The sequence below is a fragment of the Vigna radiata genome, unplaced genomic scaffold (genome assembly GCF_000741045.1).
Source record: "Vigna radiata var. radiata cultivar VC1973A unplaced genomic scaffold, Vradiata_ver6 scaffold_417, whole genome shotgun sequence".
Lineage (NCBI taxonomy): Eukaryota > Viridiplantae > Streptophyta > Magnoliopsida > Fabales > Fabaceae > Vigna > Vigna radiata.
The window spans coordinates 30,945-85,698 of record NW_014544159.1 but is presented as its reverse complement, the minus strand read 5'-3'; the positions used below and the strand labels follow the sequence as shown (position 1 = coordinate 85,698).

Below are 54,754 nucleotides of genomic sequence, written 5' to 3'. Positions count from 1 at the left end.
AATGTAACGCCCCGACAACTTACAGGGACTGTTGACTGTCCCCACACATCAACACGAGACTTTCCAGTGTGCTTTGTCCTCACTTGCACACTTTTCGAGAAAACTTCCCAGAAGGTCACCCATCCCAAATTACTCCAGGCTAAGCACGCTTAACCATGGAGTTCTTATGGGTTAGGCTATCGAAAAACAAATGCATTTGTTGATATGAGTAGCCAAATCAATTCCTTTAAGCTATCCTTTAACTCCATAGTCTCATACCTATACAGTCTCTAGATCCTTCTCATTTCGGTGTATGTTCGATTCTTCCATGTGCCCCTTCCACTAGAAGCCTGCCAGGAGCTGCTCCTTGTTTGTGCCTCTTGCACTTCGTGTCTCATGCATCGACGATCACTCCCCGCCCTCGTCAGTGCCCGGGTGTCACAAAAAAGAAGAATAAAACTATCAGGAGAAGAAACCAAGAGAGTGAGGAGTCATTTATGATTAACGAAGAAGTTGGAGAGCATGAGATAAATGAAGATTATAATTCAGATGAGTTGTCTTCAAATGTAGATAATGATGAGGTTGTGAGTGAGAATAAGAGGAAATCTCCAACGTATAGAGCATATGATATGACCAAGAGCTTCAAATTTAAATTGGGGATGAAGTTTAAGTCATTGAAAGATTTTAAAAGTGTGCTACATGAGCATAGTGTTTTAAATGGAAAAGAAGTGAAGTTTGTGAAGAATGTTTTGAAGAGAGTGAGGGCAGTTTGTAAAAAGGGATGCGGTTTTCTAATCATGGCTAGCACAGTAGAAGGTAGCCAAAGTTTTAGAGTGAAAACATCGGTTGGTCGTCCCAAGTGTGGAATAGTTTTTTTATAACAAAATTGCAAGTGTACAATGGATTGCACAAGTATTGGTAGACAAATTTGTAAGTGTGGGAGGCATGGTTGTGAACCAAATCGTAGATGAAATCAAGAAATCATTTAGTATTGGAATAACTCCCTGGAAAGCTATAAGAGCAAAGTAAATTGAATGGATTCTTTAATGGGTAATGGAGAACGACAATATGGTTGCCTTTATGATTATGTGGCTTAATTGTTAAGAGTGAAGGTTCAAACCTTTAAGATTAAAGTCAATCAACCCCAACCCACTTTGCCACCAAGGTTTGGGTCATTTTACATGTGCTTAGAGGGTTGTAAAGAGGGGTTCTTAGGTAGTTGCAGGTCATTCATTTGGGTAGATGGTTGCCATTTGAAGACAACATATGGAGGTAAGTTGTTAGTGGCAGTGGCAAGAAATCGTAATGACCAATATTTCCCACTAGCTTTTGTTGTGGTTGAAAATGAATGCAAAGACACATGGAGGTGGTTTTTGACACTACTACTGGGTGATATTGGGGGCATTGATTGTCAATGTTGGATCTTCATTTCAAATCAGCAAAAGGTAACTTCAAATTAAAGTTGATTTTGTAATTTCATTTGATTATGAACTAAAGGATGTTGTCATTTCTTTGTAGGGATTAATGACCATATTTGTTGTAAGGTCTCTAAATATGTTGCCTTGGCAGCCCCCATCATAAGGTCTTTAATGAGAAGGCCTCCACCAAATTGCTTCTTGTAGTTGTTGTACAAATGCCTTAAACATAGCCTGTTCTCCACCCCATTCAAAATATCATCAAATACTGTCATTAATCCCCACAAAGAAATGACAACATCCTTTAGTATATAATTAAATGAAATTACAAAATCAACTTTAATTTTGAAGTTACCTTTTGTTGATCTAAAATGAAGATCCAGTGTTGACAATGAATGCCCCCAATATCACCTGGTAGCAGTGTCAAAAACCACCTCCATGTGTCTTTGCATTCATTTTCAACCACAGCAAAAGTTAGTGGGAAATATTGGTCATTAGGATCTCTTGCCACTGCCACTAACGACTGACCATGTGTTGTCTTCAAATGGCACCATTTACCCCAATGAATGGCCTGTAACTACCTAAGAATCCCTCTTTACAGCCCTCTAAACATATTTAAAATGACCTAAACCTTTGTGGCAAAGTGGGTTGGGGTTGATTGACTTTAATCTTGAAGGTTTCAGCCTTCACTCTTAACAATTCAGCCACATAATCATAAAGACGACCATATTGTCGTTCTCCATCACTCACTAAAGAATCAATTGCAATTTGCTTTGCTCTTGCAGCTCTCCAAGGAGTTATTCCAACACTAAATGATTTATTGATCTCATCTACGATTTGGTTCACAGTCATGCCTCCCACATTTACATATATGTCTACCAATACTTGTGCAATCCATTGTACACTTGCACTTTTGTTACCAAAAACTCTTCCACACTTGTGACGCCCAACCAGTGTTTTCACTCTAAAAGTTTGGCTACCTCCTACCTTGCTAGCCATGATTAGAAAACCACATCCCTTTTAACAAACTGCCCTCACTCTCTTCAAATCATTCTTCACAAACTTCACTTCTTTTCCATTTAAAACGCTATGATCTTGTAGCGCACTTTTAAAATCTTTCAATGACTTAAATTTCATCCCCAATTTAAATTTGAAGCTCTTGGTCATATCATCTGCTGTATACTTTGGAAACTTCCTCTTATTCTCACTCACAACCTCATTACTATCTACATTTGAAGACAAATCATCTGAATTGTAATCTTCATTTATCTCATGCTCTCAACCTTCTTCGCTAATCATAAATGACCCTTCACTCTCTTGGTTTCTTCTCCTTACAATTTTATTATTCTTCTTCATTCTACTCCACCTATCCAAAACAGGATTAATATTACTTGTCATTCTTTCCTTTTCACTGTCATCCACATTGTCCACCACTTTGGCCTAAAAAACATTGCCCTCTTCCTCTTCCTCATCCTTACCTCTCTCTACATTTTCTCCCCCAACATTCCCCTCTTCTTCTTCGTAATCCATTAGGACGTCTTCTACTTCCACATTCCTATCCACCCCACCAACATAAAAATCTTCTTCATCCATTGCGTCATCTTCTTCACCAACAAAAGCATGTTCTTCATCCAAGTAACCATCTTTTTCATCCACATTATCATGCTCTTCAACAACATAACCATGTTGTTCATCAACAATAACCTCTTCTTCGTCACCCATGTTTACCTCTTCCTCCCTCTCCCCTATCTCTACTTCATGTGCCTCTTCACCAAAAGTAACAAAGTTAACTTCAACTGGCTCACTAGGTTGGAGATGTTGGACCTAGAATTCAACCTCATCGTTATTTTCCTCTGCATAGTTAGCCAACAACATTGCTTCATTGTCATCACTAAGTATTCTCAGGTTTTTCATGACCTTTTGTTTCGACCCCTTCCACCATAGCTTGAACTCTGCATCATACTTGAATGTTCTAACAAATCTCACTGTTTCAAAGTAAGACCACCTGTCGGGATGAATTCCTTTTATAACATGTATTTCTCCTTCAATATATTATACTTCCTTATTCTTCATGAACTTCCCCATGTGATGTAGAGAAACGTCAAAAACCATTGTTAATCCTACATGGTAAAATGAAAAATTTACACACACAATGCACACCAAAAACTGCAGCCATAGTAAGCCGAAAGTAAATAATTACCTTCTTCGAATCATCTTTCTTTGACATTGAATGCATACCAAGCACTGGAACACGAATGCACACCAAACTAAATAACTACCTTCGAATGCACACCTCAACAATTGTAAAAGAAAATTAATGGAACACGAACCCTAATCGCGATTTAGCTTGAAGATAAAAGACAGTTACCAACCCCAGTTTTCATTGGAGTAAAAGAATCCCAATATTTACTAAATATAAGAACCCTAACTAATGTTCTTCATCTGATTTAATCACTGAACACGTGTCATCAAACATATAATCACACGTGGCGAAAGTTAGGAAGGAAAGATGTTATCACACATGGCCAGACGTTAGCCATCTCAACTTCTTTTTAACGTCGTTGGTTTTGAAGGATGAAAAATTAAGCTTTCTTAAAGGAGAATGACCAAAATGTACCTTAATTTGAAAGATTGACTAAAAACAAATTCGCTTGTTTGTTTAGAGACTAAAAACATATTTAACCTTTAAAACCATAGAGTATGTTGATTTTGAAAATAGAATTAGTTGGATAAAAAGATACTAACACTTACAAAGTCAAAAGCCTAACTTAGTAGATATTTAACATAGTTTTAAAACCTCATTTAAGTCCACACTAGCTTTAAACAAATTCAAAATCCAATTAAGGTTTAACTCCACCATGTTTCTGGGTAAATTTTGTATTTACCTTTTGGGATTTTTTTTCTCAACTATCACTGTTGCAAATAAGATTAAAGCTATTTCCTTTATGTACAAGAATAGCACACTTTAATATGTTAGGCAAAAATTAGAAACCTCAATACTGGGTCTGAATGTCAATATCATCATAAACCTAGTTGAATTTCGGTTTTGCAGAAATCAATTTTGGCCTGCTGTTTTGATTTAAGAAAACAGAAAATGAAATTTTTAAATAATTTATGTAATAAATATTGGTTAAAATTATCTGAAGCATTAGAAAATTTATTTATTTTAAAGAAAATTGAAAATGTTAAGAAATAAATTTTGTACAAATTAATAGTTAAGTGTGTGTAGTTTTGTATTTAGCTGAAATCTTTAATATAATAATGATTATATCAAATTAATAAAACAGAAATTGGAGAAAAGTAAAAAGAATAAATTAATAAATGGATATTTAACCAAATAAATTTTAAATTTATAAAATAGTAATTTTTTAAGTTAATTTTACTTAATAATGTTATTGTGTTTAAATTAATGAGAATATTGATTGTATTAGTTATATGGTTAATATTTTTTCAATTTGTTATATGTTTTCGCCTTTTTACATAAAAAAAATATATTCTCTTTAAAAAAGTATATTTAATTTTAAAAATCAAGTATACTTAAAAAATATAAATATTAGAATTATATTTAACTCATCTATTATCAATCACTTAAAATTTTAGGACATTCTTGTTTTTTTTTAAAAAAAATAAATACATTTTTTTAATTTAAATAAGTAAAATATGTAACAAATTGGGAAAATGATCAATTACATATAATATAATCAATATTTTCATAAATTTCAACATGATAATATTATTAAGTAATGAATGAATATTTAAATAAGAATTAAATTAATGAATGAATATTTAACCAAATAAATTTGAAATTTAAAAAATATTTATTTTTTAAGTTAATTTTACTTAATAATGCTATTGTGTTGAAATTAATGAGAATATTGATTGTATTAGTTATATGGTTAATATTTTTTTAATTTGTTATATGTTTTCGCGTTTCCACATAAAAAAAATTTCTTTCAAAAAATATATTTAATTTTAAAAATAAAGTATACTTAAAAAATATGAGTATTAAAATTATATGTAAATCATCTATTAGCAATCACTTAAATTCTTTAGGATATTGTTTGTTTTTTTAATTTAATAAGGAAAATATATAAAAAAATGCAAAATATCAAAAGTTACATATAATATAATCAATATTTCCATTAATTTCAACACGATAATATTATTAAGTGAAATTAACTTAATTTTAGCATTTTTTAAAATTTTGATTTTATTTGTTTACATACTCATTCACTAATTTATTTAATTTTCTTACTTTTCATCAATTTCTGATTTATTTAATTCGATATAAATCACTATTCAAAATAAAGTTTTAATCAAACAAAAAATTATAAAAAAATAAATAATTCTTAACCTTTTTTGCTTATACTTTCATTTTTAAGAAAATATAAATAAATATTCTAATAATTTAAAAGGTTTGAATCAACATTTATCGTATAAATTATTTTAAAATTCATTTTTTATTTTTTAAAAATAAATATCATACCAGAATTCAGTACTAAACAAGTGGGTTTTCAACTACGAAAAAAAAGTCATAATTTGGATCCTTAAGACCAAATTTTGGCATAACACAATAAATTGTATAGCTATATTAGTAACAATGTGCCATTTGTGTAAAAATTATAGGCAAAAAAGCTTTCGTTTTTCTGTCTAACATGTTCTTTATTGATATTGTTTATAACTTGCTCAAAATTATAAAACCATGAATATGCTTCAATAAATTTTACAGAAATAAACCTTACAAAATTTTATAATTCTCAATAAATTTCTCCAAGTGGGAGAGTATATTATAAAAGAAATGTGTGCTTTGATTCTTTAAAATCTTCACCCATTAGTTACTTCACACAACGCTAAAATTTTAAAATATTTTCATCTAACACTTGTTTTTTTTGAAAAATAAAAATGGTTCGAAGCACTATTTTTATTTTTTGAATTACATGGCTGAACATGATCATTCACGACACAGCATTCAACTGATAAAATACAGTAGATTTAAGCAAAGGGAAGTATTTTAGAAGCTTGAAGGAGCACTACCATTTATGCTGAATAATCATCATGCAATACTTATAACACTTATTTCACAACCAGTTTTGAATAACTTGGTGTGTGCAAGAGATAGTGGGCGACAATTTGAAACAAAAATATGACTGAAATAACAATTCTGTTCAAAGATTTTACTTTGTAACTATAACTTTTAATCTCATGATCTCTTGAGAGTAACAAAAATAAACACTGAAATTTCATTCCAAATAACTGTTACATAAAAATTAGTGAAATACTGTTCTCTGGATAATTATTCTTTAAACCAAAAAATTCTACACGGTGAAATGACAGGTAACTGTAAAATTTGACATGGCACATTGTTCTTAACCAGGTGAATCATAGATTGACATTTTCCAAGTACCATTTGTAGGTATCAGCAAGACCATCCTTGAGAGAGACTTTTGGTGTCCAACCCAGGCTTGCAAGTTTTGAGCTATCCATGAGCTTCCTTGGAGTACCATCAGGCTTAGTAGAATCCCAAACAAGATCCCCCTCAAACCCCACCACTTCTTTCATCAACTCAGCCAATTCCTTAATAGTAACTTCCTTTCCACTCCCTACATTCAAATGCTCCAGTCCACTGTACTTTTCCATCATGAAAACAACTGCATCAGCCAAATCATCAACATGCAGGAACTCCCTCAATGGACTCCCTGTGCCCCACACCACCACCTCTTTCGCTCCTTTCACCTTTGCCTCATGAAACCTTCTCATCAGAGCTGGCAACACATGTGAATTCTCAGGGTGGAAATTATCGTATGGTCCATACAAGTTGGTGGGCATTCCCGAAATTGCATCCCACTTATACTGAATTCTGTAAGCCTGGCACATTTTGATCCCAGCAATCTTGGCAATGGCATACCATTCATTTGTAGGCTCCAATGGTCCAGTAAGTAAAGCATCTTCTGGAATCGGTTGGGGAGCAAATTTGGGGTAAATGCAAGAGGAACCCAAAAACAATAGTTTCTTGGTACCATTGCGATAAGCAGAATCGATGACATTGGTCTGGATTTGGAGGTTGATGGCAATGAAATCAGCAGGGTAGGTGTTGTTGGCATGGATGCCACCAACTTTGGCTGCAGCTACAATAACAAATTCAGGTTTCTCGAATACAAAGAAGGCCTCAACATCAGATTGTCGAGTGAGATCAAGCTCAGCATGAGAACGCAGGACTAAATTAGTAAATCCAAGTTGGGTCAGCTTGCGGACAATGGCCGCGCCAACAAGACCCCGGTGACCAGCAACAAACACCTTGGCAGATTTGTAAGGTAGAAATGAGTTTGATGACAATGCTGCTGAAAGTAGACCAAAAGAAAATCAGGAACACTTTTAAAATCAAAGAAAAACAAAACAACTTACTCATCCTTTTCGAATTCAATTAGTAGAATGCACATACACTTTCATCTAATCACGGATTCTCAATGTATGATAAGTTTATTGAATCTTATAATAACTATTTTAAAAGTCAGATCCAGAATGAGTTCTGACTGGTTAGCCCTGTATCTATTGTTACCCTATCAGTGCATGACAATTTATCTCATAACTAATTTGTTTCGCTAGAATGAGTCAGCAATCAGTGAAATTCAAGTTGAATCCTAACAAAATTTTCAGGGTATGTAGCACTTCTCATCTAAGAATTTAGACATTCAATTGAAGTTGAGACTCGTCTCATGAAGTTTCAATGAACAATTTTCTATACAATCAAACAGATAGGAGACTTGAGTGAAGAAGATAATAACCATTATTGTCCTGGCTTCCCATGCTTGTCTGTGTCGACTGATTTACAAACAACTAAGCTATTCCACCTTACAACTTCAAATAAACCTGAAACGAGTCAACAACATTAACAAAAATAAGTACAGAGGGCAAAAAAAACGCCAAATTTACACAGAACACTAATTAGGGTTTTAAATCTGAAACCCATTTCTAAAACGACGAAACAAAACGAGGGCCACAACAAAAATCCAAACTTTACCTCGAATTTGAAGAGAAAGAAAAGCTCTGATTAAGGGGATAATACAAGTGATAGTGCAGTGACACCTGAGAAACCGACCCACGGTAGGGTTGGATTCCGGCGAATCGGATTCCGTCGGCGGTAATCTTAGATCTGCGAGATTCCGGATGATCAAATCAGAAATTGGTTCTTTTTTTCCCTCTTGTGTGACTCACTCTATGGTAGTCTCTTCAGTTTTGGCCATCTATATATAAGAACATTATCTCTCTAATGGAGAAATGCTATTAATTATTGTTTACACATTTTCTATGATCAATTAAAAATTATTAAAATTATGAATTTATAGAATCTCGTTCATTATTTAATTAAAATTCATTTGTTACTTTTAAATAATTTTGGGTGATTCATACTATCCTTGTTGTGGAGGTATTGAATCCATTCAAGAAATCTCTTCAAATAAATATTTTTCCATTCATACAAATTAAAAGAAATACATAGTTGAGACAAAATTATCCATTAATTACATGACAAAACTATATTAAAAAAATTGATTTTTTTAATGACAAAACAATATATTTTATCTTTAATCAAGTTATAGATTCATATATAACTGAAAGCCATTTCTTTTTAAAAGTATATTTAGATTAATATTTAGTTAATTCATAATGAAAAGTTTTTAATACCAATAATGAAGCCAGTTTTGAATATATATATATATATATATATATATATATATATATATATATATATATATATATATATATATATATTGATTAAGTAAATAGAGTACATTCTTTAAATATTGGTGCGTACTTGAGCGGCAACAATTGTTGAGAAATTTACAAATAAAAAGGTTATGTTATGTCGTGACAACTAAGTTAGCTTCCTTCTCATCTCATGACAAATAAAAAATTTGCATATTTTTTTTTCCTACAAATTAAGAATAAAAGTTTTAAATCCATATATTTATAAATTATTTTTAATTTATCAAAATCTTTATTTTCTCATAAATATTTACTAAGAAGTTTGTCTAATAGATTTTTTATATAATACTCAAAATCTGAATCAATTGTTGTCCTGTAAACTCAGGTTTAAAATACTGCAGCGAGTTCAATAAAAATAGTATTATGCATTTATTATTGTTTATTTTGCATTACATAAGTAATCAAATGTTTAAGATATTCATTAAAAATATAACATCTTATGATATATTTCATTGTAATTTTAATTAAATTTGATAATTTATTATATACATTATTTTAGGCTCTATTTAACACAATGAGTATTTAAGCATTTTAAGAAAAAATGTTGATGCAATTAAAGATTTCATATATTTATTAGGAAGAAAATGCAATATTTAAGAAAAAAAACAACTCTTAAAAACAAGAAAGAAAAAGAAGATTTGTCTCTTTTAAAATTGAAAGTTTCGTTTTGATTTTTTAAAAGGATTAAATATCTTTTTAGTTCCTATACTTTGAGGCGATTTTGGTTTTAGTCCATTTTCAAACTATAGTACAATTTAGTCCTTCAACTTTAGAAAACTTTGGTTTTAGTCCTTTTTACCAAATTTTTTTAACTTTATTTGTTGTTTCAAGTACGTTTTATTATAGCATTTGGATTGTTTACACTGTTTGATACATTTTTACTTCAATGTTAACTGAGAAACGCATTTGAAACAACAAATAAAGTTAGAAAAATTTGGTAAAAAGGACTAAAACCAGAGTTTTCTAAAGTTGAAGGACTAAATTGTACTATAGTTTGAAAATGAACTAAAACCAAAATTGTTTCAAAGTATAGGGACTAAAAATATATTTAACCCTTTTTTAAAAGAAGATGTACTCTTAAAATTTTCATTATTCTAATAATATGTTAATGATATGTGTTACTCATCTTTGAAATTTCTTTTTTCTTTTATAAATATTGTCAATGATAAGATTTATTTAAAGTATTTTGAGATAGAAGATCAATTATTGCAATTGAAGTTTTCTAAATTATATTCAATAGTGTTACTTTATTTAGTAGTTGAAATCAAAGATTATTTAAATATATATATTTTTCTTCTTCATTTATGTGAGATACATTTTAAAGACAAAATAATAATAAAATTTAGAATTCTAAAGAGTCAATACCTCAAATGATTGACTATAATAATGTTTTTTCAACAACTTGAGGTTATATGTGATGATTGACACTGTTATGAAAATTGAAAATAATGTTTCACATATGTTCTCGTATCAAAATAGAAAAGTGATTTAAGAAAGGAACATTCTTCCCTTAATCCTTAATTGAGTGGAATGAAAAATAGTTTTTGAAGATGAACTTTTTTTTTTCATTATATCTCAAATGGGAGTTTGTTTTAGTATAAGTATTTGTCTCGCAATAATTAAAAGTGATGAAAAATCTAAATATATTTTTCTTCCTTAATCCTTCAAAATACTTTTGAATATAAAACTAAATTCAAAACTCCAAAACAAACAATACATTAAACACTGTTATTAATTCTAATAATGTTATCAAAACAAAATTCTGATTTGAGTAATATATATTGTTATTTTTATTTGAGATTAAATATTTTTTTAATTCTTGAATTTTGATTAAAATTTGAAATTTATCCAAAACTTGATATATTATAATTTCCAAACTTTAAAATTAAATGTATATAATATAGTCCTTCTAACCATGTTATGATTAAATGTTTTTACATATTAAATGTATTTTATATTAGTATTTGAATTGTTTATATTGTTTAATTCATTTTATTTAATGTTAATTGAAAAATTTATTTGAAATATCAAAATAATTTAATATAATTGAATTAAAATAACTATACTCATTTATTTTTAAAATTTAGATCATAATATATGAAAGTTTTGAAAATAAATAAATTTTAATTTTGCATGAAATTTCAGTTAAACCTATTGAAATCTTTTATCTCTTATATAAAGGTATGATGTTTTGTTTTTTAATTTGGTCATATTTACTTACTTTTATGCTTGTTGATTTTTTAAAATATATAGTAAAATTGTGACGCTTATTTTATTTTTTCAAAATAAACTTTTGAGTGATCTCATATTTCAGAAATGACTGTTTTCCTATGAAACTGTGTAAGACAGTGGATGGAAAAATCATGGTTTCGTAGCAAAAGAAATTAAAAAAAGTAAGAAAGTGGAAAGAAAAGTGTTACATGTGAGACGTACGGTATTTATTCTTCTTCTTCCTTCCACTCTACTCTCCTTTTTCTATTGCTTTCTTCTTTCGATTCTTAAAAGAAAAAAAAAAGAAACTTTTCTTTCTACTTCATTCTTTTACTATAAACTTTTTTTTTCAATTCAGTGGTGTTTAAGGTTTATGATTATTTTAAAAAATTTAGTGTTATTTTGATTAGTTCAGAAAAATATTCTTTTTTTGGATTTAAATTATTTTTTTTTCCTAAGTTAAGTTCTGATATTCAGTTTAGTCTCAGTTTTTAAAAATGTCAACTATTTTGTGATTTGTTAACGAAAGGTAATATGAACAACAAATCACTTAATGAAAAATTTGTGATTTGCTAACAGATAGAACTGTTTTGATATATATTTTTATATCAAGTTAACATTTTTAAAAACGGAGACTAAACTGAACATCACAACTTAATTTAGGGAAAAAAAATTTAAATTTTTTTTCAGCTAGGTTGACTTTTTAACTAAAATTGGTTTTTTTTAGTTATTTTAATCTAAGTCTTGTCTTTAGCCATTTTCAACCCTTCTCAAGTCATTACTATTATTAAAAATAAACTATTACCAGTTAATTACCATATGAAGCAATCCCATGTGCTTCTCATATTATTCTTTTATGCTAAAAAAAAGAATTTAGTTTAATCTAAATTTGAATGATTATGGTGATGCATGTTCGAAACGAGAGTTCATGACACTATGCATGATTTGAAGACGTTGAGCATAGGTTTGATTTGAACTCTTTTAATTCAATTTTGAAACTGGGTAAAATTATTAGATTTGGAAGCTGGTCTAATTTTAAATATTAGGGCATATGCTTGATATAATGAGTATGATAAATTCATATGGTAATTATGATTTAAATGATGTTATGGAATTGAATGTTGTTATATCATCTTCAGGTTAATGGAATTATTATTAAGTGTGATCATGGTATGAAATTAATTGAGGTTAAAAATTTGGAATTATGATATATGAGTACTTCTTATAATGTATCTATTAAATAAAAATATTTATGTTAACAAATATATTTTAACTTTGTTTAAATAGCCAAAATAAAATATTATTAGGTAATAAAAGGTAGAATGCAATACTTACATGTCTATAGTTAAACTTATTCTAACATGTAAAGACTGAATATGGACAGAGAAGTGATTTGAGACACGTCAATTATTTTTGTCTTTTTTTTTAATAATTTTACTATTGTTAAAATTGTTATATAATTTTTGTTTTTATTTTTATTTTAAATTATATGCTTATTTATTTTAATTGTTAATTTTATATTTTGTTTGTTTTTATAAATTTGCAATATTTATTAAATTCTTATTATTTTTTTTAATTATATGAATTGTTGTTATTTGTTTGTAATTGTTTAATTTAATTTTTGTTTATTTTTTTAAATATTGCAATTGCATTTATTTGTTATTTTGTTATTTTTATTTGAAAATTTAGGAATTTCGTTAAATTTTATTAATTGTTTCTTTTTCTGTTTTGTGTGTTTTATTTTGAATTAGAAAATTTTATTATTTGTTATTTTTTTTGTTATTTCAAAATTAATGAAATTTGTTAATTATTTTGAATTATTTATTTTTTTTATTTATTTTTTGTTTTTAAAATTTGTAACTATTTTTTGTTATATAATTTTTGTTTATTTTCAGTTGTATTATTTTTTTAATATATTTGAGTTTTTTATTTTATAATTTGTTCGTTCTTTTTATTTTACAATATTTTTTTATTTTTGTTCATTTAAATTTTATGATTTTTGTTTTATGTTTTTAATTGTTTACTGTATATTTTATTGGTTATTGTAAATTTTGCAATTGTTTTTAATGTGTAATTTAATTTATGTTTTTAAATATTTGAAATTTTACGAAATTTGTTAAATTATTGAAATTGTTGAATTATTATTTTTTTTGGTTTTTATTTTTATTTTATTTTGAAACTTTTTTATTTGTAATTTAATTTTTTTTTCTTTTTTATTTGAAATTTAACAAATTTTGCTAATTTTGTTGGTATAATTTTAATTTAGTAATTATTTTTATTTGTATTTGTATTTTTATTTATGTGTTTTTTTATTTGAAATTTTATTAATTATGTTAATTTTTTTAGTTGTTTATGTTATATTTTTTTTTGGCATTTTGTAATTGTTTTGGTTTGTTTTATAATTTTTGTGTATTTTTTGTTATTTGAATTTTATAGTCTTATTTTTTAATGTTTTATTTTAATTACTAAATTTATATTTTGATGGTTATTTTAATTTTATAATTTTATATATTTTGGTTAAGAGAGATGGTTAGAATAAGAGGTCCATCTAACTATTGTGGCACTAGTGCAGAAAGAGCTTTAGACGTCAGTTGTTTTGGGCTTTTAACGTCACCACTAGAACCGACGTCTATACGGGTGATGTTAATGGGACATCGGTTTTTTGCAGGTGCGATGTCAATATAGAGGTCGGTTAAGTTCAAAAGTCCGACGTCTACAAAGACATCCGACAATGCGCTAACCAACGTCTAAATCTTATCTTAGACGTCGGTCTGTAAAACTTGGGACATCTATAAAGTTGTTAAACATTGCATTAATCGATGTCTTTGGGACATCATAGACGTCGATTTGTACATTAACCGACGTCTATGAAGTGATCGTTGTGTTTTGATGCGGTTTTTGTCGTGTCTTGGGGTAGCGTAGTAACACCTCCTTCCTTTGCTAGTTTCTTTGTAAGAAAAAGTTGCGTCTTTTGGACTTCTCATGACATTTCAACCCAAAGACAAACTTGGATCGTTACCTAGGTCCATTCCGACCGCCAATGGAAAAGAATACAATGTATTCTCATCGTATACTTTGTCGTTGGCGGTCAGAATGGACATGGGCAACAACCCAAATTCGTCCTTGGATTGAAATGTCGTGAGAAATCCAAAAAACGCAAGTTTTTCTTACGAGAAAACTAGCAAAGGGAGAAGGTGCACTACGCTACACAAAGACACAACAAAAAAACCGTACCAAAACACAACGAAAACTCATTTTAATCGGTTCAAGTGAGAGATAATACATCAAAGATTTCTTTAATCGGAGTAAAAACAAATTTAAATAGTTAAAAGGAGAGGAAACTTACTTGGAAATGCAGAGCAGCGAAGAGAAAAGGAAAAGACGATCAAAGAGTTGGTTCGCAAACCGCTGGTTCATAGTGTTATTTAACAAGAAATTAGACGTCTAAGGGGAACCGCGGTCTATTCCCCCTGTAAAATTATGAAAAAAAAATTCAGGGGAATAAACTGCGGTTCTGAGGGGAACCACAATCTGTTCCCCCTGCAAAATTCTAACATTCCCCAAAAGCAGTTCTGAAAAAAAAAAATTCAGGGGAATAGACCGCGGTTTTGAGGGGAACCTCGGTCTATTCCCCTGCAATATTTTTTCAGATCTGACTTGGCGAGAAGTCAGAAATTTGCAAGTGGAATAGGCCGCGGTTCCCCTCAGAACCGCGACCTATTCTACCTACAAAATCTTAAATTTTAAATATTTAAGGAAATAGGTTGCGGTTTGGTGGTGAACCGCAGCATAAAGTTTGAAAAAAAATTCAAAAATGTCATTTCAGATGTATTTTGAATTATTTTTCAGGAGAATAGGCCTCGGTTAAGTGGTGAACCACGGTTTATTCCCTGACTTAGGTTAAAAAAATAAAAGACACAGGAACAATGTCATCATCTTCCTTATTCTTCACACACAAACAGTTTCAGAGCCTCCTTCGTCACGCGATCCTCTGCTTCCATTTTCAATCATTTTTCACCGTTTAAACCCATTTTTGTTCGATGTCGTGGCCATTGTCAACGTTGAGAAAGAGTTTTAACCGATCAAAATCATTCGAAACGTCTTTTTATTGGTTTTTCTTATTCTTCCCCTTAGAGGTAAATTGCGTTGTTTTTATTTCTAAAACTAATATTTGTTTGTATATTTTTACAGGTTTGAATTTTTTAGAGTTGAATTTTCTAGCGTTTTGATCGCAGGTTGTTCATTGTTATTGGCTTTTCACACTATCAGGTTCTTATATTAATGTTTAAATTTTACTTTTATTAGATTGTATAATTTTGTATGATTGAATATGTGATTGAATGATCATATAATTTTGTATCCTTAGATTTTGTATGATTGTATAATTTTTATGATGGTATGATTTTAAAGTTAAATTTTTATTTTATTTTACAATGTTATTTTTATGTTGAATATATGTGATTATTTCAATGTTTTTTTATTGAATGATTGTATGATTGAATTAAATTAACCTTAATTTGTCTTTAAATGATGAATAATTTTTTTTTGTTTTGTAATTTTGTAGAATATATAAGTCAGAATATTTACGTATGGATCGAAATTGGATATAAATATTGATTATTGTGTTGAATATGTTGAATCTGCGTTGAATTTTTGTACAATATGTGATTGTTTGATATGCAGGTCTGTTTTCTTTATAGTGAATATCACAAAAATAGACCTGCTATTAAAAAAAAATTTCAGGAGAATAAGCCGCGGTTGTGGCCAAAACCGCGATAGAAAGTTAGACGATTTTTTTTTTTTTAAAAAAAGGGGAATAGACTGCGATTCCAGCAGGTCTATTACCGTGGTTGGAACCGCGGCCAAAAGGTTAGACGAATTTTTTTTTAAAAAAAAATTGGTTTTGACCGCGGATCAATAAAGAACCGCTGTTATATCCCCATGTTATTACCGCGGTTGGAACCGCGACCTAAAGTCCCAGACTTTTTACCTCGCCCGTATATGTCGCGGTTCTAAAACCGCGACGTATAGTCAAAAACAACCGCGGTCGTTTCCCTTCGCTGCACTAGTGTTGGCTTTGACATTTTTCATAATGTGGAACCTACAAAGCATCTGATAAGTTTCAGGAAATACATTTCCAATGACATTCATCAAAGCAAGGTCTCTGTCAATAACAATAACATGTGCACCGCTCTCAGATGTCATAAATAATCCTTTGAACCTTTCCAATGCCCAAGTGAAATTATTTTAGCGTTCACTTTATAACAATGCAAAGCTGGTTATGAATGTCAACCCCGTAGATGTGATTCCAATTATCTCAAGCAAAGGGAGGCAATATTTGTTTGTCTTGTACGTGGTATCCATCAAGAAAACAATATTAAACAAATTCAACAATTGCACTACATCAAGATGTATCAAGAATAGGTCACTTACCACGTCAAAATTGTCCAAACATCTACTCCATTGGATGTATTTATCTCGATCTAACATCTTCATCAATTACTGCACTTTAGTTCTCTACCATCTTAAAAATCGTTTGTATATGTACCTTGCGTTATATATTTGATTTATTGTTGTCATATTAGCATCATTATGTTATGATATGATCAGAGATAGGGTAAGAATGAAGATTTAAAGAGTGATAAGAGGCATAAAAAGAATAGCATAGGTTTTTCTTAGGCTTTTATTTTGCCTATTCTAGTTTCTAGTTTCTTTTTCTTAGTTTGGTTGTAAAGAAGCTTATATATATATTCTTCTTTTCTTTAAGGTTTAAGCAATATGGGACTTCACATATCTTGGACTTAAAAGAAAGAAGAATAAATAACTATCTTTTCCTTTTCTAGTTGCTTGTAGTGCAAGTTATCTCGTGTATAGTTTTAGTTTTGATCTTTAGATTAGTTAGGTAGCTTATATACCCTTAAGAAGTTGTAGAATTAAGAGATGTGAGACTTAAAACAACCTTGAGAGCTGCTATCCAGACTTGAAGGTCGCACATCCTTTAGTTTTCTCCACCTACTTCATCTTCTAGTGCTATATAAGCAACCTAAGGTGTCCTTTGTACATACACCTTAAACACCTTAAACACCTTCAAATTTGAATATAAAGAGTGTTTCGCATTCAATTGCATTACTTCTTTGAGATAGAATTTCATTTCTTAGTCTAATTTTGGGTCTTATCTTGTGAAGAACAAGTAGTGATCCTTCTTGACATCTATCTTGGATCTTTTCAAGTGGTATGCCTTCCAGTTCACAAGTTTCATCTCCTTTCTCTCTTATATTTTCAACCAAATTCTAAGCCAATTCATGGTTGTGATATTTGCATATTATCTTTAAAACTCGACCCTCTCCATTAAAATAGGGTTCTCCCGCAACTTAAATGGATACTCACATTTTCTTGTCTTGGATACACTAGATTGGACATCAGGTTTATACTTCCTATATTTTCCACTCCATTTATAAACTAACAAAATAAACGTCTTTCCACTCCCTTTATTTATGAAAGAAGAAAATTCGAACATGAAATTCGAATTTATTTAAGAATCCATTACTTGAAATAGATAGTTGTCCATCTTATAATATTAATCACAACCTACAATAAACATATTTATCACTAATATTCCTCTATCTAATAATAATAATAACACAAATTCAAAATTAAATAATAAATAAAAATAAAATAGCATATTAAAAATTAAATAGAAAACAACAAAACAGATTAAAAATTAAATAATAAATTAAAAACATAAATACATATTAAACATTAAATAATAAATAAAAAACAACAAAACATATTAAATATTAAATAATAAATTAAAAACATAAAGACACATTAAACATTAACTAATAAATAAAAAACAACAAAATATATTAAAAATTATATAATAAATATAAAAAATAGTTAAATAAATTTAATTTATAAAATTTAAAATTATAGGTAGAGACGTATTGTGGACTACGTTTTTTCCTTAACCGACTTTCGAAAGCTGGTAAACTCTTAACCATCTTTCAAAAGTCGGTTAAGAGAGAAACGTACTTCAAAATACGTTTTTTTTCATAAGTGACTTTCAAAAGTTGACATGTTCTTAACTACCTTTCGAAAACCGGTTAAGAATCACCAACTTTTCAATTTCTTCCACTTATTTTCAATGAGAACCTCAACTTTCACAAATGAAGAACCACCACCATGAATAAGAACAATGACAAGGACCACCATTACGAACCATAATCATGAATCACCACCAATACCAAGAACATACATATAAGATGACAAAAATGCGAAAGAGAATAAACGAGTGTGACAAGAGTGAACAAAGGAGATACAATATTATACAACACACGTTTATTTTAGGTTTGTGCACCTTATAAAATCCCGATGCACATTTAGTACAACTCACAAGTGCAATTTTTTATTCTAATTATAAAGATATATTAATCATTTCAAAGATACAAGAAGAAAAGATGAAAATGCAAGAAAGAGTACTCCTAATTAAAAGATTAAATCTTTTTAAATAATTTATGATTTATTGAAAATTAAATTGTAAATAACATTTAACTTTAATTTTGATAATTTATTCTATTGTAACTATATTTAGTAGAGAGACAAATTTTTCTATAAGTTTCGAAGATAAACTTAGAAAAAAAATTTATTTTTATTATATTTTAGATGACTATCAAATGAGGCAGATTTAACTTTATTTTAAAAATTTTAATGGTAAGAAACAAAAAGGTCCTACCGGGAGTCGAACCCAGGTCGCTGGATTCAAAGTCCAGAGTGCTAACCACTACACCATAGAACCCTTTTGTTTATGAAGAACATAAATTACAAGATAGTTTTACATGTATATTTTTAATGCTGAACTACTTACAATATTTTAGCCAAATATTTTCTATTATTAATTAAAATGATATATTCTCCTTATCTCTTTGGGTAACTCAAACCAAGAAGAAATCTTTAGGCATATAAACAAATAAAAAAGAAACGTCTTTAATTATTTAACCCAATTCAGAAGTGAAAAACAACCTAAAGCTCCTCAAACAAAACGGTCCAATAAATAATTGAAGATAGACATTGAATATTTAGGTTGTTTCATAACATTAGATTCCTGACATTGGCACCAAATAATCACACACCAACACAATCCAACAACAGATCCTATTTTTACAAGCCGCCGTTCCCTCTCTCAATAAAAGTAAAATCTTTTTGTCTGCTATTTGACTCACCAATTTTCTCCCAACTATTCACATTTACTAACCCTTTTTACAAAATTCTGTTTAACTTTCAAAGCTAAAAACTTTACTCTTGTGAATATTTTTATGTATATTTGAGATCAGAAAGTGGTTATGATAGTAATCTATCTTGAGATAAAAATGATTAAAGATAAAAATAATCTTAATCCACATAGTTATTTCTTCTTATACAAAATCATCCAATAATTGTGTTATAATGGAACAAGGGTGGTAGCAAGTAGCTGGCAGGCTGAGGCAACCCAGTCAAACCCACAAGTCTTGACCCAATTGAGTTTTCCACGGTCAAACATTTCTTCACCTTCCTAGAAGCACCTTCCAAGACTTTTTTCTGGTGATTTCAAGCTTTGCCATAAAATCATGCACCAATTCCCTCCTATATCATCACTATTCACTTCTGTCTCCTCTCCTTATATCATGCCACACACCACTTTCTGTTTTTCCAATACAAACTAAAAACCTACCATCCTTTTCTTCCCTCAAGAACATATCTTTCACTCACCTTCTTTCCAACAATTCTAACAGACATCAATACTATACTAACATGACCATGGGTGATTATAATAGTAACTGGGGAACTTCTGAGTATAATCATCATCAACTTGGACTTGATGTTCCAAAATTCAAGTCTGTTCAACCTCCTTCTCTACCTCTCTCTTCCTCTCCACCCTCCCCTTCTTCTTACTTGCCCTTTTCATCTGCTTTCAGCCCATCCGAGTTCTTCAACTCTTCTTTGTTTTTGCCTTCTCCAAATGTAAGTTACAAGCTTTCTCATGCAAATAATCTGCTCTGGTTTGGTTTCATCACTAATTGTGGAGGTTTTCTTTGGTGTTATGTGTGTGGTTTTAGATTTTTGCATCTCCTACTACTGAGGCTTTGGCTGCGCAGACCTTCAACTGGAGGAGCGGTTCAGGAGAAGAACAGCAACAGCGTGACAAAGAGGATGAGAAAAACTACTCGGACTTCTCTTTCCAAACCCAAATTCAATCTTCCTCAGGCATGCTTCAAGTGGTGAGCACTGCTGTCTTTTTGTCACTATTTCACTTAAAAAAGTATTATTTTCTGTGTCTTTTTGGTTAATCTTTGATCATCAAATACACTTGGAGGCTGGTTGCTATTCTCTTTTCTGTTTAGACATTTGGACTCGTTTCTAATGTTAGCTTCATAGTTTTTCTTTTTGTCTCGGATCGTTTTGTGGGGTCAGTTTATTGTTTACTTGTTTTTAAGGGTTCTTTGTATTATCTTCTTCTTTGTTAATCCTATCTCCCTATACTATTTTTGTTGGCATAAACACGGTTTGAACGGTTGAAACAGAACTTGAATAGCATATTCCAAGTTGAAAAAGTCTAAGCCAAAAGTATGTCAATGTATGTTTCTATATTTTGACAAACAATAAACTCCATAGTAATGATATAATCATACTGCATAATCACAGTAAAGAAGGTTTGATTTATTGATGACTTGAAACATGTTATTCTTGTCGTGTATTTGGATTTGTATTCTAACTACCTGTTTTACTTGAGCAGCAGGAACCTCTTAAGAAGCAAGATATATGGAAATTCAATGAACCTTCAAAGCAAACTGATTATTCATCTGAGAGGACAGCAACAAAATCTGAATACCCTTCGATTCAGAGCTTTTCTGCAGAAATGACATCGGACAAGTCAGAATTACAAAGCAATTCAGTTCCTGGGTCTGGTCGTTTTGATTACGCCAATGCATCTCAGTCTGTTAGAGAACAAAAGAGATCGGAAGACGGATTCAACTGGAGAAAATATGGACAGAAACAAGTGAAAGGGAGTGAAAATCCTCGTAGTTATTACAAGTGCACACATCCAAATTGTTCAGTGAAGAAGAAAGTTGAGAAGTCTTTGGATGGCCAAATTACTGAAATAGTGTACAAGGGCCATCATAACCACCCAAAACCACAGTCTACTAGAAGAACAAGCTCTCAATCAATTCATCAACCTTCTTCATCTTGCACAAACTCTGGGATTTCTGATCAATCAGTTGTGACCCTAGGCAATCCACAAATGGATCGTTTCTCCATGCAGGAAGATTCTTCAGCTTCTGTAGGAGAGGAGGAGTTTGAACAAACATCCCAAACCAGTTATTCTGGGGGAGATGAAGATAACCTTGGACCGGAGGCAAAAAGATGGTAAGATCGATAAACGACAGTCTAATGGCCTGATTCACTACTTTAGAATGAAAATGCAGAGTTTACTTGGTTTGAAATATAATATAACTAATTCTGATTCATGTTGTTTCAGGAAAGGAGATAATGAAAATGATGACTATTCCGCCTCAGGGAGTAGAACTGTGAGAGAGCCTAGAGTTGTAGTTCAAACCACAAGCGAAATTGATATACTTGATGATGGCTTTAGGTGGAGGAAATATGGACAGAAAGTAGTGAAAGGAAACCCAAATGCAAGGTAATTAACTGAAGAGAACAAAGACCTTTAGTCAATGGTTCTTCTAAGCGTTACAGTTCATTGTCATCAATACCATTACTTAACTTGTTCACATTCCATGTGCAGGAGCTATTACAAATGCACAGCCCCTGGTTGTTCAGTGAGAAAACATGTTGAGAGAGCTGCACATGATATCAAAGCTGTAATCACAACCTATGAAGGGAAACACAACCATGATGTTCCTGCTGCACGTGGTAGCGCAAGTTATAACATGAACAGAAATTCTCTGAACAACAACATATCGGCTCCTATAAGACCCTCTGCAGTGAACTGTTATTCTAACTCATCAGGTTTCAAAAATTCTCTCTACAATAATACCAAACTTCCAGCAACCAGAAATCAAGAATCTTTTAACCCTGGAAATTTTGGCCAATCGGCTCTCAACAAATCAATGGGTTCATACACCGATCATGCACCGTACTCACATGCTACATACTCAAATGCCAAGGATGAGAAAAAGGATGACTCCTTCCTTCAGTCATTTCTGTCAAAGGACTTCTGAATTTGGCTCTACTTATTAATATTATCCTGGATATGTTATGGTATAGCATGTAGGATTTTAGTTACTCATTGCAGCAGAATATGGACAAAGAATTCCCAATGTTTTCTTGGTTACCTCATTTAGATTAGTGAGTGGAACTACAGCCATAGTGACAGCAAATTGTTGCTATACTACCTGTCTGCTAAGTTCATCTCCCAATAGACACTTTGATCTTTATCATAGGATTTGACGGATGAATTCTATTATTCTTTTGTTGTATTTTAGGGGAAAAGGTTTTCTTGGAAGAATCTTCTGTAATTAATCTTGTAAGAATGCTTGTGCTGGAAATTTCCACTATGCAGTCTCTACTTCTAGTTTACATTAAAATGATTTGTGATGACTGATGAATATCAGGAGGTCCAGGATTTCCATATTTTACAACGCCATCTCAGATTTTGATAAATATTCAATTCAAAGTCCTTATTGCCCTCAAAACAAAACATAGTCCTTGATGCAAATTTTGATGATAATGAAATGTTTAGTAACTTCTTATTTAAGTAGAAAAGAGGCAGTTCAGAAAATTTACACGCCAGATAATTTTGTAGTAAACTGGTGTCCAAATTTTGAAAGTTGAAATCTAACATTTTAGCAAGTCAAGTCTTTTATTGCTATGGAAACAAAATGAACTTCAGTTCTGACTTCTATTGCCTGTGTCTCACATGTCAGACAAGAATAATGCATTCCCCACATTGGTTTTTCTTTTTTGGCCAAACTGGTCAATAAACAGTTTCAAATACAAAAGAGATTAAACATTACATGTATTGGTATATTAAATCAATATCAGATCTCACTGTTTAATATGTGAACAGAGGCAAAGAGGTGAGGTCTGAGTCCCTTTCTCATCTTTACAGAAAAATGTGATTTGTATAGAAGTATGAAAGTGTGAAACAATAATAGGGAGAGTTTTGCACAGTTCCGCCTTCAGATATAAGGTTGAGTTGATAGTTTGTAGCCAGAAATAAGGGCTGATGCTGCTAGAGACAAAAAGGCAAAAATAGACATGCTAATGGCTGCAGCTGAAGCATCTGTAAATATATTGTCAGAGCCTTCCCTCATTCTATTTGTCAATGGAATTGCTGAAGAAGCAGATGATATCAAAAGATATGCAACAATCTGCAACAAAAAAAGTTGTGCAATTAACATTTGTAGTCCTTCAAAGGGCAAATATTTCGCATATCATAGCCAATCATAAAGGTTGTGATTTTGAATAAACAAATATACTTTAAAGCTTTGAGTCATTCAAAATGAAGCCTCTACCAACTGATAGATCATCTGAATATTATATGGTGTTACCATCAGTTGGACTCATTAACTTGTCCAAAACTAAGGCCAATAAAATTCTCCCATGTGATTGCATTATTGAAGCATTTAAAACGTCACTTCATCCTTATAAAAACATTTCATTTTATTACTAAATATTTGAAGCTAGATATTCTTTCATTTTCACGATTTCCGTAGAGGTAACTTCTGAAAGAAGTAAGAAGTTTCCAACCCAATCTTTTAACACTGGTGATAGCTCTCAGCCATTCAGCCTCAAAGGGGGCAACAAATTTTGATTCAAACTTAGACTTAAAAACACCGAGTTTGATTAGTGACTCCTCACAAGTCATAGAACCAGACATATGATAAAAAAAAAAGCTGGATTGATGAAATTAGAGAAAAATGACATCAAACCTGATCACCAGCAAAGTCAATGATAGCTGCCATTTTTGGCTTAAGCAATTGTTTTGCAGTGGAAAGTTCATGAATTTGACGGAACGCTTGGCCTCCAGTGTACAAACTAGACAAAATCGCTATAGCTAGCAAGTACCTGTCATTCTCCAAATCACAATTCAACTTCATCACTACCGTGAATCCACTATCTATTTATCTAAAACTGAAGTTTTGTATTGTGATTCAATCAATTATAATTGTCATGATAAAGATTACATATTTTACATAGAATTTATTTAAAGTGTAATTAAAAAAAAGAAGAAACCTCATGTACTATATCCTTGTGGTTGTGAGAAATAACCTTGCTTGAGTTGTGACAAAATTCATTATTAGGAGTGACAAGTGTTTTGAAACATTTTAACATAACTGCATATTTAAAGTTTGAATCTGAGACAATACATTAAGCTGGAACAAGTTGACAGCTAATTCACATATTCAATGCTCTCTTAAGTGTATTGGTTCCTGGTGTTAAGTAAAATTAAACTCATAATTTTGTTGGTTTCTCACTGTTTTTCCCTTTAGGAGATAACAATTCACACACAAGATGTGACAATCTCTATCAGTGGAAATTCGAGCCTTGGTTTGTTTCACTCCACGAGAGACGAGACCAGTCATTTTGGTTAGACCTACCCTTCTTGTTTATTTAACACATTATATTTCTAACATTTATCTGTCTCAAAACCAATAAACTATCCTAACAACTCAGACCAACGAATAGTTTTATCTCACATCTCAATTCTCAGATCAACATTAAAAAAAAAAAAAAAAAAAATCTTGACCAATACCAATGGTTCTTAATCCAAAATTCCAAAAACGGGGCGTCAGATTTCTACCTGTACTCTTCATATTTATCGAAATCTCTCCAATCGCCGTGTTTATTGCTGGCCATGACAATGAATGAAATCAAAGAGAGAAACAGAGCGATCCCTCGCAGTGCTAATGACCCTCTCTTCATCAAGTCCTCCCTCTGCCACCGCCGCAGGATTCCGGATATTCCACCGCCGCCGGTAGCCGACGTCCGTTGGCTCTCACTAGGCGCAGAAGGCGCCACTGGCGGAGTCTGAACATGTATCTTTGGCGACGAGTTTTCTTCGGAATTTGACATATTGTGTCTGGTTTTGGATTGGGATTTGAAAGAATTGAAGTGAAAGAAAACAGCGTAGTTTGGTGTTTTTGTGTTTGCTAATGTAAGGTGGCAATGTTGGTAAAATCGTTATGGAAGTTATCGAAGTTTCGGGGTGACAGAGTGGTCTGAGCTGACGCGCGCGTTATTAGTAGCGAAGATGACGTGGCGTGATGGCATTGGTTGGAGGAGCGATAGTATAACAAAAAAAGTGAATGATATAGCTGCCACAGCAATGTTGCGATGATGGCAATGATGCATGATTGGGAGTGCCAGCATGGCAATGAGATTACTACATTGGAAAGTTAATTTCTATAAAATTTTTTATTAATCTAAATACACTTTAATTCATCATTAATTAAATTTAGTTTATTTAAATACAAATTTTGTCTTCATTTTTTATTAATTAATAAAATATATTAAAAAGACATCTTATGAGATCAATTTAAATGCATTGCTCTCGATCTTAATCTTTCATTAATTGTATATTAACAACTCATTAGATTAATAGTTTCTCGTGTCAAAATACTATATCTCTCTTTAAATGTATGTATGTAAAATAATTATTCTCTTTCTTATCATAAAAAAATTAGATCTGTTATTAAAATAAGAATCATAATTTGTAAGAATGTAATAATGAATAAAATTATTTTAATTGACTATGATTTATTTTTCACGTTTAAAATGTATGACTTGCATAACTACGCATAATATCTTACAATCATCATTTTCAATCTTTGTTTAAACAAATTATTTTTTACTTTATTCTTTTTATGGAAAAAAATTTAAATAAAAAAGGATGTATTATCTTCATTTTCCATAAATGTTAAGCCATTTTTTTTTCAAAATATAATTAATTATTAAAAGGCTTAATTCCACTTTTGGTCCCATGTTTGGAGGGTTGTGTTAAATGTGGTCCTACATTTTTTTTTTGGTATCAATAGATCCCACCTTTTGAAAAAATCGTTCAATTGAGTCCTTTTGCCTTACGGCGTCAAATTTTTAACGGTAATAATGCCCCGTGGATAAACATTAACAACATGGCAAGGTAATGTGATTGCGTGGCACTGTGAAGGGACAGAAAAACTGAAGAAACTCTAATTTTCAAATCCAAACCCTAGCCACCCATGGCCGCCGCCACCATCCTCGCCAGAACCCAAAATCCGGCCACCACAACGCCTCAACCAGTCACCACCACAATGCCGCAAGGTCGTCGTCGCCATTAGCCACCACAAATCCTTCATCATCGTGCACCATCGTTTTTGCTGTGACTACCGTGCCGCCGTCGCACTGCACCGTGAATAAGAGAAATCGCGCCGCTAGCAGCCACCTCTCCACAAGCACCGCGACGTCGTCACCACCATTACAAACCCTTCACCCCACCGTCCAACCTTCTGTGAGCAAGCAACAGTTTCGCCGTCGCGGAGAATCCAAAATCGTGTCGCCGTTAAACTTCGAGCGTCATCCCCTTCGAATCGCAACCACGCTGCAACATCCATGGCCGTTTTCTTCCATCAATCTTCCTCCATTTTCGCAACCTGCATCAAAGCCAGATCTGTAAGCACAATTCCGAATATCAGAAACCCAATTCGTCTTCCACCACCGTGCAACTATCCGCGCAACCATGGCCATCATTCATCATCATCACCGCATCAGAACCTGCAACCAAAACCAGAAACAACCACAGAAATTGGAATCATTACCCAAATCCACATGAAAACCCTGTTTTCTCACACCCAGAATCTTTCTTGGCCTTTTTCTTGAATTCAAGCACAAAGATTGGGTCTTTTTCAGCTCTGGTTGAATCCCCATTAAAGGGCTGGCATCTGGGTGTTAGTCTGCATGCCAATTTTCGCCCAAGTTTGAAGCTTTTCCCCATTCTGCTGCGACCTAATTGATGAGACTCTAATGGGTTCCTTCGAATCTGGGATCCCATTGAAGAAGGGGAGCTTGTTTGGTACTCAGTTCACTAGAAAAGAGAAGAATCCTTTTTCTCACAGGTTCAGATCGAGCTTTTTGAGGTTGCTCTTTAAGAAGCTCGATTACTTGCAATGGATTTGTAAGGTGGTGGTGTTTCTGTGCTTGATTGTTGTGTTCCAAATGTTTCTGCCAGGGTCGATTGTGGAAAACTCCGATGAAGAGTGATGGCTGATGGCATTCACGTTAGTGGAGGTGGAAGATGGTTGATCTGTCAAGACTTTTTTTTTTTTTTAATTCAAAATTCACATAAGTGCCACGTAGAGAAAGTTCAGTGTGTTTTGTCCAGGGTGTAGGTTTTACCGTTAAATATTTGACGCCGTAAGGCAAAATGACTCAATTGAACGATTTTTTTCAAAAGGTGGGATCTATTGCTACCAAAAAAAAAAGGTAGGACCACATTGAACACAACCCCCCAAACATGGGACCAAAAGTGGAATTAAGCCTTATTAAAATTAAAAGAATAATAAATTATAACGTATAAATTTTCTTATTTGTTATGTACACTTTATATTCATTTTTTACACTCAATTATATTTTTAAAATACAATATTTTGAATACTATAATTATCTTACGTATTCATATAATAGAATAGAATAAAGAAAAATAGATAATGAGTTTGGAAACATGCACAATTATTTTACTTTTCTTTTACATTTAATCTTTGTTTTTAGTATATTAATAAAAAGAGAAAGAATTGTAATAGTTAGAGACACATCTCATAAAAGAAAGATTATTGTTTAGGGATAATCAATATGCACCAATATTCAATTGTTAATGTAAAATCAGATGAAAGGTTGAAAATGAGAATATTATATATATATATATATATATATATATATATATATTAATGAAAATATTAATAAATTGTTTTTTTAATTCACAGAGGATTTTGAATTCGACATATATAACATGTGAAAGCTTAAAGAGAAAGAAAAAGAAAATATTTAAATAAAAAATAGTTTTATAGTATTATTTTAACATATTTATTAAGTATGATAGTAATATTATTTGTACGAGTATGATATTATGATCGAACGGTTATCTAGTAAAACCGAACAGTCCGGTTAAGGTCAACGCAAAAGAAAAAGAAAAAGACGCGGAACGAGGTAAGACACGATTGGGTCTGTTTTCATTTAACTAAATTGGACCAAGAAGCCCAATTAAGGATAAATAATTCAAGGATATCTAATTAAAGATATAGTGGATATAAAGCCAAAAATATTGGACCGAACATGCAAGTAAGATCGTTTTTATTCATTTGGTTGTTTTATACTAACTTTGTTTATATTTCATAAGACAAATTATAAATAGGGGAGGGAGGTCACAAGCCAAGTACGCTCTAATCACACTCAGAAATATTCAAATAGTGAAAACCCTTTCCTGAACATTCAATTAAGAACCAAGGTTCTTCTACTATACGCCTAACTTGGGCGTCAGAGTGCCATTACAGGTTACCGGACGATCAAGGTTAAGACAAAGCGAGCAGTGAATAACCAAGAAGAGCGAGCGATTGGAGAATCCCAGGAATCAGAAAGTGACAAAGCCGCATTTGTCAGGTCAATCTCTCGGTTCTTAAATTTTATACCGAAACACTATTTATATAGCTTTAATGAGAAATTATAATTTCTTTAAATTAATATTTTCTCTTAACAAATTATATTTGTTCTTATCTGTCTAAGGATGAAAATGAAAACATGAGAGGATAAAAGCACAAAGAAAATTTGAAAATAAAAATATAAAAGTATAAGAAGCAAGATAAAATTTATTTTTGACTTCCTTTGTAGTTGCGTCATAATTTTTTTTTAAATTATTCATAATCGATTGATTATGATAAATTATGTTTAAATTAAATACAATAAAATATTTGTCTTAAAATTAGAATATAATAAACAATTAAAATATATAATATTAAATAAAATAATTTGTATTTCAATATTTTACAAAATAATTTATTTTAGTTTTTAATAATTAATTTTGTAAGAATAAAATAAAATAAAACTTAATTTCGTTATATAAATTTTTAAATTGATATGTTGATATGGGAAACTTTGTCTCTTTATATCTTCGTTTTTTATGATGAATGGTTAAAAGATTAATAATGGTTTCTTGTACAACAAAATGACATTATAATTGTTTATATCTTTAATATGTGTGTGCTAGATGATTAAATCCATTAATGTTGAATGGTTCAAGTTCAAAACAGATGAAAAATTTCATTTCTGATATAAATAATCGATTAAATAAAATATATAATCTGTTAGATTTAGCCAGATCACTTAGAAAGCTAACAAGGGCAAACGGTTATGTTATAACCGATTATACAGGGTACATAACCGATTAAAACAAAGAGAAAGTCATAATCTATTATATAAATGAGATAATCTGTTAAGGATGACAAATGGATGGCTAATATGGTTAAGTGTTGAAATAATCGATCACATAAGTTTAATAATCGATTAAAACAGAAAGCATAGTCTAATCCATAACATAAATAACCCAATATATTAAGATTGTTAAATGAAGCAATAATAGGTTTAAGTGTATAAATAATCGATAACACGCATAGGATAATTTGTTAAAACAAAAAGGAAAGCATAACATATTACATAAATAACATAATCGATTATACTGTGACATGATTTGGAAAATCCTATATATATGTGACTTGAGACTTGTTTTCATAACGTTAACATTTTCAGATTTTGACACATCTTCTGAGTTTGTGTACAAGTGCTCTCAAAGACACGTTCTTGAAGGAATCAAAGCCTTTTTGGTGATCGAACTACAAGGATTCATTCAAGGCAATTGGACTACATTGGTTCTTATTAATTCTTCACTTTGAAGAGTGTGTTCAAGATCAGGTTTTTTCAAACAATCTATATTGTGTACCTATGCGGGGATAGCCAGGTTTGAGAGCTGGGATTGCTCTTTGTATTTGTAAGAGATTGAGGGTGTTCATTTCTTGTGTTGCTATTTTGATTTTGAGCACTGAAAGGAGTGCATTGAGAGGGTTTTCTCTATATTCTTGTATAATCAATCATTATAGTAAATTTCCTTCAACTAAGGTTGTTGAAGGAGGACTGAATGTAGGCTTGTGATATCAGAACCAATATAGATTTTTTGTGTGTTGATCTTTCTCTTTTTCTCTTTATCTTTGATTGATTCATTATTCTTTGATTATTGATTTTAAGAATCCAAGAACTCATAAAGATTTCAAAAATATTTTCAAAAAGGGTTAATCCAATTCACCCCCTCTTGGCTTGAGATATAAGGCCTTTCTATTCTTACAATATGTAATATGTAAGAACCTAGAAAATAGAGTATTAGAGTTGATATGTGTTTTAGAATAATTTGACCAAAAGTTTTAAAGTTAAAACAATTCAATAAATTAAATAAAATTTCTTAAATTCGTCTCATTACTTAAAATACCAATCATCTATCTACAACTCTTTCTCTTAATTTTCCCTCGCTTCTCTCTAAAGATTCTAACTCTTAGATCATATGTTTGACGATCAGGAAGCTATTAGGAGATCATGAAAGAGTAATCTCCACATCTATCCGATCAATTTCTAGAATAGAGCAAGTAAGTTTCAACTCCTTTTTCTCTTTCATTTCTAATTTGAAATAGATTCTATTTTGTATGCATCCTTTTGTTTCTCTTCCTAATTCTCTTATAATCTGAGGTCCAAAGGACTCATTCTGTTTTCAATTCGGTGTTTTCTAGGCATTTTAAGCAAGGGGTCGGTGTTTTTAGAGCTCTGTTTTGGTGTAAGGTAAGGGAAGTTAGATGTATACTTTTAATTGATGTTGGTTAAATGAGTTTGATGCTTGTACGTTTGTCAAATTGATTAAGTTAGAATTTGAAGAATTTGTTATGCTAATTTAGGTAATTAAGTACCTTTAGTTAATTTAATGATCTATTCTAATTGTGGCTAAATTTGTGATGTCGTTGCTATGAATTACATGTTATAAAGTTAATTGGATAGTTATATTTGGATGCAAAGTTGTTTAGAGTGGTGAATGATCAAATAATTAGGTTTTAAGGCTAAGGGGGGGTTAATAGTTGAAACTATGAGAAATGTACTAGTGCTAGGAAACAATTTTCCAAGTCTATTTCAGATGTATCTCAATGCCTAAGAGGTTGTAGGAACCATTCAAACTTGTGTAAAGGGTAACCAAAGTCAAAATATAAGTGTTTTACAACTTAGTGCAACGCTAACACCTCCTAAGCATCCCCTGAGTGCCCTAGTTGCCAAGAGGATAATGCCCAAGCACCCCTAGGCGCCCTTTTTGTGAGAAGAACTTTCTCGAGCGCCCCCGAGCCATCTTAGCATCCCCATTTCCAGAGAGCTGGCGCCTGAGCACCCTTAGCCAGTTTTTGGGTTTTTAGTTTTTAGGTTGTCTTATGTTTTCTGGTGCACCGTTTTGAGTTCTTTGATGCATGTGTAATAGTTTATTATGAGTTCTATGGTGATATATGAAGTGGTATGTTTACTTGTTTATTGAATGGAAAAGTCATGGAAATGAGTTCCGATGAGGAACCTATTATTAGATGGTTTCAAGTATATTAGTATGAATGTAGGGAGCTTAGTCTTGGGGTTATCCTGACACTCTAATGGTCATTCTTTCTCAAGTAGAGAAGATTGACACATGTGGTGAGAGTAGTTGGAGGTCTTAGTTTAAGTGTTCTAGTATGGCCTAAGACGCAACACAGACTAATCTTGTGAGTATGGAGGGTGAAACCCATTGACAATGAATTTGGAAAGCAGTAGAGGCCATCTCAAGTTCACAACTTGCAATAGCTTGACATTCATTCTAAATCTTGATAGTCCAGTCTAGGTCTTTACATGTTAAGATGTTTGGGTTGATTTATGTTATATCCGATTCATGTATGAAATGTTTTAAGTTTAATATAAATTGTTTTGTATCTAGCTTACCTTTTTGTTTGTATGTGCTTATGCTTTAATCTTGGCTATGATTATCCGGTGAGTGTGAGTAGAGGACAATGAGGTGTCAGTTGATAACGGTCTAAAAATTGTTTTTTTTATACGTGAAATTGATAACAAAACACACCTTTTATGACTTGGAATGAGCTTAAAGTCATGAAAAAAAATTATGTTAGGTTACAGGAGAGTCAAAGGTGGTTTTAGAGATATTATGCTTGGTTTTACATTGTTTTGACAGGATTTAATGAGAATTGAAGGATGGGAAGTGAAGTAGGAAGGAGTTGGACTCAAGAAAGGATGAAGAAAAGTGCAAAAGAGGAATCGCACCCACCGCTCAGCGCCAATCTCAGCGTTGAGCGCCGGCCTCGTGGAAGAAGTTATGGACAAACGCTTAAGCATCAATGCTGAGGGTAAAATGAAGAACTGTGCCTACCGCTGAGCGTCAAAAGCCACTGCTGAGCGCTGAGATCTTCAATTCAATACGGCAGGACGCCTGGGTGTCAACGCTGAGCGATCCAGTGGAGTACCGCGCCTACCGTTGAGCGGTGAAACAAGCGTTGAGCATTGTAGTTGGGCTTGGGCCAAATTTCTGTAATTTTTCATAGCTTATAAATAGATCCTCAGAACAATTCTAGGCTAATCTTTTGGCAGAGAAAGACGACATAACACCTTCTACATTCCTTGGAGGCGGATTTTGGATGCTAAGACTCTAATTCACCAATTCTAGGGTTTATTCTTTCATTCTTTCCATTAAATCCATATAGTTTCACCATGTCAATGGTGAACTAAACCCTTTGTTGTTGGGGAATGATGTAATCCTTTTGAAACTCTCTTATATCGAAATTCTTATTTTATTCATATACTTGTATTATCAATAGTTTGGGTTTTCTTTTCTGTACTTTAAAGCTTGCATTGTTTAACTCGTTCAATGTCATGATCTTTGATTTTGTCGATACGGGGACGTAGGGGGAAATCTAGAACTGAGAAGAATTCTCTTGATTATGAAATATTTGCTAGAGATAGGAATAAGACGACCAATTGCTTTAAGCTTTTGTCATTAATGCATTAGTAATTGCTAGGGAGACTAGAGATAGTAAACTAGTAATTATGGTAATAGGCTCTTTTCGCCGAGATATCGGGTTTAGAGTAAATTAGAAAGTTGCATTAACATTGATAATAAAGTTGGATTTAATAAGAAGAATAGGTATAGGAGAGTGGATTAGGATGAAATCGTAAACCCTAACAACTCTGTTCATTCATATCTTTGTCTGTCAATTGATTCAGTTTTTGCATTTACATGTTTAATTTCCTTTTTGCATTACAAACTCTAAATTCAATCTTTATTAAGTCTTAAGAAATCAATTCACATAAACGATTAGGCCTAAGAGTCCCTTGGGAAACGATATTCGGACTTATTGTCTATTATTACTTGATACGATCTAGTACACTTGCTAGGGTGTTAACAGCTGTATCCAACGTGGCGGTAAGCGCCGCTCTTATCGAGGAAAATCTGGATTTTAAAGTAACCTATTTTGTTAGGAGAACTTTGCTGGGAGCAAAAGAACGATATTCGCAAATAGAGAAGGTGACGTTAGCCCTATTGATAGCGGCACGTCGTCTCCGACCGTATTTCCAAAGCCATTAGGTGGTGTTACGCATGAATCATCCGGTCGCTAAGATCCTCAGAAAACCTGCTTGGCAGGAAGGATGGTTTCCTGGTATGTTGAACTCTCCAAATTCGGTCTACGCTTTGAACCGCGAGGATCTGTTAAAGGCCAACACTTGGCAAACTTTGCAGTTGAACTACCCCCCCCCCTCCGTCGGACGGACCAACTCAACTGTAGTACCTGAATGTAGACAACTCCTCGAACAAAAGAGGTGGGGGAGTCGACATTGTCCTAGAGGGACCGAACGACGTTGTCATTGAACAAGCCATAACCTTTCGTTTTCAAACCAGCAACAATCAAGCGAACTATGAAGCTTTGATTGTGGGGCTAATTCTGGCCAAAGAATTAGAAATTATGCATTTAGAGTGCGGAATGGATTCCTTGTTGGTAGTTGGTCACATGAAGTGGACTTTCCAGGTCAAGGATAATCAGTTGCTGCGCTATTTCCACAAAGTCAACAGTCTACTTAAAGATTTTTCCAGTTTTAACATTGATCACATACCTAGAGAACAAAATTCTAGGGCAAATCTTTTGTCTAAGCTGACACACGCTAGGGAAAAGGCATAACAGTATTCAGTCATCAAGATGACACTGGACAAGCCAATGATTGAAGCATTTGCCACAAACACCGTGACACCTAAAGACAACTGGCGACAGAACGTACGCTAACTAATGGCGGAATAAGAACAGGGAGACAACGTTAGTTCAACTTACTCTAAGCGGATTGCTCGTTTCTTGTGTATAGGTGAAGATCAGTACAAACGAGGATACACCACACCGTTACTAAAATGCTTGCTGAAGGAGGAGGCCGACTATGTTTTGCGAGAGCTTCACCATGGTGTATGTGGTTTGCACTCGGGAAAACGCAAGCTTAGGGCCATAGTATTGCGAGCAGGGTATTACTGGCCGACAATCGATCATGATTGCGAAACATTCTTCAAAAAATGCATATCTTGCCAAGGGCATGCTAACAACTTCCGGATCCCCCCGAGGCACTACATGGTCTAGTCTCGCCATGGCCGTTCACACAATGGGGAATGGATATTGTGGGGCCACTACCGATCAATAAATCACAATGTAAGTTCCTTCTTGTTGCAATCGATTATTTCACGAAGTGGATCAAAGTCGAAACAGTAGCAATCATCAGCGCTCAGTGTGTGCAAAAATTCATCTAGCATTTGGTATGTCAGTTTGGCCTACCCTAGAAGATCATCACTAATAATGGTTGGTAGTTCATTGAGCAGAAATTAGAAGATTTCGTTAAAGGTTTGGGAATCAAGCATGTTACTAGCTTGGTGGAGCACCCGTAAAGAATGAAGCTGCAAACAAGGTTGTAAGAATGGAGTTAAAGAAACGACTTAGAGAAGCTAAGGACTTATGGGTAAAAGAGTTGTCTGAGGTGCTATGGGCCTACAAATGTACCCCACACAGATGCACTGGAGAAACCCCTTTTAACCTAACATGTGGCACAGACGCGATGCTTCCGGTAGAAGTGGGAGAGCCATCCTTAAGGCGAGGCATGCAGGACATGAACCTCAATTATGAACAACTATGGATGAACCTCGACACCCTACCTGAACGACGAGAAGTTGCCTCGGTACGGGCTGCGGCGCAGAAACGACTGATTGCCCGACGATACAACACCAAGGTTAAACCCAGAAACTTTATGGAAAGAGACCTTGTGTGGCGCAAGAGAGGAGAAGCCAGAAAGAATAGAGCTCTCGAAAAGTTAGCAGACAATTGGGAGGGACCTTTTCGCATCTCGAAGGACTTGACGAATGAAGCTTATCGCCTCGAGCTCCTTAATGGACAAGGTATCCCAAATACTTGGAATGTGACACATCTTAAATTTTATTACAATTAAATTGTTTTTACATTCCTATTGTTCAAATATTGTTCATTTGCTTGAGGTACTTTTGAACTTTCAGTTATTTATGTTATCCTTGAGATAAATGCAAACAGGCTGTTTTTAGTCTCCATAGCTTACAAACTACTGCATATGCCTTTATCTATTAACCTTGCAGATAATCACATCTTGCATCCCAAACACAAAAACGGGTTACAGAAAACCGTTCTTGCTGAGACAACCAATCAATGGAAAAGATTTCCATACCTGGGTAATAAATACTCGAGCGCGCCTAATCAAGGGATACACTTCCTAGGGTGAAGAGTGCTTGAGCGCGTTGAGTGGGTAATAAATACTCGATCGCGTCTAATCAAGGGATACATTCCCTAGGGTTAAGAGTGCCCGAGCGCGTTGATTGGGTAATAAACACCCGAGCGCATCCAATCAAGGGATACATTCCCTAGGGTCAAGAGTGCCCTGGCGCATTGACTGGGTCATAAATACCCAAGCGCGTCCAATCAAGGGATACATTCCCTAGGGTCAAAATACCTTCTCGGCTAGGATTTTTTTTGCCAAAAAGAGCACCTAGTCACCGCTGGCATGAAGGTAATCTACTTGTTACTGGATAGTTATGGCAGACCAGGGCGGACAACATTATAAAAGGAAAAAGATGCCGACGAAAGCATTAAATCAACATGGAACAATCGAGTAATCACACAACTATAAAAAGGTAGCTAATACACAACTATAAGAAGGTAGCTAATACAAAGTTTGTTAATGCAATAAGAACAAAGTACTTAAAAATAAAAGACAGGAACAAAGCATTAAGTGTTCAACATTCCAGAACCATCCTATCCAATTTTTACAATGTTGGTATTAAGGGGCTGTAGGGTTTCCCTCGATCCTTTCACTAGAATCAGCTGTGATTGCTTCTGCTTCTGTTGCTTCTGCTTCTACAATTGTTTCGGCAGGCTCATCATCCGAGAAAGTACCCGTAGGTATAACCCTTAATGACACCAATTTCCCCTGGTAAACGTCTTTCCTGGGATCAAATTCGACCCCTTTAGTGGACACGTTGAGAATATGAGACACTTGTCTTAGGGCCTTCTTGAAGTCCCGGGTGTGTTCTAAAATAATAACTTCACCCATTTCCTCTTTCAACTCTTGGTCCTCGGCAACAGTCCGACGCAGGGCGTCCCTCTCCGCCGTCAACGTAGCCATGGCTTCCCTCAACTCGAGATTCCCCTTCCTCGACGCATTCAAGTCGGCAGCAAGTTGATCCTACGCCTTCTTCATTTCAGTGCTGGCCCTTTGTAGATTCTCCATTATGGTACGACCCTCGGCTATCACCTTCTCAGCGTCTTTCTACTTTTGCTCACAACGAGAGTGAACAGTAGCGACCTTGTTCAGCTGCGCCTTTGCCTTCTCCAATTCGGTCTTCAAGTTAGCCCTGTTAGAGGCATAGGCCAAGGTCCACGCAGCAGCGACCATACGACATGCAAGTTCCATACAAGTCTCCGTCATCTTTTGCTCGGACGTGCCCTCGATGACTTTCCTCTTGGCTTCGTCAAAATGAAAGTCAATCTTGTGCCCGAGATTTAAAGCCAAATCCCACATGCCACCGCGAATAGGGCGACCGACTTGTGGGTCAACGGGCTCCTCGGCGTCTTTACCCGTTTTGGAGGCCTTCAGGTCTCTTGTATGCTGACTAGCCTTGTGTTTCCTCACGAAGACCACTTCGGGGGAGGGCGACCACTCTACATGTTCCCGAACAGTAGTCTTCTCGGCGGTGGGTGTCGAAACATAGGCGCAACTCGAGGTTCCCCCCTGACTTTTCTTTACATCAAGGATACCAAACCAGTCTCAAGGAGGTTTCTTTCCCATGATAGCTGTAGGCGACAAATAATACCGCAAGTCAATTATGATCAGACAAAAGTTAAAAAGAACAATAAAAGAGCATACCAAACACCCTCGGGTTAACATTATCATGCTCGAGGCAATTGATAATCTTCTGTGATGAAAAGGGGCAGGGCAACACGACCAGAACACTCAAAGCCTCCAACTCGTCATTGGTTATCTTATCTTTCGACCAAGAGGTAAGTTTCAGAGGGTCATGTGTCCAATATAAGGGGAACCTAGGGCTGTTGTCCTTATTGAAGAAAAAGGGGCGACTCGACTCGGTAATGGTGACTCTAAAAAAGTGATTCTTAAAACCCTTAAAAGACTGGGAGAACAATTCTAGAATCGCATTCTCGGGTTCAGAACTCAGTGAAACCCAACCCCTCTTGGCTACTGGTCGGGTTCTAAAGAAATAGAGAAACAGAGCGGTTGTCAGCCTAATAGCCAAAGCCTGACACATGACGACAAACACCTGAATATACCTCCAGCTATTCGGATGTAGCTAAATGGGGGCAACTTTGAGGGTTTTCAGAACATCCATCTAAAAGACGCTAAAGGGAAGTCTGACATACATGTCATAAAACAAGCAAGAATAGATGTAGAAGAAGTCATTTCTAGAGGCCCCTTTCCCGTGAAAGACTCTCTCATTTTCCCCACAAGCAATCACTTTTATACAAGAATTATAACCCAAGGTCTTAAGGATACAACTATCATTCACCTAATCTTGCAAAATGGGTCTACTACTAAAGAGAGTGCGGAAATCACTTACATCACGAGAGGCCCACTCGTAGCCACTCCCACTAGACGCTGATGAAGGAAGGATTCCAAGACCCTCAACGATGACACCACCGTAGTGGAAGGCGTTTCCGCCACTAAGCATAGAGGAAATTTCGCACAGGACTCCAGTCAAAGAAGCTTTTGGTGCGTCAACATTGTCACCCCGCCCCCTTTCTTAAGCAGATGGTGGGGAACAATTGATAACAGTTTAAAACACCGTTATTTGTTTTGTGATTTTGATACTAAAATCACCCTTTTTCACTTAGAAATTTGCTTGGACTCATGTGTTTTCAATAAATTGTGTAAATAAGAGAGTTGAGGTTGATTTCAATGGTTTTATAACAAATTCCCCTTGTTTAGACATAAATTGAGGTAATACTGGAAGAAGAGATAAAGAGCCAAGAAGATGGATCTCATAAGAGGATAAAAAGGCACCAGAAGGAGGGAAAACACGAAGCCGAAGCGTCCAGGAGCACAAGCCAAGCGTCCAAAATCGTCGCTCACCGCCCGGGCGTCGGGGGCCACAGCCCGGGCGGTGGAACTTTGTAGCCTAGGCATCTAAATCTGACGCTCAGGCCTTACATAACCCTCAATTCACGCCCGAGCGGCCCCTCTGCGATGCTTGAACGTGATTTCACGTGGATCCGACCCTGTTTCTGCTCTCTTTTGATTCTTTTGGACCGCGCCACACTCTGGATGCCTATGACATTATTTGAAGGACTCTGGGACTCTAGGTTTTGCATCCCTGGCAGAGAAGAGTATAGCATTACACTCTTAGCCAATTCTTAGTCTTCCATTCGCTTTCTTTCTTCCTTTGTTCATAAAGTTCCCCCATGTCTATGGGGAACTAATTTTTATTTGTTGTTGGGGAATGATGTAGCCTTATAAACTCTCATGTATTTGAATTGATTCTTAATTTCATATGCTTTTTCATTAATTGTTAGAGTAATTCATCTGTTTTTATTCTTGGTTATACAATAGCATGATCTATGAGTTGAATGAGTGTCGGGAGGTTCCTTTCAATTTAGGTTCCTTTTGAATTACTCCTAAGGGTTATATTGCTTAGGGATGAGGGTATGAGTCTTAGTCGTCTTAACCTCTTGATCTTCACATCTTTTTACCAAGAATGTTAGGAATTGTATGAACTGGTAATTAGGGACAAACTTATTTACCGAGGGATCAGGTTTAAGTGATTTAGTGAGGGACGTTGGCATTAATGCATAAAGAAGAATTCTTATATACATGAGAGGAAACTTGGTGAAATCTAACCCCAACAACATACCTATCTCATAAAAATCAACCTTCATTCATCTCTGTGCTCTTTTGCCACTGATCAATTGCATTTTATTTTATTTTATTATTTTTGTCCAAACCCAATGACCTCTTTTTATTTTTATGTCTTAACTAATCTTATTTTCACACAACTGTTCAGCACCGAGAGTCCTTTGGGATACGATACTTTGTCTTACCATTTTATATTACTTGTGCGACTCGGTACACTTGCCGATTCAGCCTAACAACAATCTAAATTGGTGGAAGGATCCATCGTTACCTGGTAGCAAATGCAAAAAAGAAGGCTAGAGGAACCTGAAAGAGAAGAAGTGGCATAAAAATGACAGTTGAGTAAACCAGGGTTTTCAAAAATCCTTTCGCATTAATGAAGGAAAATTGATCTAACTGCCCGCGACTTGCACCGTAGGATCAAAAGGATCTTATGATTATGCTTTCAGGACTCTGCAACTGCTCTAGAGGCGGGAAAATCCAAAGGATTACATGGAAATGAAACGACATCACGAAACGGTGTGCAATAGGTAGCCCTCACGACGAACGACATTCTAAAGTCCTATAGTTAACCTAACCATACAAACCGAACGATTAACTCAGACTTGGGGGGCATTATGTATAATATGATATCTGAGCCGAACGGTTAGCATCCAATACCGATCGGTCTATCCAGGTTTAATGCTCGTCAAACCAGGTTAAACGATATTGGGCTGCAATTGAGCTAGCGTTTAAGTGATTTGGCTAATAGTCCAACAGAAAATAAAATAATCAAGAATATCTGATTAAAGATATTTATAAAGTTGTTCGTAAGCAACCAACCGAATTTTCAGGTAAACAGTTTAAGGTAAGTTTGTTTATATTCTATTGAGTTTGTGGTAACTTATAAATACAGGGCCAAGGCTAAAAGCCAGATATGTTTCCATCTACACCTCACTAATACCTAGACATACTCTTTAGTGATAATATAGTAACTTTTTTGAGAGGCGAGGCTCCACAATTCACGCCTAACTTGAGCGTCGGAGTGCCTTTTGCATGTACCTCCCCCTCTCCTGGAGAAGGAGAGTGAGCGGTTCAGATCAAAGGAAAGCGAGTAGACAAAGACGCGTCCGTCATGTCAGTCTCTCTATCCCACAAAAATTATACCGAAACAGGAAGTAATTGTGAGTAAAGAGATGAGAAAAGAAGCTATGGATTGTAATTTTTAAACATTATCAAATATCTAAACTATTCAAACGTTATAAAAAAAATTCTAATCTTTAAATATATTAAAATGTGAAAAAAAATATAAATAATTGTAATAAAAAACTTATAAAAAATAATAAAAAGATAATAAAAAGCTAGTGTTCATGAATTATGACTCAATCTATATTCAATCCAAATGAAACCCATTTAATGTGCAGAGTTCATTTTGATCTATATTAGAAAAGCTGATTTTTTTTTTTCAAATCAATCTTATTTAAACATGTGATGAGTGAAATTGATTTACAAATTTAAACCATTTTAACATCTTTAAGTACAATAACAATACAAAAGTACGACATTTTTTTTCTTTTAAATTGGGTTACCGAACCTTAATGTAATTGTTTTAGTATATACAAAGAATATAATTAAATTTTATAAATTGTTAAAATATAAATAAACATAATGTATAATATAACATTAAATCAACATAATAGAAACGTGTCTTGTAACAAAAAAACTAGAATACATAAATTTTAGCAATAGTTTAATTTAATAATTTCCTTTTCCATCATCATTTTCAAATGACTTATCAAGAATAAAGACCAGCAAACTTGGAAGCTGGAGTCCTTCAAATCTTATTAATCTTGGTGTAAAAGGATCTCCAATATTGCTATTCCACCTTCAAAATCCTTTAATACCTTAGGATGATTTGTTAAGCAGAAAAGAGGAACCATCATAGTCTCTTTGACAGAAAAAGAAAATTCTTCAAGACTAAATTTTTATGTTTGTTTTCTTCAATGATTTTAGCTCATCTAACAACTGCATGAGGCTGTTGTAAGACGATCCTCCCTCCTCTATAGTCTTCTTGGAAGCACCTGCAAGCTCTCTTGCTCTCCTTCTGATTTCTGTGCTCTCTTCTTTTCCCATCAACTGTACCACAGCCTTTGCTATCTCTTCCCTTCCCACCATTGCATCCTCTCCCAAGCTTGTCCAGAACTTGTTTTCCTTAGCTCCTACCGGAACTCCAATCTTCAACACATCGACTAACAGTTTCTCATTGTAAAATTGCTCTGCAAACATTGGCCATGTCATCATTGGCACTCCGGCACTCACACTTTCAAGGATCGAATTCCAACCACAGTGAGTCACTATGCCTCCTATGGCAGGGTGGTCCAATATCAGCAGCTGTGGTGCCCAGTTCCATATGATAAAACCCTTCTTGCTTCTTTTCATCTTCTCCTCAAACTCTTGAAGGAAAACGTGCCCATTGTCAATTTCATCTTTTTCTCGTGCAACCCAGATGAAACTACAGCCAGAAATTTCGAGCCCGTGAGCAATTTCAACGATTTGAGCATGTGGGAGCCTCGTGAGGCTCCCAAAACTTACATAAAGTACAGACTCATTTTGCTTAGAGTTAAGCCAATGTAGCCACTCTGAATCTTGTGCAAAGTCCTCCTTGTGTCCCCTAGTGACCTTTTCCTCATTTCCCTTGTTAGCCCATGCTGAAACTGGTCCTATACTCCAGCACTTGATCCCCTTAGTACTTTTATAAAGATTCTCATAATCACCTTCAAGTTCATGAAAACTGTTGCTCAGCGTTCCATAGCTTCTGAGCTCTGATTCATTGGCTTCATTTATTAAGTCTGAAAATTCATCCTTAGTCTTTATCCATTGTTCTAGCTGCAAGTTGGTCATCTCAATATGATGTGGAAGGCCAGGAATTGAGAACTTCTGGGTGGCAGAAGCTACCCTCTCATGAGGCTTATGCTTTCTGATAAAATGAGTGGCACAGCTTGCGAAGTGGCTTGCACTGTAAAAGTGAAGCCTTGGAATGCCTAGTTTTGCAGCTGATTCAACTGTCCAAGGATACAGCAGATCAGTTACAAGACAATCTGGTTGCAGATCCTGAAACAGAAGCTCGATTGGACCTTGGAGCATCGACACTCCATAAAAGATTTTACCAATTATATCTGGGGAAGTGGCATCTTTGAGGTTTTCAGCCCCATCAGGGAGACCTAGTTGGGCTGTTGGGAATGGTACTACTTGAGTTCTGATGTGGTATCCACTATTGAAGTCACTGTCTATGGCGTTTTGGAATGTCAAAGCATTAGCATGGGTGGTGATAATGGTAACACTAGCACCATATCTGGCAAAAAGCCTTGCTGTATCCACCATAGGGTTCAAATGGCCAGGAGATAGATATGGTAGAAAAATTACATTGAGTTGGTGGGATTCTGTCTCCATTGCAAACTGTGTTTAGAAAAAATCACTCACACCTCTCCTTCCAAACACAAATACAGCTTGTACCATTTTTCAAGTGGTAAGTTCTATTCTTTTTGTATGACCACTAGACTTGACACAAGAACCATTTTCTGTTAATTATTAATTTGATCATTTGGCCGGTTCTTGGTCTTCTCGTTCTTCTTGACATGTTTCTTACGTTAGCTTCTGCCTCAAATCTTCTTCTTGTATCCTGTTTTTGTTTTTGTTGGAATAGTTAAAACAAGGTTTGAAACTAGACTAGCATATTTTAGGTTGAAAGTATCAAACTTAAAAGTATGCTAATGTCTGTTTCTATGTACTGACGGCCATAAACTTTGTTAAAATGATTATCAAACTGCATAATCAGGTTAAAAAATAGGTGGACTAATCAGGCTGGGAACTTGTTCATGTCATCTATTTTGTTCCGTAACAAGTAGAAAACACTTGTTGTAGTTGAAAAATAGGAACCACTAAAACAACAACACATGGAAACTTGGTATTGTTGCAAAAGAAACTGAGTTATCATCTGACATAGCACAGCACCAAAATGTGAATATTCCATCAACCTACCTTTCGCCCCCTTATTATACCATAGGCCGGTGGTTTTGTCATGATATAGAAATTGTAATTTATATTATAAAAGTAAATATAATTAATAAATGAAATATATAATAACAAAGCTTTACTGGTTCCATAATCAAGGTAAAGCTGATATATTAATCATATAAGGTACAGCTGATATATTTCTTATTTTCGCAAATTGAGTGGCATCAAACAATAATTTTTAGCCTGTTTGTATTAATTTCGAAACAGAATTTGTCCGCATAATATATAGACTTTGGTAATGATGTGTATTGAAACACTTGTTTTCATAGCAATTTGAATTTAAATAAGAATAGAATAGGCTGTTTATCATTCTCTAAACTCTGTTCTAGTAAAAGAAATACACAAGATCAGAACTCTAGTAATGTTGCTAAGAAATTTAGAGAAGAGTTAGAAGAATTATGTAATGACACTGAATTAGTTGCCACAAAGCTTTCAAACCATGTGATTGAAGAAAAAGTCATGTTAGAAAAGCAAATTGGAACCGTTGTTTACATTCCACTTATGTCAATGTCTCCACTTTTGATACATAGAAGCTTGCAAATAGTTGGTATGTCAGTACTAACCAAAATATTTCCTGCTTTTTTTTTTTGCAGCGGGGAAATTTACCAATCTCTAGTTAAGTTGTTAGTATTTGTTTTCTTCTTTTTCGTTTCCTTTTTCCTTATCCAAAATGTTCAAACAAGCAAATGACATGACATAGGAAAAACTAAAATATTATACTGAAACACTGACACAAGTAGCAAGCTAGATCCATGTAAAACAGTTTCAGAAGTACTTGAAGTTGTTCATCTTGTTATATAAGCATAAGGAATTATAAAATCACCAGCTTCACCTCCGAGAAGCACTACATTAATGCTCCATTTCAATTATCTACCCTGCTTCTGTAAGTGCTTTAGATATCTTCAACGATTTAAGGTCATATATCAACTGAGTCAAGTTGTTGTAAGAGTGTCCACCCTCCTCTATAGTCCTCTTGGCAGCATCACTGAGTTTTCTTGCTCTCTTCCTCATTTCTTTGCCCTCTTGGCTACTTCCCATCAAAAGCATCACAACCTTCACTATGTCTTCCCTTCTCACCATTGCTTCATCACCCAAGCTCATCCAGAACGTGTTTTCGTTCACTCCAACTGAGACTCCAATCTTCAAGACATCAACTACCAACTTCTCATTGTAGGATTGCTCAGCAAAGATTGGCCAGGTGATCATTGGCAATCCAGCACTCACACTTTCAAGAATGGAATTCCAACCACAGTGAGTCACCATTCCTCCTATGGCAGGGTGGTCCAATATCAGCAGCTGTGGTGCCCAGTTCCATATGATAAAACCTTTCTTGTTTTCTTTCATTCTCTTCTCAAATTCTTGTAGGAAACTATCTTCATTCTCATTTTCATCCTTTTTCCTGATGACCCAGATGAAGCTATGACCAGAATGCTCAAGCCCATGAGCCAGTTCAACAAGTTGAGCATGAGGGAGCCAGACGAGGCTACCAAAACATACGTAAAGTACAGACTCATTTTGCTTAGAGTTAAGCCAATTTAACCATTGTGGCTCTTCTTCAAGGTCCTCCTTGTGTCCTCTATTAGCCTTTTGTTCATCATCTTTGTTAACCCACGAAGAAACTGGTCCAATTGTCCAAGATTTGATCCCCAATAAACTCTGATGAAGTTGCTCATAATCGCTTTCAAGTTCATGAAAACTATTATACAGTGCTCCATAGCTTTTAGTCTCCGATTCAAACATTGCATCAAAGTAGCCTGTGGTTTCGTTCTTAGTCCTTTCCCATTCCGCTACCTGCGGTGGCGTCATCTCTATTCTTTGAGGTAAACCAGGAATTATAAACTTGTGGGTATCAGAGACTAAGTTTTCATGAGGTCTATGTTTCCTAATAGAATGACTAACGCAGTTGGAGAAGTAGCTTGAGCTGTAAAAGAAAAGCCTTGGAATGCCTAGTTTTGTAGCAGACTCCACTGTCCAAGGATAGCAAAAATCAGTCACTATACAATCTGGTTGCAGGTCATGAAACAGAAGCTCAATTTGGTCTTTAAGCATTGATATTCCATGACTGATTTGACCCAACATTTCTGGGGTAGTGCTATCTTTAATGTTTTCAACCCCATCAGGGAGACCAACTTGGTCCGCAGGGAATGGAATCACTTGAGTTCTGATGTCGTATCCACAACTGAAGTCATCTTCAATGACCTTTTGGAATGTTAAAGCATTGGCTTGGGTAGCGATAATGGTAGCGCTCGCACCATGCTTGGCAAATAGTCTTGCAGTGTCTACCATTGGAATCATATGGCCAGGTGTTGGATATGGAAGAAAAAGGACATTGAGTTGGTTGCGGCATTGAGCTTTCATTGCTTGTGCAATGTACGAGGTTATACTCCTAAGGGGTAGATACTGCTTCAGAAAAAATAAAGCTTGAAGAGAAGTTTCTGTGATATATAGAGAAAGAATTTCAAGCTTGTATCTGAAAAATAAATCAGAACCCTTCATTCTTTGTAATCATATATAGGCCTAATTAGATAAAAGAAATTCCCAAGAGGAAAAGATAGTAGAAACATACCTGTTCCTGAAAACTCCGAGGAAATTGTCTATCTTTTTCTCGGTCTTTCATATTTTCTCCCTTGTTCTTTCTCTCACGCCTGCTCTTTCTTTCTCCCTTGTTCTTGACTTACGCATACTATAGTTTATGCTTGTTCGGCTTTTTTGGGATCAGTTATTTTTAACTGTGGTTCGGTTCATGTCTGCTCACAACTCAAGGAAGCTAAACATACAGGTCGCTGTTTGCTTGTTTTTTATGGCACTTTACCATGTTTCAAATTGTAAACTTTGCATGGAATAGAAAGTTTTCTAAGCTTTTCTTCTTGTTAGGCCTATGACAATGTTACAAATTCAAGAAATGGAATTATGTATACCTATTATAATCCACTTTTATTTGCAGTTTAATATATTATTTTACTATTAGTAATGGGTTAGATTATAAGTTTAAGAAATTATAAAAGAGTTCTTCTTTTTCAGTTATTATGAGAATATCCTTAAAAGAACATAAATTTCCAACAAAATTAAAGGAATGGTCTGAAATCTGCTCCCGTCACATTGATTTCCTAAAATAAGTTTGCACCCATAACAAATAACAAAGTTTTGTTAAAATAAATTTTGAATAGTTAAATTAAAATATACAAACTTGGACATAGGTTGAAAATATTAAAAAGCAAATTTTACGTAATAAATTTAGTAGTAAACAAGAGTAAACAAACATGTCATCCCACTGAATTTATTTATTCTGCAAAGTAAATGAGAAAAGTTTCCATCGAAAAAGCTAACATAACCTTTTTTTTTTTGTCATTCTAAGAACTTCCTTACAACACGTGGTGACATTTGGGATATAGTTAGCCACAATAGTATTGTTTTTTCTTATCTCTCACTTCGTCACAATTTCCATAGCAAAAATCATTAAAATATGCAAACGGCAATTAATGGGAAAAAGATAACACTTAAATAATTAGCCAACTACAAGAAACCTAACCAATGGGAAAAACACAACACTTAAGTTTGGAAAAAGTCTCTTTAACAACTCTTTTTATGACAACTTTTTGACAACACATACGTGGCAACTTATGATTGATTCGTTTCAAATATTCTTTTAAAATAAATTCAAACACACGAATGAAATCGTGACATGTGTCCGGTTGTCAAAAAAGTTATCAAAAAATGTTGTTAAAATATCATTTTCCCTTGAGTTATTAGCCAACGACAAGAAACCTAACCGTTGTAAGAGATTTATTCATCTTGTTAAAAGGCTTCAGAAAATAATGAGATCCAGCTCCTAGAGCCATTTCATTGCTGCTCCATTTCAGTTATCTAACTTGCTTCTGCAAGTGCTTTAGATATCTTCAAAGATTTAAGCTCATCTATCAATTGAATCAAGTTGTTGTAAGAGTGTCCATCCTTTTCTATAGTCTTCTTCGAAGCATCACCCAATTTTATTGCTCTCCTTCTCATTTGTTTGCCCTCTTCTGTCTCCATCAACTCTAAGACAGCCTTGGTAATCTCTACCCTTTCCACCACATTATCATTGTCACCAAATGCCCAAAACTTGTTTTCCTTGGCTCCCACTGAAACTCCAACCTTCAGCACATCAACTACCAACCTCTCATTGTAAAATTGTTCTGCAAACATAGGCCATGTGATGACTGGCAATCCAGCACTCAAGCTTTCAAGAAGGGAGTTCCAACCACAGTGAGACACAATGCCTCCTATGGCAGGGTGATTCAATATCAGCAGCTGTGGTGCCCAGTTCCATATGATAAAACCCTTCTTGCTTTCTTTCATCTTATCCTCAAACTCTTGCAGGAAACTGTCTTCATTCTCATTTTCATCCTTTCTCCTGATGACCCAGATGAAACTATGACAAGAATTTTCAAGCCCGTAAGCCAGTTCTACAAGTTGAGCATGATGGAGCCTAGTGAGGCTTCCAAAATTCACATAAATTACAGAGTCATTCTGCTCATTGTTAAGCCAAGTTAGCCACTCTGGCTCTTCTGGAAGGTCCTCCTTGTGTTCCCTATTGATCTTTTGTCCATCATCCTTGTTAACCCAGGCTGAAACTGGTCCAATACTCCAAGATTTGATCCCCACTATACTCTTATGAAGTTGCTCATACTCGCTTTCAAGTTCATGAAAACTATTATAGATTGCTCCATAGCTTCTCCTCTCTGATGCAAACATTCGCTCATAATAGTGCGAGACTTCTTCACGAACCTTTTGCCAGTATTCTAGCTGTAGAAGGGTCATCTCTATTCTATGAGGAAAACCAGGAATTGAAAACTTCTCGGTATCTGACACTAACCTCTCATGAGGCCTGTGCTGCATGACAGAATGATTAGCACAGTCGGATAGGTAGCTTGAGCTGTAAAAGAAGATTCTTGGAATACCCAGTTCTGATGCGGATTCCACAGTCCAAGGATAACACATATCAGTCACTATGCAATCTGGATGCAGATCTTGAAACAGAAGCTCAATATCACCCTTGAGCATTGATAATCCATGATTGATTCGGCCCAGTAGTTCAAGGGAAGTGCCATCTTTCAGGTTTTCAACCCCTTGAGGAAGACCTACTTGAGCTGCAGGGAATGCAAGGAGATGGGTTCTGATATGGTATCCATGGCTGAAGTCACTGTCAATGGCATTTTGGAAAGTTAAAGCATTAGCCGGGGTTGCTATAATGGTGACATTAACACCATGTCTGGCAAATAACCTTGCTGTGTCAATCATGGGGTTCATATGGCCAGGAGTTGGATATGGAAGAAAAGTGACATTCAATTGGTGTTTGTGTTGAGAATCCATAGCTTTGACTATCTATTAGGTTCTATTTCTTTGCTTTCAGACAACGTTCTGTGATACACACAATGGTTATTGACTTATATAAGCTTAAAAATTTAGTTGGAAAAAGAATTTAGTAGGAAATGCCCTCTCGGCCAGTTAAAAAGTATAAAAATAATGTACTCGTGGAAATGCATATTTTTGTGGAGGAGATTCATGGTGGCTGGCTGGTCACAGATACCACAGAGCCTATCATTCAATGTCCTTGCATGACAAAGTGGATCAATCATATGAGCGTTTTTTTTTATTTATTTTTATTTTTATTATTATTATTATTATTATTATTATTATTATTATTATTATTATTATTATTATTATTATTATTTATTTATTTATTTTGTCTAATGTGTCAATATAATGGATCAAAGAAGGCATGTGGTGGGTTGATTTATTGATATACTTTTTTAAATTAAAATTTAAAATACAAAATAATTTCAAAAATTTTCTTTTTTATATTATATGATTTAAAACATGTAATTATATAATAATATTGTAATAAAAAATATAATATTGTTGTAATTATAATCATTAATATTTATAAATTAGATTTTAATTATTGATTATAGTAAATTAATCTAATATATAATATAGTAATTATATTCATTCATCCCGTAAAGATATTAATTAAATAATTACAAATTTAAAAATATTTATATAATTAAATATCATTTTAGTACTATTTTAATGTATACATATAAAAGATTCTAAAAATAAAAGTTAAAAAAAAATTAACAGATTATCAAATTAGTCATCTCATTAATAAAACGTATCAAAAATTTCAAATCCATGACGAATAAGAGTCACACTCACCCATCTTACCACTCATATCTACATGTTTCCAAATTAAAGAACATTTGATTCAGAATGAACCAACAATCTTAATTAATCACAATAGTTAATTTTTGACCAAAATATACCATTTCTTTTACCAATTTACATTTTTGATACTATTTTTGATAATTAACTGGGTGGCTGAGCGAGAGACACTAAGGGGTTTCGACCAGTGTCTGATGATTTGTACATCAAGTTGGATAGTTGAGCGAGTGATCATGGGGTCTGGATAACTGTCAGTTTATTCGCACAATGAGCTGGGTCACTGAGTGAGAGACTGAGGGGTCTGGACCACTATCAGTTTATTCGCACAACGAGTTAGGTCGTTGAGTGAGAGATTGAGGAGTCTGGACCACTGTCTGGTTATTCGCACAATGAGCTGGGTCATTGAGCAAGACGATTCTTTGGTCGCCAGCGAGCTTGATTACTGAGCGACTAGTTTAGGGTTGGTTTGTATATTCAATATTAGTATAATTCTCTCATAACATTGGGTAATGCTTGATCCTTTGAATGGCTTTAAAAGCTCTATGTTATTATATACCCTGTAATATGATTGGATTGGAGTGAAGTATGCAAAGTATATGATTCTAAGTATGATTTTAAAGTGGTGAAAAGAGTTCCAAGGAGGAATCTCTTATTGGTGGTTTTATGGGAGACTAGTATAAATTGTAAGAAGTCGATATGATGGTTATCCTGAACCTCTAATGATCAGTCGTGCTCAATTAGAGATTGATGAGTCATGTCGTTAGAGGAGCAGGAGGTCCTAGCCTGGAGGCCTTTCTTCATAGTGGCAAAGGGCGTTTTAAGGACTAACCTTGTGTGACAGATTTGAGTAGGTCAGCGGTTTCACCACACAGGTGCGAAACTATTCATGACTCGAAATTTATACTAGATAGTAAAGGTTTGGCCAAGTCCGAGTCAGTAGGTGTGAAGAGAAACAATGTTATAATTTCGGTGTGCTTGAAAATTTTATATTGCATTCACTTTAATATGAATGTTCATTTTACAACTAGCTTACCCTTCTTGCATGTTTCATGTTTGTTTATTCTATGTGTATTTTTCTTTGTCGATGATCATCTGGTGGGTGTGAATAGAACAAGATGAGGTGTCCATCGAGCAAGCATTAGGCGGAGGGGCTTCTGTTGTGTAGTGTTATTAGTATTATATTTTCCTTAGTGTTTATCTTTTCTTAGTGTTTTGATACACTAGTATGGTACATATTTTTGATACTAGTACATGTTGTATATAAAATTAAATTTATAGTTTCTTTTGAATGACGGTAAAAATGACTTTATATTTCTTGTTCAGCCTGTTAATTGATCTATCTTATGGACTATGCAATGTTTCAATTATGGTTTCAATACTAGATTTAGGATGTTACAATCCCCTTAAAGATATTAGTTAAATAATTAAAAATTTAAAATTATTTATATAATTAAATATATTTAAAAAATATTTATATGATTAAATATCAATTTAATACTATTTATTTATATATATATATATATATATATATATATATATATAAAAGATTCTAAAAATAAAAGTTAAAAAAAAATTAATGAACTATCAAATTAGTCTGCTCGTTAATAAAACATATCAAAAATTTCAAATCCATTTTTAATGATCAATAAGAGTCACGCTTTCTCATCTTATCACCTATATCTACATGTTTCCAAATCTAAGAACATTTGATTCATAATGAACCAACAATCTTAACTAATCGCAATAATTAATTTTTGACCAAAATATACCATTTCTTTTACCAATTTACATTTTCTTTAAATGCATAGATTTTTGGTAAATAATTAGTTAACAATTTCATCACAGAAATATCCTCACTTAATTAATAATTTACTATTTTTTCTATAAAAAATGTCACATAATTATATTTTAAAAAAATCCGGTTGTAATTTTTATGCATTTTATTGTTTATATATTTAAAAACTAAATTCATTAATGTAATTAATTAAACTTGTATAATTAAATTAAATTAATCCGAGCTTTAAAAGAGGTTGTGTGGAAGTTATCATGAATTTACCCTAACGATGATGAAAGAGTAAGTATGAATGGTGTTGTGAGGTAGTATTTTCACATAAAATTAATTTGGTGGTGTAAGAAAAAAATATGGAGACAAAATTATGAAGGGAGATTGGAAACAAAATTCCATCAAGAGCTTCTATATGGATTTTCTCACTCATAAGTAAATTCCTTTGAAAGTTAATATACTCGGGAGTATGCGTCACACACTTTTTATCTTATTACTTACTTTTAAATAATTATCGATTTTCTACTAGACATCAAGTTTTTGTTGTAGTTGTGATATCAGGAAAATAACCTAAGAATTTTTAAGGAAGTCATAAAGGATTTTGGTTAGTGTGTGTTGAATATAGTGAAAAACTATATTTGGGATTAATCTCCCTTGTGTTAAATACACACATAGGGTTCTCTATTTATAATAAAAGAAATATGTGCTAAGTTCAAAATACAAATAAGAAATAATAACAAACTAATTAAAAGATAAAAGATAAAGGTAAAGATAAAAGATAAATATAAAATAAAGATAATATATCTAATAGTGTGCATACACAATTTCTCGAAAAGAAATCTCTTGAAAGTAAATGAGTGTACAAAATAAAATATCACTCATATGGGAGTATAAAGCGTTTAAAAGTGAGAGTTGTTATATTCATACATCATAAGAGAGAGGGGATAAATTATGTGAAACATTTTCCCTAGTGGTAAAATTAGTCATCATACGTACCTTCATGGTTGTGACAACAATTAAAAAAGGGTATGTTCATGATGGAATCCTGTCTCATGTAGTTCTCTTTTTACATTTTATTGTATCTGTAGTGTAGCTTGTAAGGAGCATGGGTCACTATAAATACCCAACTCCTCATTTGTACTATTTACTTTTGAGATTAATGAGAATTTGGTTTTCTAAATCAGAAAATAATTCTCTCTTCAAAGTCATTGGCTAGAGAGTCCAAAGACCTCTAGCCTCCTTCCAAAGCACACTTCATTTTCATTTTCCAAAGCTCCACCGTGCTTCTCTCTCATCGTCAGCCATCTAAATCATTAGACAAATTCTCTCTCACGCATCAGAGAGAGAATTCTTCATTTCTCAAAACTCCACTCGCGCACATTCATTCTCTTCTCACCTTCGACGTCCGCAGGAGAGTTCATCGTCCTCGAGAGTCCTTCGTCACCGTCAATCAGGTTCTGTTTCACCTTCTTCTTCGTAACAGAACCACATTTTCGTTCTTCCTTTTCAATCTCCAACCTCAGATTAGGGTTTCTTCCTTCTCTGACTATTTTCCTCCATTTTAGCCGATTAAAACCTTTGTTGAACCGATCCAAACCTTGTTCACCGATTAAACTTCGATTTCCACCGTTTAATCGGTCCAAATCCAGTTTCCCCTCTTTTCTAGGGTTTCATTGTGTTCATTTTCCATATCCGTCCAGTCAGCTCTTTTAGAGCTTCGTTTTCATCATTCCACTACGTCATTCATCGTCGGAGAAGCTTCGAGGAGGTCCGCATTGCCTCTCGGTCAACTTCCTCAAGGCGTCTTCCATCAGTTCACCAAATGGATGTGCATAACATGTTTCTCATTAGGGGTTCTTGAGGAGGTTTCCTTTGAAAGAGATTACATAAATGTGACATGAGTCCAACCTATATAAGGAATTGACATCACTTTTAACCTAAAACCTTGAAACATTGAGTTTATGAGTTTTTTTCTTATGTGGTGTTTAACTTTGTCATTCGTATCAAATATGGGAATTAAACCCACACTTGGATTATTCCTAACAATCTCCCCCTCCAAAGTAAGCCCCTTTCCATGATCTACTTCCTCTTGTAAGTGACTTTTACTTATTTTATTGTGATTATGGTCATGGTGCTGATGTGTTTTTGCTGTTGTTGATATTGTCATAACAGTTTAAGCGGTCACCAACCGTCACCTTAATACCACTGACAGGTTCTTGAGAGAGTTTCATTAGGAATATATTATATAAATGTGACATGATTCCAACCCACATAAGGAATTGATACCACTTTTAACCAAAAACCTCGATGCATTATCAATCTTCTTTCTTATCTGGTGTTAACTTTGTCATTTTTACTCAGTGTGAGACTAAGACTCCCACTTGGATTATTCCCAACATTTCCATGATGATTTGGTTGATGAAGTGTACAAGAAAGCTCCACCAAGTTTTAAAAACATTGACCCAAATTTAGTTTGTATATTGAAAAAGTTGTTATATGACTTGAAACAAACTCTTCATCGTTAATTTGCTAAGTTAGCTACTACCTTGAAGCCCTATGACTTCTTCCAATCCTATTCAGATTATTTGCTATTTAAATTGCATTGAGGAGAATGCATCTCTATTTGCTAGACTATGTGGATGACTTAATTATTGCAGGAAACAATATTTCAACCATGATAGTTTTTAAAGCTTACTTAGGTTCTTGCTTTCAAATTAAGGACTTGAGAGTCTTAAAATATTTTTTGAGGTTGGAGATAGGCCCTAATCTCAAGGGAATATATCTTTGTCAGAAAAAATATGCTTTGAAAATTATTAAAGATATGCTTATTAAGTGTCAAGGCTACGAATTTTCTATTGGAGCA

General features: G+C 33.8%; 6 protein-coding genes and 1 non-coding gene across 13 annotated transcripts; 1 reads left to right on the top strand and 6 right to left on the bottom strand.

The window, feature by feature from the left end:
- Positions 1-6,611: 6,611 nt before the first annotated feature.
- On the bottom strand, positions 6,612-8,623 carry LOC106755484 (putative GDP-L-fucose synthase 2). 4 transcript variants are annotated; one of them, XM_014637651.2, is made up of 3 exons: positions 8,413-8,623; positions 8,177-8,261; positions 6,612-7,729 (listed from the first exon to the last, which is right to left on the bottom strand). In XM_014637651.2, the coding sequence occupies exons 2-3, from the start codon at positions 8,196-8,198 to the stop codon at positions 6,774-6,776; spliced, it is 978 nt and encodes a 325-aa protein (XP_014493137.1). In that variant the 5' UTR covers positions 8,199-8,261; positions 8,413-8,623; the 3' UTR covers positions 6,612-6,773. The 4 variants fall into 4 exon arrangements, with proteins under 4 accessions (XP_014493137.1, XP_014493135.1, XP_014493136.1 ...); XM_014637649.2 differs by having other exon boundaries at positions 6,612-7,732; positions 8,413-8,622; XM_014637650.2 differs by having other exon boundaries at positions 6,612-7,732; positions 8,478-8,622.
- A 10,466-nt stretch (positions 8,624-19,089) lies between these two features.
- On the bottom strand, positions 19,090-19,161 carry TRNAQ-UUG. The gene has a single exon. It is a non-coding gene; the product is annotated as a tRNA-Gln (tRNA).
- A 683-nt stretch (positions 19,162-19,844) lies between these two features.
- On the top strand, positions 19,845-22,918 carry LOC106755495 (probable WRKY transcription factor 33). 2 transcript variants are annotated; one of them, XM_014637666.2, is made up of 5 exons: positions 19,845-20,363; positions 20,459-20,620; positions 21,139-21,767; positions 21,880-22,041; positions 22,147-22,918. In XM_014637666.2, the coding sequence occupies exons 1-5, from the start codon at positions 20,154-20,156 to the stop codon at positions 22,580-22,582; spliced, it is 1,599 nt and encodes a 532-aa protein (XP_014493152.1). In that variant the 5' UTR covers positions 19,845-20,153; the 3' UTR covers positions 22,583-22,918. The 2 variants fall into 2 exon arrangements, with proteins under 2 accessions (XP_014493152.1, XP_014493151.1); XM_014637665.2 differs by having other exon boundaries at positions 19,846-20,363; positions 21,136-21,767.
- A 136-nt stretch (positions 22,919-23,054) lies between these two features.
- Positions 23,055-25,557, bottom strand: LOC106755490 (CASP-like protein 4B1). Its single transcript, XM_014637660.2, has 3 exons — positions 25,168-25,557; positions 24,296-24,431; positions 23,055-23,734 (listed from the first exon to the last, which is right to left on the bottom strand). The coding sequence occupies exons 1-3, from the start codon at positions 25,437-25,439 to the stop codon at positions 23,543-23,545; spliced, it is 600 nt and encodes a 199-aa protein (XP_014493146.1). The 5' UTR covers positions 25,440-25,557; the 3' UTR covers positions 23,055-23,542.
- A 16,100-nt stretch (positions 25,558-41,657) lies between these two features.
- On the bottom strand, positions 41,658-43,969 carry LOC106755491 (soyasapogenol B glucuronide galactosyltransferase-like). The gene has a single exon (XM_014637661.2). The coding sequence runs from the start codon at positions 43,281-43,283 to the stop codon at positions 41,811-41,813; it is 1,473 nt and encodes a 490-aa protein (XP_014493147.1). The 5' UTR covers positions 43,284-43,969; the 3' UTR covers positions 41,658-41,810.
- Positions 43,970-44,089: 120 nt separating this feature from the next.
- On the bottom strand, positions 44,090-47,099 carry LOC106755488 (soyasapogenol B glucuronide galactosyltransferase). Of its 3 annotated transcripts, none has more exons than XM_014637657.2 (2): positions 46,474-47,099; positions 44,090-46,377 (listed from the first exon to the last, which is right to left on the bottom strand). In XM_014637657.2, the coding sequence occupies exon 2, from the start codon at positions 46,263-46,265 to the stop codon at positions 44,778-44,780; it is 1,488 nt and encodes a 495-aa protein (XP_014493143.1). In that variant the 5' UTR covers positions 46,266-46,377; positions 46,474-47,099; the 3' UTR covers positions 44,090-44,777. The 3 variants fall into 3 exon arrangements, with proteins under 3 accessions (XP_014493143.1, XP_014493144.1, XP_014493142.1); XM_014637658.2 differs by having other exon boundaries at positions 44,090-46,342; XM_014637656.2 differs by having other exon boundaries at positions 44,090-46,307.
- Positions 47,100-47,329: 230 nt separating this feature from the next.
- On the bottom strand, positions 47,330-49,519 carry LOC106755485 (soyasapogenol B glucuronide galactosyltransferase-like). Its single transcript, XM_014637652.2, has one exon. The coding sequence runs from the start codon at positions 49,254-49,256 to the stop codon at positions 47,772-47,774; it is 1,485 nt and encodes a 494-aa protein (XP_014493138.1). The 5' UTR covers positions 49,257-49,519; the 3' UTR covers positions 47,330-47,771.
- Positions 49,520-54,754: the final 5,235 nt, after the last annotated feature.

Excerpts from the sequence above, each read along its gene's own strand:
- LOC106755491 (XM_014637661.2), bottom strand. The coding sequence starts at position 43,283 with ATGGAGACAGAATCCCACCAACTCAATGTAATTTTTCTACCATATCTA.
- LOC106755495 (XM_014637665.2), top strand. The coding sequence starts at position 20,154 with ATGACCATGGGTGATTATAATAGTAACTGGGGAACTTCTGAGTATAAT. Across the intron at positions 20,621-21,135 it reads CCTCAGGCATGCTTCAAGTG|CAGGAACCTCTTAAGAAGCA; the intron begins GTGAGCACTGCT and ends TTACTTGAGCAG. Across the intron at positions 22,042-22,146 it reads AAAGGAAACCCAAATGCAAG|GAGCTATTACAAATGCACAG; the intron begins GTAATTAACTGA and ends TTCCATGTGCAG.
- LOC106755490 (XM_014637660.2), bottom strand. The coding sequence starts at position 25,439 with ATGTCAAATTCCGAAGAAAACTCGTCGCCAAAGATACATGTTCAGACT. Across the intron at positions 24,432-25,167 it reads GATAAATATGAAGAGTACAG|GTACTTGCTAGCTATAGCGA; the intron begins GTAGAAATCTGA and ends GGAGAATGACAG. Across the intron at positions 23,735-24,295 it reads TTGACTTTGCTGGTGATCAG|ATTGTTGCATATCTTTTGAT; the intron begins GTTTGATGTCAT and ends TTTTTGTTGCAG.
- LOC106755484 (XM_014637649.2), bottom strand. The coding sequence starts at position 8,198 with ATGGGAAGCCAGGACAATAATG. Across the intron at positions 7,733-8,176 it reads GGGAAGCCAGGACAATAATG|CAGCATTGTCATCAAACTCA; the intron begins GTTATTATCTTC and ends GTCTACTTTCAG.
- LOC106755488 (XM_014637656.2), bottom strand. The coding sequence starts at position 46,524 with ATGAAAGACCGAGAAAAAGATAGACAATTTCCTCGGAGTTTTCAGGAA. Across the intron at positions 46,308-46,473 it reads CTCGGAGTTTTCAGGAACAG|TATCTACCCCTTAGGAGTAT; the intron begins GTATGTTTCTAC and ends TTTCTGAAGCAG.
- LOC106755485 (XM_014637652.2), bottom strand. The coding sequence starts at position 49,256 with ATGGATTCTCAACACAAACACCAATTGAATGTCACTTTTCTTCCATAT.